Genomic DNA, 72,089 nt, shown 5'->3' on the forward strand with positions numbered 1-72,089 from the left:
GTTAGTGGAGACATTTACTGATACAGACAACTAAGCCAGCCTGATGAGTTAGTGGAGACATTTACTGATACAGACAACTAAGCCAGCCTGATGAGTTAGTGGAGCCATTTACTGATGTAGACAACTAAGCCAGACTGATGAATTAGTGGAGACATTTACTGATACAGACAACTAAGCCAGACTAAATGAGTTAGTGGAGGCATTTGCTGGCATAGACAAGTAAGCCAGACTAAATGAGTCAGTGGAGGCATTTGCTGGCATAGACAGCTAAGCCAGGCTGAATGAGTTAGTGGAAACCTTTACTGACGTAGACAACTAAGCCACACTGAATGAGTTGGTCTCTTCATTGCCTCCATTGCCCCCGCACCACCTGTCATTGTACACACACGGCCCAGTGGCCCGAAAGTGTCTTCATAATCATCAGGAAATATGACAATATGTTGTTGGGCAAATAACACCATGAAGTGACTGAAGGTGTCTGTTATCATTCTTCTTCTTCTTCTTCTTTCTATCGTAAAACATCATACTAGCAGATAGAAAAAAAAAGAAGTAAACACAATACGGTGGCGCTGCTTTGTTGCGAAGCGCTGGCCCGAATGTCACAGAGATATGTTGTGACTAACAGTACAATGATATAACATAACGATACGACATGATGACGAGAATATAATTTCACATTACACACATCAACAATACAATGATGGTGAAACTATCATTTCACAATTCACACATTAACAACACAATAATGATGAAAATATCAATTCACAATACACACACCAGCAACACAATAATGATGAAAATATCAATTCACAATACACACACCAACAACACAATGATGGTGACAATATCAATTCACAATTCACACACCAACAACACAATGATGATGACAATACCGTTTCACATTACACACATCAACAAGACAATGATGATTACAATATACTAAGCCAGACTGAATGAATTAGTGGAGACATATGCTGATGTAGACAAGTAAGCCAGACTGAACGACTTAGTAGAAACCTTTATTGACGTAACACGCAACACACACATCAACAAGATAATGATGGTGACAATATCTTTCACATTACACACATCGATAACACAATGATGATGACAATATTTCACAACACACACATCGATAACACAATGATGGTGACAATATTTCACAACACACACATCGATAACACAATCATGGTGACAATATTTCACAGCACACACATCGATAACACAATGATGGTGACAATATTTCACAACACACACACACATCGATAACACAATGATGGTGACAATATCATTTCACAACACACACATCGATAACACAATGATGGTGACAATATTTCACAACACACACACACACACACACACATCGATAACACAATGATGGTGACAATATCATTTCACAACACACACATCGATAACACAATGATGGTGACAATATCATTTCACAACACACACATCGATAACACAATGATGGTGACAATATTTCACAACACACACATCGATAACACAATGATGGTGACAATATTTCACTACACATACATCGATAACACAATGATGGTGACAATATTTCACAACACACACATCGATAACACAATGATGGTGACAATATCATTTCACAACACACACATCGATAACACAATGATGGTCACAATATCATTTCACAACACACACATCGATAACACAATGATGGTGACAATATTTCACAACACACACATCGATAACACAATGATGGTGACAATATTTCACAACACACACATCGATAACACAATGATGGTGACAATATTTCACAACACACACACATCGATAACACAATGATGGTGACAATATTTCACAGACCACGCACATCATCAAGCACAACGAAAAAAGATGGAAGAACCATTGACAGCTTCAGACATTTCTTTTCGGCGCTCTCAGTTTAACAACGATTCAAACACTTCAAGTTGCCCAAGCCGACTGATGTCCTGTTGTCACAGGCAGACGTCACACGGACGATGACGTCATGCAGACTATGGCGTCCGAGAGAGCACAGTGTTTTCAGGGCGGCAGCATGTGGCGTAAGCACGGGCACCTCTGCTATTTTTGGGCAGGGTGTGACCTTGGGTGACCCGGCATCGGGTCAGCTCGCCCTGGCCTGTGGACAGAGTGAAGGAAGGAAGACTGGATGAATGAAGGAACGGCCTGTGGAGACAGGGAAGGAAGGAAGGAAGAAAAGATGAATAAAGGAGCGGACTGTGGAGAGAATGAAGAAAGAAAGACTGGATGAATGAAAGAACGGCCTGTGGACAGAGTGAAGGAAGGAAGGAAGACTGGATGAATGAAGGAACGGCCTGTGGAGACAGGGAAGGAAGGAAGGAAGACTGGATGAATGAAGGAACGGCCTGTGAAGGCAGGGAAGGAAGGAAGGAAGACTGGATGAATAAAGGAACGGACTGTGGAGAGAATGAAGAAAGAAAGACAGGATGAATGAAGGAATGGCCTGTGGAGGGAGGGAAGGAAGGAAGAAAGGATGAATGAAGGAACGGACTGCGGAGACATGGAAGGAAGGAAGGAAGACTGGATGAATGAAGGAACGGCCTGTGGAGACAGTGAAGGAAGGAAGAAAGACAGGATGAATGAATGAACGGATTGTGGAGACAGTGAAGGAAGGAAGACCGGATGAATGAAGGAACGGCCTGTGGAGACAGGGAAGGAAGGAAGACCGGATGAATGAAGGAACGGCCTGTGGAGAGAATGAAGGAAGGAAGAAAGAAAGGATGAATGAAGGAACGGCCTATGGAGACAGTAAAGGACGGAAGGAAGACTGGATGAATGAAGGAACGGGTGGATGGACGAACGGGTGGATGGTTGATTGAAAAGACGGATGGGTGGGTGCGTTGGCAGAGGGATGGATGAATGGATGATTGGTTGGGTGGATGGATCGATTGGTTAGATGGATGGATCGATAAATGAGTGGGAAAACTGGTGTGTTGATGTATGAAATTGTAGATGAAGGGATGGGTGTTTGTACAGATGGATGGATGGATGGATGGATGGATAAGCAAATGACTAAACCAACGAATGGGTGGTTGCTTTAATTCTACCTGAATTCCAGTAATATGTTATAATTTTGCTACACTTTCAGTAAAAAAAACAAAAAAAAAAAAAAAACATAAGAAGAAAAGGATGTATGTGTTTGCATTGCGCACGTGCCCGTGTGCACATTTGTCTTTCTACACAACGTCTGTTCACCAAACGTGATATCGTGTGCATGTTTGTATTTCAGCACAATGCCTGTTCACTTTGCGTGATATCATGTGTGTGTTTGTCATTCCGTACAATGTCTGTTCATTGTACGTGATATTGTGTGCGTGTTTGTCTTTCTATACAATGTCTGTTCATTGTACGTGATATCATGTGTGTGTTTGTCATTCCGTACAATGTCTGTTCATTGTACGTGATATTGTGTGCGTGTTTGTCTTTCTATTCAATGTCTGTTCACGATATGTGGTATTGTGTGCGTGTTTGTCTTTCAAAACAATGTCTGTTCACTATACATTGTATCGTGTGCGTGTTTGTCTCTCTGTACAATGTCTGTTCACTATAATTGATATTGTGTTTATGTTTGTATTTCTATACAATGTCTGTTCCCAACATGTGATAATGTGCGCATGTTTATCTTTCTGTACATTTTCTGTAGCGGGTTCAAAGAGTCAAAGAATCATGGCATGTAGATTTACAGGCATACGTATAACTGTCAGCCACTGGCCAGCATTTGTCACTGCTTCAGCTTCCGTCGTTAGACTGAAGGATGTGACTTTGTACACAGCATTATCTTCCAAGATAAATTTCACTTTTTTTGCTCTTCAGTTCATCCCAAACCGGACTGATCTGTGGTGGCTGAACCGTTTATATATATGATAATGTCCTCTTTTGTGCTTTGTTTCCTATTGGAACCCCCATTATTTGCAACAGTTCTGTCCTGGGGCCATTCATAACATTGTCCGATAAGAATTGGAGATATGAGCGTGTCGTAGATAATGTTTGAAGTGATCTGGGTGTTCGTGTCATTATTGTGCTTGTTTCAGATCTCGTAGCTTGCACATACGCTGTATGGAGTCTTCTCCTTGCCCCATCCATATATTTCTACGTCTTTCATGATTGTCTTTTCTTTCTGTGGGAGAGCGAAACGCCATATCGACGCAATTCAAATTCATTCTCGCACCTGCTTTGAAGAAAAAAGATACAAGGACGTGCGCCCTATTTTAGCAGACCCTCCACGAACCAGTGCACTGACAGGGGAACGGCAGCACAGCTCTTACCGCTGATGACAACCCCGGCCGTTCGTCCCAGCTCCCCGAAGGCGTTACAGCCGGTCATGGTGTGGTCAGTCGGGCAGGTGACCCACTGGTGATCCCGCTCTTTCCGCCCTGTCCGCCGTGACCTCTTTGTCTGGCAGTTCAGGGCCACCGTCGCTCGGCAGCAAGAGGAGAACACGTGGGCTCCTGGAAGACCAACAGAAAAAAAAATGTGTGCATCTCTCCGGTGCGTTGTGTGGTGTGGTGTGGATGGTGTGGTGTGGTGTGGTGTGGGGTTGGTTGGGGTCTGGTGGAGCGGTGTGGGGTGGTGTGATGTGGTGTGGTGTGGTGTGGAGTGGTGTGGTGTGGTGTGGTCTGGAGTGGTGTGGTGTGCTGGTGTGGTGTGGTGTGGTGTGGGGTGAGGTGGTGTGGAGTGGGGTGGTGTGGTGTGGTTAGGTGTGGTGTGGTGTGGGTGGTGGGGTGGGGTGTGGTTAGGTGTAGGGTGGTGTGGTGTGGAGAAGTGTGGTGTGGGGTGGGATGGTGTAGTGTGGTGTGGTGTGGGGTGGGGTGGTGTCTGATGTGGTGTCTGGTGTGGTGTGGGGTGGTGTGGAGTGGTGTGGTGTGCTGGAGTGGTGTGGAGTGGTGTGGAGTGGTGTGGTGTGGAGTGGTGTGGTGTGATGTGGTGTAGTGTCTGGTGTGGTGTGGTGTGGTGTCTGGTGTGGTGTGGTGTGGTGTTGTGTGGTGTTGTGGAGTGGAGGGATATGGTGTGGTGTGCTGTGGTGTGGAGTGGTGTTGTGTGGTGTTGTGGATTGGAGGGGTATGGTGTGGTGTGGTGTGGTGTGGTGGTGTGGAGTGAAGGGTGTGGTGTGGTGGTGTGGAGTGGTGTTGTGGAGTGGAGGGGTATGGTGTGGTGTGGTGTGGAGTGGTGTGGAGGGGTATGGTGTGGTGCAGTGTTTGGTGGATGGGTTAAGAGGTTTGTGACAGTTCAGGGCCACCATCGCTCGGCAGCAAGAGGAGAACACGTGGGCTCCTGGAAGACCAACAGAAAAAAAAATGTGTGCATCTCTCCGGTGCGTTGTGTGGTGTGGTGTGGAGTGATGTGGGGTGGTGTGGAGTGGTTAGGTGTGGTGTGGAGTGGGGTGGGTTGGGGTCTGGTGGAACGGTGTGGGGTGGGGTGGTGTGGTGTGGTGTAGTGTCTGGTGTGGTGTGGAGTGGTGTGGTTTGGTGTGGTGTCTGGTGTGGTGTGGTGTGGTGTGGAGTGGTGTTGTGTGGTGTTTTGGAGTGGAGGGGTATGGTGTGGTGTGGTGTGGTGTCTGGTGTGGTGTGGTGTGGTGTAGTGGTGTGGAGTGGAGGGTGTGGTGTGGAGTGGTGTGGTGGTGTGGAGTAGAGGGTGTGGTGTGGTGTGGTGTGGTGTGGTGTGGTGCAGTGTTTGGTGGATGGGTTAAGAGTGTTTGTGACAGTCCAGGACCACCGTCGCTCGGCAGCAGGAGAACACGTGGGCTCCTGGAAGACCAGCAGAAAAAAAAATGTGTGCATCTCTCCGGTGCGTTGTGTGGTGTGGTGTGGAGTGATGTGGGGTGGTGTGGAGTGGTTAGGTGTGGTGTAGTGTGGGGTGGGTTGGGGTCTGGTGGAGTGGTGTGGGGTGGTGTGATGTGATGTGGTGTGGAGTGGTTAGGTGTGGTGTGGTGTGGTCTGGAGTGGTGTGGTGTGCTGGTGTGGTGTGGTGTGGTGTGGGGTGAGGTGGTGTGGAGTGGGGTGGTGTGGTGTGGTTAGGTGTGGTGTGGTGTGGGTGGTGGGGTGGGGTGTGGTGTGGTGTAGTGTGGTGTGGTGTGGAGAAGTGTGGTGTGGGGTGGGATGGTGTAGTGTGGTGTGGTGTGGGGTGGGGTGGTGTCTGATGTGGTGTCTGGTGTGGTGTGGGGTGGGGTGGAGTGGTGTGGTGTGCTGGTGTGGTGTGGAGTGGTGTGGAGTGGTGTGGTGTGGAGTGGTGTGGTGTGATGTGGTGTAGTGTCTGGTGTGGTGTGGAGTGGTGTGGTGTGGTGTCTGGTGTGGTGTGGTGTGGTGTTGTGTGGTGTTGTGGAGTGGAGGGATATGGTGTGGTGTGCTGTGGTGTGGAGTGGTGTTGTGTGGTGTTGTGGATTGGAGGGGTATGGTGTGGTGTGGTGTGGTGGTGTGGAGTGAAGGGTGTGGTGTGGTGGTGTGGAGTGGTGTTGTGGAGTGGAGGGGTATGGTGTGGTGCAGTGTTTGGTGGATGGGTTAAGAGTGTTTGTGACAGTTCAGGGCCACCGTCGCTCGGCAGCAGGAGAACACGTGGGCTCCTGGAAGACCAACAGAAAAAAAAATGTGTGCATCTCTCCGGTGCGTTGTGTGGTGTGGTGTGGAGTGATGTGGGGTGGTGTGGAGTGGTTAGGTGTGGTGTGGAGTGGGGTGGGTTGGGGTCTGGTGGAACGGTGTGGGGTGGGGTGGTGTGGTGTGGTGTAGTGTCTGGTGTGGTGTGGAGTGGTGTGGTTTGGTGTGGTGTCTGGCGTGGTGTGGTGTGGTGTGGAGTGGTGTTGTGTGGTGTTTTGGAGTGGAGGGGTATGGTGTGGTGTGGTGTGGTGTCTGGTGTGGTGTGGTGTGGTGTGGTGTCTGGTGTGGTGTGGTGTGGTGTAGTGGTGTGGAGTGGAGGGTGTGGTGTGGAGTGGTGTGGTGGTGTGGAGTAGAGGGTGTGGTGTGGTGTGGTGTGGTGTGGTGTGGTGCAGTGTTTGGTGGATGGGTTAAGAGTGTTTGTGACAGTCCAGGACCACCGTCGCTCGGCAGCAGGAGAACACGCAGGCTCCTGGAAGACCAGCAGAAAAAAAATGTGTGCATCTCTCCGGTGCGTTGTGTGGTGTGGTGTGGAGTGATGTGGGGTGGTGTGGAGTGGTTAGGTGTGGTGTGGTGTGGGGTGGGTTGGGGTCTGGTGGAGCGGTGTGGGGTGGTGTGATGTGGTGTGGAGTGGTGTGGTGTGGTGTGGTGTGGTGTGGTGTGGGGTGGGGTGGTGTGGTTAGGTGTGGGGTGGTGTGGTGTGGGTGGTGTGGTGTGGTGTGGTTAGGTGTGGGGTGGTGTGGTGTGGAGTGGTGTTGTGTGGTGTTTTGGAGTGGAGGGGTATGGTGTGGTGTGGAGTGGTGTTGTGTGGTGTTGTGGATTGGAGGGGTATGGTGTGGTGTGGTGTGGAGTGGTGTGGAGGGATATGGTGTGGTGCAGTGTTTGGTGGATGGGTTAAGAGGTTTGTGACAGTCCAGGGCCACCATCGCTCGGCAGCAGGAGGAGAACACGAAGGCTCCTGGAAGACCAGCAGGAAAAAAATGTGTGCATCTCTCCGGTGCATTGTGTGGTGTGGTGTGGAGTGGTTAGGTGTGGTGTAGTGTGGTGTGGTGTGCTGGTGTGGAGTGTTGTGGTGTGGAGTGGTGTGGTGTGGTGTGGAGTGGTTAGGTGTGGTGTAGTGTGGTGTGGTGTGGAGTGGTGTGGTGTGGTGTAGTGTGGTGTGGTGTGCTGGTATGGAATGGTGTGGTGTGATGTGGCGTTGTGTGATGCGGTGTGGTTGGGTTAGGTAAGTTTGGTCCTTGCATTGGTAATGGTGCTAGTGCTGGTGCTGGTGTTGATGTTGGTGTTGATGTTGATGTTGGTGTTGATGTTGATGTTGGTGTTGATGCTGGTGTTGGCGTTAATGTTGGAACTGATCTTGGTGCTGGTGTTGGTGCTGGTGTTGATATTGATGTTGGTGTTGGTGTTGATGTTGGAACTGATATTGGTGCTGGTGTTGGTGTTGATGTTGGTGTTGGTATTTATATTGATGTTGTTGTTGTTGTTCGTGTTGGTATTGATGTTGGTGTTGATGTTGATGTTGATGTTGGAACTGATATTGGTGCTGGTGTTGGTGTTGATGTTGGTATTTATATTGTTGTTGTTGTTCGTGTTGGTATTGATGTTGGTGTTGATGTTGATGTTGATGTTGGAGCTGGTATTGGTGTTGGTGTTGATATTGGTGTTGATGTTAGTGCTGGTGTTGGTGTTGGTGTTGATGCTAGTGTTGGTATTGAAGTTGGTGTTGATGTTAGTGCTGGTCTCGGGGTTCATGTTGGTGTTGGTGTTGGTGTTGGTGTTTGATGCTGGTGTTGGTGTTGGGTGTCATGCGGATGGGTGGCATCTCATCATGTCTCGCCTATTGTTTCATGGTGTCTCGTGGTGTTTCATGGTGTTTCGTGGTGTTTCATGGTGTCTCGTGGTGTTTCATGGTGTTTCGTGGTGTTTCTTGCTGTCTCGTGGTGTCTCGTGGTGTTTCGTAGTGTTTCATGCTGTCTCGTGGTGTTTCATGGTGTTTCGTGGTGTTTCATGGTGTTTCGTGGTGTTTCATGGTGTCTCGTGGTGTCTCGTGGTGTTTCGTGGTGTTTCATGCTGTCTCGTGGTGTCTCGTGGTGTGGTGTTTTGTCTCATGGTGTGTCATGGTGTCTCATGGTGTCTCATGGTGTCGTGTTGTGGTGTCTCATGGTGTGTCATGGTGTGCCATGGTGTCTCATGGTGTCTCATGGTGTCGTGTTGTGGTGTCTCATGGTGTCTCATGGTGTCTCATGGTGTCTCATGGTGTCGTGTTGTGGTGTCTATTGGTGTGTCATTGTGTCTCATGGTGTCTCATGGTGTGTCATGGTGTCTCATGGTGTCGTGTTGTGGTGTCTTATAGGTGTGTCATGGTGTCTCATGGTGTCGTGTTGTGGTGTCTCATGGTGTGTCATGGTGTCTCATGGTGTCTCATGGTGTGGTGTTTTGTCTCATGGTGTGTCATGGTGTCTCATGGTGTGGTGTTTTGTCTCATGGTGTGTCATGGTGTCTCATGGTGTGGTGTTTTGTCTCAAGGTGTGTCATGGTGTGTCATGTTGTCTCATGGTGTGTCATGGTGTCTCATGGTGTGGTGTTTTGTCTCAAGGTGTGTCATGGTGTCTCGTGGTGTCTCATGGTGTCGTGTGGTGTCTCATGGAGTGGTGGTTTGTCTCATGGTGTCTCGTAGTGTCTCATGGTGTCACATGGTGTGGTGTTCTGCCTGGTCATGTGACATCGTGTCTGGCGGTGTCAGGCGTTCCTGTGCAGCACTGACCAGAGCGCCGTTCAGGGCAATCGGAGGCAGGAGGTCCGCTCTGGGCCACACAGCTGCCCAGGTCAGGTCCTGGCTTCACCCCGTCGCTGTCCGGGAATGGCTGGTGCACCGAGCAACCTGCAAGTCACGGGCCCTGCTTAATGGTTGCACGCTGTATATCACACGTGCAAAACACGTGCCCTGATTCATGGTCACACACTGTACATCGCACGTGCAAAACACGTGCCCTGATTCATGGTCACACACTGTATATCACACGTGCAAAACACGTGCCCTGATTCATGGTCACACACTGTATATCACACCTGCATGTCATGTGCCCTACTTAATGGCCACACACTGTATATCACACCTGCATGTCATGTGCCCTACTTAATGGTCACACACTGTATATCACACCTGCATGTCATGTGCCCTACTTCATGGTCACACACCGTATATCACCTCACACACTGTATATCACCACACACACTGTATATCACACCTGCATGTCATGTGCCCTACTTAATGGTCACACACTGTATATTACACCTGCATGTCATGTGCCCTACTTAATGGTCACACACCGTATATCACCTCACACACTGTATATCACCACACACACTGTAAATCACACCTGCAAGACACATGCCCTGCTTAATGGTCGCACACTGTATATCACACCTGTATGTCACGTGCCCTACTTCATGGTCACACACCGTATATCACCTCACACACTGTATATCACCACACACACTGTAAATCACACCTGCAAGACACGTGCCCTGCTTAATGGTCGCACACTGTATATCACACCTGTATGTCACGTGCCCTACTTCATGGTCACACACCGTATATCACCTCACACACTGTATATCACCACACACACTGTAAATCACACCTGCAAGACACATGCCCTGCTTAATGGTCGCACACTGTATATCACACCTGTATGTCACGTGCCCTACTTCATGGTCACACACCGTATATCACCTCACACACTGTATATCACCACACACACTGTAAATCACACCTGCAAGACACGTGCCCTGCTTAATGGTCGCACACTGTATATCACACCTGTATGTCACGTGCCCTACTTCATGGTCACACACCGTATATCACCTCACACACTGTATATCACCACACACACTGTAAATCACACCTGCAAGACACGTGCCCTGCTTAATGGTCGCACACTGTATATCACACCTGTATGTCACGTGCCCTACTTCATGGTCACACACCGTATATCACCTCACACACTGTATATCACCACACACACTGTAAATCACACCTGCAAGACACATGCCCTGCTTAATGGTCGCACACTGTATATCACACCTGTATGTCACGTGCCCTACTTCATGGTCACACACCGTATATCACCTCACACACTGTATATCACCACACACACTGTATATCACATCTGCAAGACACGTGCCCTGCTTAATTGTCACACACTTTGTATCACACCTGTAAGTATTTGCATTTGTATTTCTTTTTATCACAACATATTTCTCTTTGTGAAATTCGGGCTGCTCTCCCCAGGGTGATTTCGTCGCAATACTACAGCGCCACCCCCCACCCCCCCTTTTTTTTTTTTTTTTTTCCTTCATGCAGTTTTATTTGTTTTTCCTATCCAAGTGAATTTTTCTACAGGATTTTTCCAGGAACAACCTTTTTTTTTTCTTTTTTTTTTTTTTTGCCGTGGGCTCTTTTACGTGCGCTAAGTGCATGCTGCACACGAGACCTCGGTTTATCGTTTCATCCGAAGTCACGTGCCATGCTTCACTATGGTCACACACTTTGTATCACACCTGTAAGTCAAGTGCTAATCTCCACGGTCACACCAGACAATCAACACAACACACCTACAGAAGCACCGTCAACAGAAGAAGTGTCATTACCCAAAGCCAGGTCCCCAGGAGCACACCTGGCCTCCGCCTTAGCGCCATCAAAGGGAAAGGAGGGACCTGCTGCCCTGTAGCTACACCTCAGACCTGTCATCTGGCAACACCTGGCCTGCGCCACCACACCTGGACACACACACACACACACACACACACACACACACAGATATATATATATATACACACACACACACACACACACACACACACACACACACACACACACACACGCGCGCGCGCGCGCGCGCGCGCGCGCGCCCGCGCGCACACGAACACACGCCAAATACAATACGGACTTCATTGCATGCGTATCAGATTGGCCGTTTCTTTCTTCGTTCTTGTGTTCTTTGTTGTGTCTGTTAATCCTTAGGGATCTTATGACAATAAATGAAGTGGAGAGGTGTGGAGTCGAATCACGCACACACACAGACACACACAGACACACACATAATACACACAGACACACATGATATACACAGACACAGACACACACATACACACATGACACACACACACAGACAGACACACACACAGACATACACACACACGCACACACACACACACACACACACACACACAGACATACAGACTCACACACACACACACACACACACACACACACACACACACACACACACACACACACAGACAAACAGAGAGAGAGAGAGAGAGAGAGAGAGAGAGAGAGAGAACCCTGAACTACTGTAATGACTCAGGCTAAAAGCTCCTATCATGACATTTGTGAGAATATACATTCAAAAAAAAAAAAAAAAAAAAAAGAAGAAAAAAAAGATTTCATTCAAAAATGCCACATGTCAATTATATTCAGCCTTCATACAGACAGAGGCACAAACACTCACCCTTCACACAACAAACAACAATCCAAACATACACTTTGTCATTCTCATCCATTCACACACTCACGTTCTAATACCTACCTACCCCACACGCACACCCTTACACACAATCATATTCACGCTCTCACACACACACCATAACGCACGCACGCACGCACACACACACACACACACACACACACACACACACACACTCGAATCACACATGCCCGCATATACACTCCCATACCCACCCACGCACTCCCACAGACACATACTCTACGTGTGCACACTTGCACGCATGCCTATCAACGCATGTAAAATAAACACATACGTTAACGCGAATGGAAACGATCAATTTGCATGCTGTTTGAAGTGGGTCACACACTGTTTGCGTCTGTTCATGACGCCGTGAAATCATTCTAGAGCTTTTCTGCTAATATTTTTTTTCCTAAAGGCCTGAAAAACGAATTTTGACAAACTAACTGATCTGAGGAGTCAACATTAAATAATTTATCTGTGCCAATATAAAGGGTGAAACAAGGGAAATGCTTCCTACGGATATCAGAGTAACCTTGGCAATCAAACAAAAAGTGAGTTACTGATTCTGGCTCCTTAGTACACACAGGGCAAAGAATGTTTTCATTTGTCATACCAAACCGATAGCGATGCATCTTTAATTGAGACACACCTATTCTGTGTTGTGCGAGAGCGTTCCGGTACCCTTCTTTCCACATTCCCCAAACTACTCAACATTTCGCTTTCATCAATGTGGTTTTTCCAGCGGTGACAAAAAGAACTAAATAATCTTTCACGCAATTCAAAAAAGAAACACCTTTCTCTCTCTCACAACCAAACAACCACACATTCTCACATAAGGTTTTCCTCACCTGCGACACCCATGTCACTGTGCCCTTTTCGTGCAATGATAGGAGCATGTTAAAATCTTTCTTTGATTTTTTAATACAAGTTATCGGGTTGTCTTAATATACGAAACTAAAATCTTATTACTTTTATGATGGTGTTAATGAACAATGGATAGCGACCAAGTTCCCCATAAACAATACCATTTGCTGTTTTAATTGGGACATGAAGACATTTCTTATAAGCAAAGAGATGAACTCTTTCTATCTGTGCATATTGCATATATCCCTATGTCTGTGCTGCGTATATTAAAGGTGGAACTACTTGAGAATCAAACAACTTAAAATCACATCTGGCGAGTTACAGTGGATTCTACGTAACGTTCTAAATATTATTAATGTCTTCTTCTTTGCTTTTATCGATGTTTCTTCAAGAGCCGCTACTAAACTATTTCGTGTAGAGAATGTCAGTCCTAAATATCTGTAACTATTCACAACTTCTAGCTTATTGTTTTTTCAATAGCCATTTTTCGTTTGAAGATGTCCACCTTTCCTGAACATGATCCCTTTGGATTTCTCAAGATTGACGGTTAAAACTAATCGTTCAGATGATACAGCTAAGAGGTTTAACAGTCAATCTTGAGAAATGGCAGCTAATCCGAAGCTCAGAAAGTGCCAATTCAACATTTTTTTTTGTTTTGTTTGTTTGTTGCTGTTGTTTGTTTGTTTGTTTGGGTTTTTTTTTTCGAATATGAGTGTTTCTGCTTACATCTCATAAAAACATGCCTCAAAAAGCAGTTGATGACAGAAAAGTTTGTATGTGTTACCAAAATATGTACTACAAGGATGCTCCGATGTGTTCCCAAAGGTTTTTGCACAGAAAAACGTGTTGAAGAGCCTTTGGTTTGGGACCTTTAAGGAAGTATACGTTTAAGACTTTGAAGAAAATCGTGTGGCTGGGACCTTGAAGTCATGTGTTTAGGACCTTTAAAACTTAATAGACACCTTTGAAAACATGTTTTTGTGACCTTTAAAAAAGTTATGTGTTCGGGACCTTTAAGAATACGTATGGTTGGGACCTTTAAGAACGTAGTGTGTTTGGTGTGTTTGGGACCTTTAAGAAAACGTATGCTTTGGACCTTTAAGAACATAGTGTGTTTGGGACCTCTATGACAGTCGTGTTTTTGTGACCTTAAAAAAGAAAGAAAAATATCTATCTATGTATCTATGTATCTATCTATCTATCTATCTATCTATCTATCTATAAACGCGTGTTTGGGTCTTTGTGGTCACTCGACTTACCCTGACGGGAATTCCGTCCATTGAAAGCAGTGCACTGGGGCCGACCGTCAGCGTTCATTTCAACCCTCTCTCCGTTCCGCCTCCATTTCTTGCCCTGTGGTGTGACGGTATGTTGGTCATTAGTACAGATGTCAAGTTACCCTGTGGTGTGACGGTATGTTGTTAATTAGGACAGATGTCAGGTTACTCTGTGGTGTGGTGGTATGTTGGTAATTATGACAGATGTCAAGTTACTCTGTGTTGTGACCGTATGCTGGTAATTAATACAGATGTCAAGTTACCCTTTAATGTGACGGTATGTTGGTAATTAGGACAGATGTCAAGTTACTCTGTGGTGTGACGGTATGTTGGTAATTAGTACAGATGTCAAGTTACCCTGTGGTGTGACGGTATGTTGGTAATTAGTACAGATGTCAAGTTACTCTGTGTTGTGACGGTATGCTGGTAATTGATACAGATGTCAAGTTACTCTGTGGTGTGACGGCATGTTGACGATTAGTACAGATGTCAAGTTACCCTGTGGTGTGACGGTATGTTGGTCATTAGTACAGATGTCAAGTTACCCTGTGGTGTGACGGTATGTTGACGATTAGTACAGATGTCAAGTTACCCTGTGGTGTGACGGTATGCTGGTAATTAATGCAGATGTCAAGTTACTCTGTGTTGTGACGGTATGCTGGTAATTGATACAGATGTCAAGTTACTCTGTGGTGTGACGGTATGTTGACGATTAGTACAGATGTCAAGTTACCCTGTGGTGTGACGGTATGCTGGTAATTAATGCAGATGTCAAGTTACCCTGTGGTGTAGCGGTGTGTTGGTAATTATTACAGATGTCAAGTTACTCTGTGGTGTGACATTATGTTGGTAATTAGTACAGATGTCAAGTTACTCTGTGGTGTGACGGTATGTTGGTAATTAGTACAGATGTCAAGTTACTCTGTGGTGTGACGGTATGTTGGTAATTAGTACAGATGTCAAGTTACCCTGTGGTGTGACGGTATGTTGGTAATTAGTACAGATGTCAAGTTACCCTGTGGTGTGACGGTATGTTGGTAATTAGTACAGGTGTCAAGTTACCCTGTGGTGTGACGGTATGTTGACGATTAGTACAGATGTCAAATTACTCTGGTGTAATGGTATACTGACGATTAGTACAGATGTCAAATTACTCTGTGGTGTAACGATATGTTGACGATTAGCATAGATGTCAAATTACCGTGTGGTATAACGATATTTTGACGATTAGTACAGATGTCAAGTTACCCTATGGTGTAATGTTATGTTAACGAGTAGTACAGATGTCAAATTACCCTGTGGTATATCGGTATATTGATGATTAGTACATACGTCAAATTACCCTGTGATGTAACGATATGTTGACGATTAGTACAAATGCCATGTTACCCTGTGGTAAAACGGTGTGTTGATGGTTAGTACAACCCTGTGGTGTAGGTAGCGGTGTGTTGGTAATTAGTACAGACGTCAAATTACTCTGTGGTATATCGGTATGGGTGGTGTCACCGTACGTTGATGATTAGCAAAGATGACATGTTACCCTGCGGCATAATGGTACGTTGATGATTAGTACAGATGTCAAATCACCCTGTGGTATATCGGTATATTGATGATTAGTACAGATGTCAAATTACCCTGTGGTGTAACGGTATGTTGATGATTAGTATGGATGACAAGTTACCCTGTGGTGTCACGGTATGTTAATGATTCATACCTTGTGGGAACCTCTGTCCTTACTTTGTGGTAACTGCTGTCCTTACCATGTGGTAACTTCTGCAATTACCTTATGGTAATTTCTGCCCTTACCTTGTGGTAACTTCTATTTTGTGGTAACTGCTGCCCTTACCTTGCTGTACCTTCAGCCTCTACCTTGTAGTAACTGCTGCCTTTACCTTGTGGTAACTGCTGCCCTTACCTTGTGGTAACTGCTGCCTTTACCTTGTCTAACTGTTGTCCTTACCTTGTGGTAACTGCTGCAGCTGGTCATCACTTCTTGTGAGTCACAGGTCACAGACACTGCGTCATTCACCCGTCTGCCTGATGGTGATGACGTTACTGTGCGACAGGAGAGTGCGGCGTTGCTGGATGACGTATTGCTCCATCCCAGGGTCCTTTCAGCGCGGTGACTGATGCATTGTGGGACGTAGTCCACTTCTTCCGGTATTTCGATTGGTTCTAGGAGTAAATTTGAATTTTCTTGATATTTTGAATTACATTTTTCTTAACAATATGACATGCGCTTAAACTGTCTACGTGACAGATAGATAGAAAGTCAGACGAAACACACTGGCACACAAACAGAAGAAAAACAACAACAACAACAACAACAACAACAAAAACAACAACAAACAAACAACAAAACAAAACAAAAAACAACAACAAACAAACAGACACACAGAAAGATAAACGAAACGACAGACATGCAGAGAAACAGACAGACAGACAGACACACAGACAGAGAAACAAACAATCGGACAGAAACAGCAATGTTCCTGCACCCTACCTCTGCTGTTGGTGATGCGGATTTTCACCTTGGTGTCCTCTTTCCCCAGGGTGAAAGTCTCCCTCTGCACCGCCACCCCTCTGTTTCTGACGATAACCTCATATTCCCCCTGGAAACCTCGGATGTCAAAGTTCAGGGCACTGTTCCTCATCTTCCTCGTCACCTTTGTGGTCCACTCCTTCTGGGTCAGACATGCCCATCTCTCTCCAGGCTCCAGGATCTGCAGGGTACCGAAGACAGGAAGAAGCGATGAAGAGAGGAACGACGGGAGAAGGGAAGAGAGGAAAGAAGGAAGGGAGGAAGGAACGACGGGACAAGGGAAGGGAGGATAGAAGGAAAGAAGGAAGGGAGGAAGGAAGGAAGGAAGGAAGGAAAAAAGGAAGGATGGAATGAATGAAGGGAGGAATGAAGAAAGGAACGAAGGGAGGAGAGAAGGAAGGGAGAAAGGAAGGAAGGGGGAAGGGAAGGGAGGAAAGAAGGAAGAGAGGAAGGAACGAAGGGAGGAAGGAACGAAGGGAGAAGGGAAGAGAGGAAAGAAGGAAGGGAGGAAAGAAGGGAGGAAGAAACGAAGAGAGAAGGGAAGGGAGGAAAGAACGAAGGGAGGAATGAAGGAAGGAAGGAAGGTAATAAGGAAGGGAGAAAGGAAGGAAGGGAGAATGGAAGAGAGGAATGAAGGGAGGAAGAAACGAAGAGAGAAGGGAAGGGAGGAAAGAACGAAGGAAGGAAGGAAGGAAGGAAGGAAGGGAGAATGGAAGAGAGGAATGAAGGAAGGAAGGAAGGAAGGAAGGAAGGAAGGAAGGAAGGAAGGGAGAATGGAAGAGAGGAATGAAGGGAGGAAGGAATGAAGTGAGAAGGGAAGGGAGGAAGGAAGGAAGAGAGGAAAGAAGGAAGGGAGGAAGGAAGGGAGGAAGGAAGGAAGTGAGAAGGGAAGGGAGGAAGGAAGGAAGGAAGGAAGGAAGGAAGGAAGGGAGGGAGGGAGGGAGGTAAGAAGGAAGGAAGGAAGGAAAGAAGGGAGGAAGGAAGGAAGGAAGGAAGGAAGGAAGGAAAGAAGGGAGGTAAGAAGGAAGGGAGGGAGGAAGGAAGGGAGGAAAGAAGGAAGGGAGGTAAGAAGGAAGGGAGGAAGGAAGGAAGGGAGGAAGGAAGAAGGGAGAAGGGAAGGGAGGAAGGAATGAAGGCAGAGGGAAAGAAGGGAGGAAAGGAAGAAAGACAGAAACAACACAAGTCAGTATAGTTATGTCTTTACTACTGAACCCATATGTATAAAATAGAAAAAGAAAATGATACTACAATGTTAACCCCACTATCGTTATGTCATAAGTTCCAAGAGCCTGGGCAATTACAACACAACAACAACAACAACAACAACTACTACTACTACATAATGCAGTCTCCCAGACATGGCATCTAGCGTGTTGTTCATTTTAGTGTATCTGGAAAAGCCCAGAGGAACAGTTCCATTGTTAGTTTGAAAATGATGCCAATATTCTTCCGATTTGCAAAAAAGATCGTGTTCTACCTTTTATGCTAGACCTACAGCCGCTCCCTCCCTTGTTCTTTATGTGGGGCAATTAAGAATTTGGTGGCCATTTACATTATTTTATATGTTTATTACTCTTGTTTAATCAAGTAATCCGCGTGTGTGGGGTGGGGGGTGCGGAGGGGGGGGGGGGGGGGGGGGGGGGGGGGCGGGTGTGTGTGCTGATTATCTGGTTGCGGTTTTCCGCAATTTATCTTTATTCTTTCTTATCTTATCTATTATAATCAATGTACAAGTTTTGTAGGCTATGTTTATAATTATATTCAAATAATGTTTCTTAATTCTTTCTGTTTTTACATTAAGAATACTAGTTATTACCTGCAGTGTGTGGATGTATGTATGAAACGGTGTATGTGATAATTTTTTTTACATTTGTATCTTCGTAATATTCGTAAAAGCTGTTGTTGACTTTTACAGTTATGGTCCCCATGTTGTTTACTTGTCTATGTTGTGATAATGCACCTGACCAAATTTCTCCAGTTGGAGATAATAAAGTTATTCTTATCTTATCTTGTTGTTGTTGTTGTTGGTTTTTATTTTTAGTTGTTTTTTTTTCTAACTCTTTTACTTTTCTTAGGATTCATATTTTCCACACTGTCAGACTAAACTCTGTAACAGACATGTAGACTGTCAGTCTATACTCTGCCACATATACTCTATCAGTCTCAGCTCTGTCACAGACATGTACACTGTCAGATTGAACAATGTCACAGGCATGTGCAGTCAGACTGAACTTTATCACAGATATGTACACTGACAGTCTGAACTTTGTCTCTGACACGTACACTGTCAACTCTGTTACTGACATGTACACCGTCAACCTGTACTATGTCACAAACATGTACACTGTCAGACTGAGCTATGTCACCGACATACACACTGTGAGACTGAACTGGGTACACTGGCAGTCAACTCCCACCCGGTTCTCAGACCCCACCCCACCCCTTACAAGCTCCCCCCACACCCCCCAAGCCCCCCAAGCCCCACACACCCCAGTCCTCCCACCAACCCCCACTCACGGTCAGATTATTGGCAGAGGGCCCAGTCACCAGCTCATGGTCAGGATATCTCATGGAACCGTTCCAGAAGCCCCAAAGAATTACCCCCTTCAGGGCTGGGTGGCCGAAAAAGGCCCGGATGGAGTCTTCCAACCAATCAGCGCGCTCCACCTCATCATGCCAGCCGATGTCAAACTCCGTCATCATCAGGTCCAGTCCTGTCTCCGCCAGACGATCCAGTCTTCGCTGGACACACAAGTGGTGTTCTGAACTGCGCTGCGCTGTGCTGTGCTGTACTGTGCTGTGTTGTGCTGTGCTGTGCTGTGCTGTGCTGTGCTGTGCTGTACTGTCCTGTATTGTGTTGTGCTGTGCTGTCCTGTGTTGTGCTGTGCTGTACTGTATTGTGCTGTGCTGTCCTGTGTTGTGTTGTGCTGTGTTGTGCTGTGCTGTACTGTATTGTGCTGTGCTGTCCTGTGTTGTGTTGTGCTGTGCTGTGCTGGGCTGTGCTGTGCTGTACTGTGCTGTGCTGTGCTGTGCTGTGCTGCACTGTGATGTGATGTGATGTGATGTAATATGCTGTACCGTGTGCTGTCCTGTGCTGTGCTATGGTGTGCTGTGTCGTGCTGAACTGTAATGTACTGTACTATACTGTACTGTACTGTACTGTACTGTGCTGTACCACCATTGCTGTCACCAACAACAATCGAAATCGAAATGGATTTTTTTTCAATGGAAAGGAATAAGGTCACAGTGGTTTTTTTTTCTTTTCTTTTTTTTTTTTTTTTTACCTGACCATCAAAACATTAAATATAGACATTAGTATAAATACTAGAAGAATAAAACTCATATGCACGTGTGTGTGTGTGCGCACACACACACACGCGCGCACACACACACACACACATACACACACACGCGCGCGCGCGCACACATGCACGGACGCACGCACGCACCCACATAGCCGTGGGGTCTGGTTTGACAAAGTCCTTGGTGTGGCCCTGAATGCCCAGTCCGTCAATGGGCACTCCCTCCCGCAGGTACTGCATGCCCAAGTCATACAGATCCTGCACACACACACACACACACACACACACACACACACACACACACACACACACACACACACACATATATATATATATATATATATATATATATATATATTATATATACAGAGAGAGAGAGAGAGAGAGAGAGAGAACAAGAACAAATGTTTTAATTGCGTATAGGCCTGTGACCCGTTGCAAACATAATATGCACAAAGAAACCTACGTAAGGCACACAAATAAGTAGATAAATAACAGACAGAAAAATAAATAAATGAATAAATAAATAACTAAATCTTTCGTCCTCAATGTATCAGTTAGAGATCATTCTTGTGAGAAGACACTTGAATAAGGCAATGGCAAAATATAATTAATCATTTTCGTTCCTTAACTAGTTGTTAGATTTGATTTCTACAACAAAATTAAGAGAAACGATTATCGAACTGAGAATTATTTACCTGATAAAATCGGTCCTGCTCACAAACAAGCTCTCTATAAAGTCAGATTTAGCTTATACGATTTGAAAATTGAACGAGGAAGATTTGAAAACATTCCAAGAGAAGAGAGATCATGTAATGTATGTAAAGTTCTTGAAGATGAATTCCATTTCTTTTATTTTATAATTTGCGAAACCTTCTAATTACGAACGTACAACAATATAATAATCTATCGGATGTGATCAATAGAAAGATACAAGACAATATCCTGAACCCAAGTGATGTATTCAATTGCGACGGCTGTCAGAAAACATTCGCCAACTATATTTATCATTACATGCGTCTCAGCTGACCGTTTCTTTTTTAGTTCATAATGTTCTTTTGTTGTGTCTATTAATCCTTAAGGATTTTATGACAATAAATTAAGTCGAGTCGAGTGGAGTCACACACGTGATATTCATCGCACACGACACAATGGCATTCATCGCACGCGACACAATGACACTCATTGTACATGACGCAACGATCATAATCGCACATGACACAATGCCATTCATGGCACATGACACAATGAAAGTCATCGCACATGACACAACGAAAGTCATCGCGCATGATACAATGACAGTCCTCGCACACGACACAATGACATTCATGGCACATGACACAAAATGCTATTGACGTTCCTGCAGACACAGGGCACATGACACAAAATGCTATTGACGTTCCTGTAGACACAGGGCACAAGACACAAAATGCTATTGACGTTCCTGTAGACACAGGGCACAAGACACAGAATGCTATTGACGTTCCTGCAGACACAGGGCACAAGACACAAAATGCTATTGACGTTCCTGCAGACACAGGGCACAAGACACAAAATGCTACTGACGTTCCTGTAGACACAGGGCACAAGACACAAAATGCTACTGACGTTCCTGCAGACACAGGGCACAAGACACAAAATGCTATGCTATTGACGTTCCTGTAGACACAGGGCACATGACACAAAATGCTATTGACGTTCCTGTAGACACAGGGCACATGACACAAAATGCTGTTGACGTTCCTGCAGACACAGGGCACAAGACACAAAATGCTATGCTGTTGACGTTCCTGCAGACACAGGGCACAAGACACAAAATGCTATGCTGTTGACGTTCCTGCAGACACAGGGCACAAGACACAAAATGCTATGCTGTTGACGTTCCTGCAGACACAGGGCACAAGACACAAAATGCTATTGACGTTCCTGTAGACACAGGGCACATGACACAAAATGCTATTGACGTTCCTGCAGACACAGGGCACAAGACACAAAATGCTATTGACGTTCCTGCAGACACAGGGCACAAGACACAAAATGCTACTGACGTTCCTGCAGACACAGGGCACATGACATAAAATGCTATGCTGTTGACGTTCCTGCAGACAGGGCACAAGACACAAAATGCTACTGACGTTCCTGTAGACACAGGGCACAAGACACAAAATGCTATTGACGTTCCTGCAGACACAGGGCACAAGACACAAAATGCTATTGACGTTCCTGTAGACACAGGGCACAAGACACAAACAGAAGGAGGGACTGAAGGAAGGAAAGAGGAATTGTAAACAGAAAGGGGGGAGGGAGGGGGAGGGAAATTAATAGAAGAATCATGGGTTTAAGGGATGGGAAACGGAACAAAATATTCCTAGGAGCAACAGGGAGAAAAAGGAAACAAAGAATCCAAATCAGAAAGGGGAGAAAGGGGAACAAAGAATCCTAGGTAGAACGGACAGAAAATGGAACAAAGAAGTCCCAGGCAGAAAGAAGTGTAAAGAGAACAAAGTGATCCCGGGCAGAAAGAAGTGTAAAGAGAACAAAGTGATCCCGGGCAGAAAGAAGTGTAAAGAGAACAAAGTGATCCCGGGCAGAAAGAAGTGTAAAGAGAACAAAGTTATCCCGGGCAGAAAGAAGTGTAAAGAGAACAAAGTGATCCCGGGCAGAAAGAAGTGTAAAGAGAACAAAGTGATCCCGCGCAGAAAGAAGTGTTAAGAGAACAAAGAATCCCGGGCCGAAAGAAGTGTAAAGAGAACAAAGAATCCCGGGCAGAAAGAAGTGTAAAGAGAACAAAGTGAACCTGGGCAGAAAGAAGTGTAAAGAGAACAAAGAATCCCGGGCAGAAAGAAGTGTAAAGAGAACAAAGTGAACCTGGGCAGAAAGAAGTGTAAAGAGAACAAAGAATCCCGGGCAGAAAGAAGTGTAAAGAGAACAAAGAATCCCGGGCAGAAAGAAGTGTAAAGAGAACAAAGTGATCCCGCGCAGAAAGAAGTGTAAAGAGAACAAAGTGATCCCGGGCAGAAAGAAGTGTAAAGAGAACAAAGTGATCCCGGGCAGAAAGAAGTGTAAAGAGAACAAAGTGATCCCGAGCAGAAAGAAGTGTAAAGAGAACAAAGTGATCCCGGGCAGAAAGAAGTGTAAAGAGAACAAAGTGATCCCGGGCAGAAAGAAGTGTAAAGAGAACAAAGAATCCTGGGCAGAAAGAAGTGTAAAAAGAAGAAAGAAGTCCCAGGCAGAAAGAAGTGTAAAGAGAACAAAGTGATCCCGCGCAGAAAGAAGTGTAAAGAGAACAAAGTGATCCCGGGCAGAAAGAAGTGTAAAGAGAACAAAGTGATCCCGGGCAGAAAGAAGTGTAAAGAGAACAAAGTGATCCCGCGCAGAAAGAAGTGTTAAGAGAACAAAGAATCCCGGGCCGAAAGAAGTGTAAAGAGAACAAAGAATCCCGGGCAGAAAGAAGTGTAAAGAGAACAAAGTGAACCTGGGCAGAAAGAAGTGTAAAGAGAACAAAGAATCCCGGGCAGAAAGAAGTGTAAAGAGAACAAAGTGAACCTGGGCAGAAAGAAGTGTAAAGAGAACAAAGAATCCCGGGCAGAAAGAAGTGTAAAAAGAACAAAGAATCCCGGGCAGAAAGAAGTGTAAAGAGAACAAAGAATCCCGGGCAGAAAGAAGTGTAAAGAGAACAAAGTGAACCTGGGCAGAAAGAAGTGTAAAGAGAACAACGAATCCCGGGCAGAAAGAAGTGTAAAGAGAACAAAGAATCCTAGGCAGAAAGAAGTTTAAAGAGAACAAAGAATCCCGGGCAGAAAGAAGTGTAAAAAGAACAAAGAATCCCGGGCAGAAAGAAGTGTAAAGAGAACAAAGTGATCCTGGGCAGAAAGAAGTGTAAAGAGAACAAAATGATCCTGGGCAGGAAAAACAACAACAAAAAACAGAGAAAGGGGAACAATGAATCCTGGGAAGAAAGAAATGGGGAAAAAACAAACAAAGAGAACAAAGAACCCCTGGGCAGAAAGAGGGGGCGTGGGGGTACTGAAAGACCCCACCTCAGTGCTGGCTCCCGAGGTGACACAGGTGAAGTCGTTGAGGTAGAGGTCTGGGCCGTGAGGGGCCAGCCGCCGGGTCTGTCGGAAGACGTCCTTGGTGACGTTTGGGTTCTGCAGGCGCTCCTCGTAGTAGTGGCCGTGGATGTGCTCGTTCTGCACGTCGAACTGCTCCAGGCTGACGCCACCACACAGCACGTTCAACACAGCGTTATGATCAGTTTGCACAGAATGGGAGTCATCTGTTGATTCGCTCACGTCACTCACCCACTCACTCATTCACTCAATCAGTCAATCAATCAACCAGTCAGTCAGCTAATCAATCAATCAATCAATCAATCAGCCTGCCAGGCCGACAAGGTCTTTTCCACATTCAGTTATTGATTTTAGTCACCTTGAGGCGTGCTCACTGACAACAGAATCAAACCGAAATTTAATTACTGATTTAAATCACCTCTAGATAAGGGATTTCTGGGTATTCTGGGCTTCGGAGAGAGTACGAAACTGCTGGGCTTTGCAGAGGGTGAAGGATTTCTGGGTTTTCTGGGATTTGGAGAGAGTGAGGGATTGCTGGGCTTTGGAGAGGGTAAGGGATTCCTTGGCTTCATGGACTCTGGAGAGGGTAAGGGATTCCTTGGCTTCATGGACTCTGGAGAGGGTAAGGGATTCCTTGGCTTCATGGACTCTGGAGAGGGTAAGGGACTGCTTGCCTCTGAAGAGGGTAAAAGACTGTTGGGCTTTAAACATGATTAAAACTAATGCACCGTTAATGCAGGAGTATATATATCCTTTAGAGAGGAGTACGGGAATACCTGGCAAAAACCTACTACTACCACTACCACTACTACTACTACTACTACTACTACTACTACTACTGTTAACAACAACAACAACAACAACAACAACAACAACAACAATAATAATAATAATAATAATAATAATAATAATAATAATGATGATGATGATGATGATGATCAACCACTGATGTAAGACTATGTGTTTTTAGAACAGATAATGAAAAGCTTGGCTACAAAAAAACAACAACAAAAACAACGTAAGACTTAATTTGGGTGGTATATGAAAAAAAAAGGCATCGCTGGGCTTAAACAATTATAGAAACAATACACATGGTAGGGATATGGAAAAAGACATTGTTGGGCTTTAAGTAATTATATAAATCATACACTTGGTTGGGGTATGGAAAAGGTATTGCTGGGCTTTAAACAGTTATAGAAATGATACACTTGGCTTGGACTGCTATGGATCAGGCATAGAGACTAGACTAGACTAGACTAGACTAGACTAGACTAGACTAGACTATAGAGGGATACTGACGGTCAGCTGGCCAGTCATCATGTAACGGACGAGTCAGAATGTATGTGTGTGAAGAAACAGACAAGACAGGAACACTGATGCTCAGTTAATCTGTCGCCATGTAACAGACGAGTCAGAATGTATGTATGTGAGAAATCAGAGGACAAGAGAGCGACACTGACGTTCCGTTGGTCAGTCACCATGTAACGGACGAGTCACAATGTATGTGTGTGAAGAAACAGAGGACAAGGCATTGACACTGACGTTCCGTTGGTCAGGGTCATCATGTAATGCACGTGACGAAACAGTTCGGCGTAAAGCTCTTCCACAGGCAGCTTCTGGACCCAGAGAGGCACGTTCTTCTTCATGTCCCACAGGATGCTGTGTCCCCGCACCTTCAACCTGGCACCGTCATCATCGTCGTCGTCACCATTTATCATCATCATTACCATCATCATCTTCGTCGTCGTCATCATCATCAACACAATCATCCTCGTCGCCATCGTCATCCTCGTCGTCGTCAACGTCATCATCATCATCTTCGTCGTCGTCGTCATCATCATCATCAGCAGCAGCAGCAGCAGCAGCAGCAGCGTCGTCGTCGTCGTCGTTGTCGTCGTCGTGGTCCTCATCGTCGTCATCAGTGGTCATGATCATCATCATAGTCGTCATGATGATCATCGTCGTCGTCATCGTCGTCGTCGTCATCGTCATCGACGTCATCATCATCATTGGTTTCTTCTTTTGTCCTATCTAGATTTGATTATGGAAACGCTCTTCTTGCTGGCTGCCCCAAACACTGTGTTGACAAAGTTAAAAAAAAAAAAAGGGTCAAAACTCTGCAGCACGACTCACACTCAAGGCTACAAAACGTCACCCCCCCCTCACCTCCCCACCAATCCCCTCTACTCGCTTCCCTTCACTGGCTCCCCATTCAGCCACAGATACAATACAACCTCTCAGTCCTTTGTTACAATTTATTCACTGATTCTTGTCCCGTCTATCTTTCAGATTTATTTTCTGTCTATTCACCACCCAGACAACTCTGTTCTTCAAATGACAAGCGCACACAGTCTATTCCAAGAATTCGCACAAGAACTTACAGTGAACGGTACTTTTCTTTTGTTGCACCAAAACAGTGGAGTTCACTGCCCTCGCATATTCGTCATAACCCAACACCCGCATTCAAGAGAGCACTCAAAACACATCTGTTGAAGTTGTATTTTTCTAAGTAGAGCGTTTCTGCTGTGATTTGATTGCTGGGCGTCCTCTTGGAGTCGATTTGTGTGCATTTGTGATGATTTTTGGTGTGGTTCTGTGAGGCGTATTTCCTGGTGCATGTTTTGACAAGGGTGAATGTGACATGTTTTTATCTTGCTGTGATTTGGACTAATGTGACGTGAGACTGTGATATTGCATGTGATGATTTACATATTCTTATGTCACTTAGTTTGAAGCCAGTGTGATGAGAGTCTGAAATGATACGTATATCTTAGAAAATGTTATGTGAGACTATGTCTATTCAACTATTCATTTACTTTGTTTTATTTTATCTCATTTTATTTTCTGTACATATTTTTGTTTTATTTTATCTCATTTTATTTTCTGTACATATCTTCACGTCACTTAGTCTTAAAATTGCATATTTTGTTGTAAAGCGCGGTGAGCCCATTTGGATTGGGGGTACTGCGCTATACAAGTCTGCTTATTGTTTGTAGTAGTAGTATCATCGGCATCATCATCATCATAATCACCGTCATCACCAGCACCATCATTACCATCATCATTGTCATCGTTATCATCGTCATCGTCATCGTCGTCATCATTATTGTCACGATCATCACCAGTATTCTCAAACACTATGAGAAGTTGGGAGAGTTTTTTTTGTTTTTTTTTTGCAATCTAAATTAATCAGCTTAATTTTATAGTTTTATTTTGTATAATTTTCAGGGGGGTTGTATGATTTTGTGACACCTTGGGTGTTGAGGCTCAAAGACACAAGATCCATCTCCACCTTATTCCCAACTCTAGACACCGATATCAAAACCCTAATCACAACCCCTCATCCCCAACTCTAGACACCGATATCAAAACCCTAATCACAAACACCTAGCCCTCATCCCCAACTCTAGAAACCAATATCAAAACCTAATCACAGACATTTACACCTCACCACCAATATCAAAACCCTAATCACAACTCCTCATCCCCAACTCTAGACACCAATATCAAAATCCTAATCACAACTCCTCATCCCCAACTCTAGACACCAATATCAAAACCCTAATCACAACCCCTCATCCCCAACTCTAGACACCAATATCAAAACCCTAATCACAACCCCTCATCCCCAACTCAAGACACCGATATCAAAACCCTAATCACAACCCCTCATCCCTAACTCTAGACACCAATATCAAAACCCTAATCACAACCCCTCATCCCCAACTCAAGACACCGATATCAAAACCCTAATCACAACCCCTCATCCCCAACTCAAGACACCGATATCAAAACCCTAATCACAACCCCTCATCCCCAACTCTAGACACCAATATCAAAACCCTAATCACAAACACCTACCCCTCATCCCCAGCTCTAGACACCGATATCAAAACCCTAATCACAAACACCTACCCCTCATCAGGAACTCTAGAAACCAATATCAAAACCTAATCACAGACATTTACACCTCACCACCAATATCAAAACCCTAATCACAACCCCTCATCCCCAACTCTAGACACCAATATCAAAACCCTAATCACAACCCCTCATCCCCAACTCTAGACACCGATATCAAAACCCTAATCACAACCCCTCATCCCCAACTCTAGACACCAATATCAAAACCCTAATCACAACCCCTCATCCCCAACTCTAGACACCAATATCAAAACCCTAATCACAAACACCTACCCCTCATCCCCAACTCTAGACACCAATATCAAAACCTAATCACAGACATTTACACCTCACCACCAATATCAAAACCTAATCACAGACAGCTACCCCTCATCCCCAACTCTAGACACCAATATCAAAACCTAATCACAGACATTTACACCTCACCACCAATATCAAAACCCTAATCACAAACACCTACCCCTCATCCCCAACTCTAGACACCGATATCAAAACCTAATCACAGACATTTACACCTCACCACCAATATCAAAACCTAATCACAGACAGCTACACCTTAGCCCTAACTCTAGACACTGTTATCAAGACACTAACAGTAGTGATCTTCACCCATTTAACACATTCTACTCCAGGTACGATTTGACTCGTACCACGATTACTTCCTCTGTGGATCTGGTACGGTACGAGTCTTCTGGAACCGATACACTATTCTGATTTCGTTTATTCTTGCTTGGTACAGCTGGCGTTCTTAACTGAGCCACTTATGGATTCTGGAAGCTTGAAAACGAAGCTATGTTTGACTGATTAAATCAACAATTCTCCACTTACTTTTGCTGTTTTAGTGAGCAGCCCTACTTTTAACTGCAGTGGTCTCATGTACACCTACACCTTACCCTAACCACACACACCTACACTTTCACCTTATCCCTTAGTCTAGACATATATATATATATATATATATATATATATATATATATATATATATATATATATATAAATCAGTGTGGTTACAGTCAGAACCTTACTTTATACGGTTAACAATAAACAAGTTCAAGGTAAACTTTGTAAAGTTAAGACTTGGAATAAATGATCTGAAAGATAATAAACGTTACTGCGATAACGTAAAGACATGTCCTTTCTGTGACCAAATAGAGGATGAATTTCATTTTCTGCCACGCTGTGATGTCTACAGACCGCTGAGAGAGAAATGTATCTTTAAACCTTGGCAGTTTAGTAGAGATCGTCATGTAAAAAACAAACAAACAAACAAACAAACAAAAAACCCTCCAAAAACCCAACGAAGTTGTGAACATAACCAGAGATGTTGCGATGTACATATTCTATGCGTTCAAGAGAAGGGAAGAACTTGTAGAAGGATGTTAAGTTTGGACAAATAACCCTTATTTTTATTTCAGCAAATGTGCTGTGTTTAAACTTCTGGTATTATTTGATTTATTTACTCATTGTCTTTTCTTTTTGTGGTCATGTGTGTGCACCTAATAAATCATGTGTACAGGCCGGAGGTCTAACATTAGATTCTTTCAGTCTTTGAATCTCTGTATCAGTGTAACAAACCCATTTTCCCGAAGAACTCTCGTGGCGTTAGTGGCCCGGCTGAAGTCTGGATCGAACTGCACACACACAATAGTCACAATGCACACCAGTCACCACACACACTACACACACACCCCACACCCCACACCACACACACCACACACTTCAAACACCACACACACACACACCTCAAAACACCACACACACCACAAACACCACACCACACCACACACAGCACACACTTCAAACACCACACCGCACACACACCACACACACCACACATACCAGACACCACACACAACACACACCACACACACCACACACAACACACGCCACACACCACACACAACACACACCACACATACCACACACCACACACAACACACCACACACCACACACAACACACAACACACACACCACACACCTCAAACACCACACCACACACACCTCAAAAACCATACCACACACACCTCAAAAACCACACCACACACACCTCAAACACCACACCACACACACCTCAAACACCTCAAACACCATACACACCTCAAACACCACACCACACACACCTCAAACACCACACACACCAGTCACCATACAAAAATAATTAGTGAGCTGAGTAGGCTGTAGCACTATAGACTATTGTGTAACATTAAGTTAGCCAATCAATCTGTAGCACTGTAAACTATTCTGTAGCATTTAAGTTAGCCGATCAGGCTGTAGTACTGTAGACTATTATGTAGTATCAAGTGAGCTCACGAGGTTGTGACACTGTAGACTATTGTGTAGCCTTAAGTTTGCCAATCAGGCTGTAGCATATAGATTATTTTGTAGCATCAGGTGAGCTGATCAGGCTGCAGCACTATAGACTGTTGTGTAGCATCGAGTATGTTCATCAGGCTGCAGCACTATAGACTATTACGTAACTTCAAGTGAGCCAATCATGGTGTAGCACTACGGATTAGTATGTAGCTTCAGGTGTGCCACTCAAGCTGTAGCATAATAGACTACTGTGTAGCATTGTGAGCTGATCAGGTGGTAACACTGTAGACTATTCAGGCTGTAGCATTATAGACTACTGTGTAGCAATGTGAGATGATCAGGATGTAGCACTATAGACTATATTGTAGCATAAAGTGATCTTCCTACTGGTGCCCGCCTGGTGGTGAAGAAAGGTTTCAATCCAAGTGCTTGCCAGACGACCTTAGGTAGTTTCAGAGTGCGGTGAGTGAAAGTGTCGGTCTGGCAAGCAGTTGTGTTGAAAAGCTACCGTGGAACGAAACAAAGGCGTCTTTGTTTTGTGAAGCCATAAACAATACACAGGTTGAATTAGCCGTGACAGAAGCCACTGTACTCTTGTATGACTGGGTACGCAGATGTCGTCTGTTTTTGTATTGGCCTTCTCCAAGTAGCAGCTTGCATGAACACAAGAACTGGGCCGAGGTTTGACGCAGAGTGTAGAATAGCTAACATGAAAATACAATAAAGTGGAAAACACTGTTTAGAAGATACAAAAGTGTTCACACCAGAGCTTTACAAAGATTAGTTTGTCTAGTGTAGAAAAGAGTACAGATTTATGAAGAAAATAAAGAGACAAATTGCCAGCTTGCAGTCAAAAGCTGCAGACTGTAAAATGGGCTTTGGTGAAGTGAAATCACTTCGCTGCTCTTTCCACAGATGGCCTGACATTAGCAGTGAACACCAGTTCAACCATTTTAAACCTGCTTTCAATGTCAGAGACCAGGAACAATTTCACTAATTTGTTGATGAAATTCTGCAACACCTCTGTCTTGACAAACCAGTCAGTGCATAGAAAGTCCTATCCGCAACCGACAGACAAACCAGTCAGTGCACAGGAAACCCTGTCCGCAACGAATGCTTTAAATGTGAATAACTCCCCAGGGCCTGATGGTGTATTCGCGGGCATGTTGAAAAACTGTTAACTCACTCAGTACGGCCAGTCCTCTCTTCTCCTCTACACAGACCCCTCGGATGTCCAGTGGGTGTCTGAATGACCCAACCTTTAGCTTCCGTCGTCAGAATTGTGGTATTCTTTGTCAACATTCACCTCTTCAGTATAAGAGCCTTCCGCTTGCAATATTTTGATGATGGTAATTGGGGTGAAACGCTGTTAGCGTCGTCTCTTTCGTCGTTCGTATGGAGAGAGTTAAACATAGGTACTTATAGTCATTGTTCAGTTGTTTAACTGTATTTCTGATTCTGGTACTTACCAAAGTGCTTGGTCATGAGTCATTGTTGTGCCACTTCATAGAGTGTGTGATCCAGAAAATCCTGACATCTACCGTACAGGTTGGCTCTAGAGCACTACCGGAAATTTGTTCTCTCGTAATCTAAATAACCATGTTCTAGCTGGGCTGATGTCAGCCTAAGGCTGATGAGGTACTAGGTGTTTTCGTTTTCTTTTCCCGCGGGTTATTCTACTAATCTAACATTTAGGTTTTGCAAACAGCTGTTCAGAAATATTTCTTGAAAAATTCATTGAAGGTGTATGATTGTTTTGTAGAATTAAGAAAAGCTTTTGAGAGCACTTTTGTGTACAGTTTTACGTAAGGCAGGCACTAGTGGAAAATTTTGCTCCATATTTTGACCAGTATCTACAAATATGTGTGTTCTTGAGTGTGACAGTATTGCATAGTTTTTCGAGTGTCCCAGTGGGGTAAGACATGGATGCGTGCTTTCACCCATTTTATCTATATTCGTAATTATTGAATGGACCCTTTGCACACACAAAAAGTATACATGGCGTCCAGCTATCACCAGATATTGTTAACATTTCTGTTGATTTTGTTGCATATTATGTAGACCTGACCTCTGACCCAACTGCTGGATTCCAAAACCGATAAACGTTTTGAATTTCTTTCGCTGGTGATTGTGACATGGACGAAAACTTATCCAAACTTAACTGTGCTGTTTTTCGCAAAGGAGGATTCCTGGTCGAGTGTGAGCTGTGGAAACATGGTGATGACTTCATCGAGGTGGTGAACACATAAATATTAAGGGCTAAATGTCACTAGCAAGTTTTCACTTGCTCGGGCGACTAGTGAGCAAGCAGCTTAAGCACAGTAGGTACATTAAGATGCATTTCCAGGCTCGGGGATGTAGAATTAGTCTCTTTTTTTAAAGATGCTTTTGAATGGAAGATCTTGACAATACTGATGTACGGTGCGGATGTCTGTGGATTTTGCCTGACTCTGCTCGCCGGACATACAAAAAAGGGGATGCTAGCGAACTCATTCATGTACACACATTCACACATTCATGAACACAGACACGCACAGTCCACAAATTCATGTTCATAAGCACGCACACTCATATATTTATGCACTTATACATGCACATCCATACATTCATGAATGAGAACACGCATACTCACACATTCATTTACACAAACACACACACACACTCGCACATTCATGCACATAAACACGCACACTCATACATTCATGTACATAAACGCGGACACTCCCACATTCATGTACGTAAACAAGCACACTCACACATTCATGTATATAGACAAGCACGCTCACACATTCATGTACATAGACACGCACACTCGCACATTCACGTACATAACACGCACACTCACACATTCATGAACGTAGACACGCACACTCGCACATTCATGCAAACAGACACGCACACTCGCACATTCATGTAGATAACACGCACACTCACATATTCATGTACGTACGTAGACACGCACACTCACCTATTCATGCACGTAAACAAGCACACTCACCTGTTCATGTACATAGACACGCACGCTCACACATTCATGTACATAGACACGCAAACTCACACATTCATGTAAATAAACACGTACACTCACACATTCATGTACGTAAGCAACCACACTCACACATTCATGTACATTGACACGCACATTCACACATTCATGTACATAACACGCACACTCACACATGCATGTACATAAACACGTACACTCGCACTTTCATGTTCATAAACACGTACATTCACACATTCATGTACATAAACACGCACACTCACACATTCATGTAAATAGACACGCACACTTACACATGCATGTACATAAACACGCAAACTCACACTTTAATGTTCATAAACACGTACACTCGCACATTCATGTGCATAAACACGCACACTCACATTATTCATGAACATAAACACGCACACTCACATATTCATGTACGTAAACAAGCACACTCACACATTCATGTACATAGACACGCACACTCACACATTCATGTACATAGACACGCACACTCGCACATTCATGTACATAACACGCACACTCACACATTCAGGTACATAACACGCACACTCACAGGTGGATCCTTACCCTTCCTCCAAGGTTAAACTTCCACTTGTAAGCTTGAACGGTTGCCCAATTGAACAAGTTGTACACAAGGTCTGTGTACAAATTCCTTGGTTCTTCGACTAGCTCATATTCCTCTATCTTGGCACCAAAGGCGAACAAATGTTTCTTCAAAGAAATCTGAGGAACGAGAACGTATGTGTGTGAGTAAGTCCAACTGAGTTTGAGAGTATACTTGTCTCATATGATTTCAGTAGGTACTCTGTGTGTGTGTGTGTGTGTGTGTGTGTGTGTGTGTGTGTGTGTGTGTGTGTGTGTGTGTGTGTGTGTGTGTGTGTGTGTGTGTGTGTGTGTGAGTGCGTGTGTGTCTCTGTCTGTGTCTGTGTGTGTCTGTGAGTGTCTGTATGTGTATGCGCGTACATGTGCATATGTGCGAGGGGGTTGCGATAGTGTGTTTTGTCAGTGTTTCTGTGTGTCTGTGCGTTTGCTAGTGCGCGGGTGTGCGTGTGTATGCACAGTGGAAGAGGTAATATGACACAAAATTCTAATCAAATGTAATGTAGCGAATTTGGATCAGTCTGCACGAATTGATACCTCCTTGATCTGTCCAATCCTCATTGTAGTCATCACCATCACTCTTCCTTGATCTGTCCATGTTTCATTGTCATTATCATCACCATCACACCTCCTTGATCTGTCCATACCTCACTGTAGTCATCATCATAACTCCTTGGTCTATCCATACCTCATTGTAGCAATTATCATCACACCTTGATCAGTCCATACCTCACTGTAGTCATTATCATCACTCCTTGATCTGTCCATACCTCATTGTAGTCATCATCATCATCATCATCATCATCATCATCATCATATTCACACCTTGATCTGTCCATACCTCACTGTAGTCATTATCATCACTCCTTGATCTGTCCATACCTCACTGTAGTCATCATCATCATCATCATCATCATCACACCTTGATCTGTCCATGCCTCATTGTAGTCATCATCATCATCATCATCATCACACCTTGATCTGTCCATACCTCATTGTAGTCATCATCATCATCATCATCATCATCATCATCATCATCATCATCATCATCACACCTTGATCTGTCCATACCTCACTGTAGTCACCATCATCATCATCATCATCATCATCATCATCACACCTTGATCTGTCCATACCTCACTGTAGTCACCATCATCATCATCATCACACCTTGATCTGTCCATACCTCACTGTAGTCACCATCATCATCATCATCACACCTTGATCTGTCCATACCTCACTGTAGTCACCATCATCATCATCATCATCATCATCACACCTTGATCTGTCCATACCTCACTGTAGTCACCATCATCATCATCATCATCACACCTTGATCTGTCCATGCCTCATTGTAGTCACCATCATCATCATCATCATCACACCTTGATCTGTCCATACCTCATTGTAGTCATCATCATCATCATCATCATCATCACACCTTGATCTGTCCATGCCTCATTGTAGTCACCATCATCATCATCATCATCATCATCATCACACCTTGATCTGTCCATACCTCACTGTAGTCATCATCATCATCATCATCATCACTCCTTGATCTGTCCATACTTCACTGTAGTCATCATCATCACCATCATCATCATCATCATCATCATCATCACTCCTTGATCTGTCCATACTTCACTGTAGTCATCATCATCACCATCATCACACCTTGATCTGTCCATACCTCATTGTAGTGACCACCATCATCATCATCATCATCATCATCATCACACCTTGATCTGTCCATACCTCATTGTAGTCATCATCATCATCATCATCATCATCATCATCATCACACCTTGATCTGTCCATACCTCATTGTAGTTTCCATCATCATCATCATCATCATCATCATCATCACACCTTGATCTGTCCATACCTCATTGTAGTCACCATCATCATCATCATCATCATCATCATCATCACACCTTGATCTGTCCATACCTCACTGTAGTCATCATCATCATCATCATCATCATCATCATCATCATCACACCTTGATCTGTCCATACCTCACTGTAGTCATCATCATCATCATCATCATCATCATCATCATCATCATCATCATCATCACTCCTTGATCTGTCCATGCCTCATTGTAGTCACCATCATCATCATCATCATCATCATCATCATCATCATCATCACACCTTGATCTGTCCATGCCTCATTGTAATCATCATCATCATCATCATCATCATCATCATCATCACACCTTGATCTATCCATACCTCATTGTAGTCATCATCATCATCATCATCATCATCATCATCATCATCATCACTCCTTGATCTGTCCATGCCTCACTGTAGTCATTAACATCAGTGAATGTTCATTCCCTTTGGTCATCATGCATGATTTTAGTCATTAACATCTGTGTCTAGTCATTTCATGTGGTCCTCATGCATCATTTTAGCCATCAACGTCAGTGTTTAGTTATTTCCTTTGGTTATCGTGCGTCATTTTAGTCATTAACGAGGGTGTTTAGTCATTTCCTTTGGTCATCATGCGTCATTTTAGTCATCAACGTCAGTGTTTAGTCATTTCCTTTGGTCATCATGCGTCATTTTAGTCATTAACATGGATGTTATTCATTTCATTTGGTCATCATGCGTCATTTTAGTCATTAACATGAATGTTTAGTCATATCCTTTGGTCATCATGTATCTTTTTAGTCATTAACATCAGTGTTTTGTCATTTCCTTTGGACATAATGCGTCACTTTAGTCATCAACGTCAGTGTTTAGTCATTTCCTTTGGTCATCATGCGTCATTTTAGTCATTAACATGAATGTTATTCATTTCATTTGGTCACCATGCGTCATTTTAGCCATCAACGTCAGTGTTTAGTCGTTTCCTTTGGTCATCATGCGTCATTTTAGTCATTAACATGAGTGTTTAGTCATTCCCTTTGGTCATCATGCGTCATTTTAGTCATTAACGTGAGTGTTTAGTCATTTCCTTTGGTCATCGTGCGTCATTTTAGTCATTAACGTGAGTGTTTAGTCGTTTCCTTTGGTCATCATGCGTCATTTTAGTCATTAACATGAGTGTTTAGTCATTCCCTTTGGTCATCATGTATCTTTTTAGTCATTAACGTCAGTGTTTTGTCATTTCCTTTGGACATAATGCGTCACTTTAGTCATCAACGTCAGTGTTTAGTCATTTTCTTTGGTCATCATGCGTCATTTTAGTCATTAACATGAATGTTATTCATTTCATTTGGTCACCATGCGTCATTTTAGTCATTAACATGAGTGTTTAGTCATTCCCTTTGGTCATCATGTATCTTTATAGTCATTAACGTCAGTGTTTTGTCATTTCCTTTGGACATAATGCGTCATTTTAGTCATTAACATGGGTGTTTAGTCATCCCCTTTGGTCATCATGCGTCATTTTAGTCATTAACGTCAGTGTCTAGTAATTGATTTTGGTCACCGTGCACCGTTTTGTTTCATTAGCATTAGTGTCAAGTCGTTTCTTTTGTTCAATCATGCTTCATCTTAACCATTAGCATTTGTGTCATATCATGCCATTGTTCGTCCATGTTTCCGTTAAGTCATTGGCATTTGTGTCATATCATGCCATTGTTCGTCCATGTTTCCGTTAAGTCATTGGCATTTGTGTCATATCATGCCATTGTCCATCCACTTTTCCGTTAAGTCATTAGCATTTGTGTCATACCATGCCATTGTTCGTCCATGTTTCCGTTAAGTCATTGGCATTAGTGTCATATCATGCCATTGTTCGTCCATGTTTCCGTTAAGTCATTGGCATTAGTGTCATATCATGCCATTGTCCATCCATGTTTCCGTTGAGTCAATGGCATTAGTGTTAAATTATGTCATTGTTCATCCATGATTTATTTTACTGTATTCATTTTCATCATCATCAGAATTCAGTTATTACCTCCAGGGTAAGAGCCTTTTTACTCAATCCGGGTGGTAGAATCAAGCTGAAAAGAAAGCATTACACACAATAGTTATCCATATTTCTATGTTTGATGAAAAATAAACTTAAAAATAAACATAACTTCATGCTGTGTCAAAATAATCTATGATGAGAAACAAAGTCCTTTTTTGTCTTTTTTTTCCTTTTCTTTTTTCGTTTGTTTGCTTGTTTGTTGTTTTTTGTCATTTATAACTTTATGCTGTTTGATGGAATAAAAACATGTTCCGTCATGGATAACTTCATGCTGTGCAAAAATATATATCTATATTTGTTGAAAAAGAAATAATTTCGTCATACATAACTTTAAGGTGTGTCAAAATAAATATATGTAATATGCATTTGACGAGAAAAGTTTTTCGTCATATATGAATTTAAGGTGTGTCAAAATAATTATGTGTTTGATGAAACATTTCTAGTCATATGTAACTTCAAACTGTGTTGAAATAAATCGAATGCGACGCAAGATATTAATCAGGGAGAGATAAATAGATTTGTTCAATGAATTTGTTTAAACACACACACACACACACACACACACACACACACACACACACACACACACACACACACACACACACACACACACACACACATACAGAGAGAGAGAGAGAGAGAGAGAGAGAGAGAGAGAGAGAGAGAGAGAGAGAGAGAGAGAGAGAGAGAGAGAGAACTTTTGTTAAACATCCAGCCAAAATTAGTTAGAGAACTTGCAAGTGACGGTGTGTGTGATTCACACAAGGTAATTGACAGTGACAGTGTGTGTGGTTGACACAGAGCATAGACAATGACAGTGTGTGATTCACACAGAAATTAGACAGTGACTGTGTGTGTGATTGACATTTGGGCCTACAGCAAAGTGAGAGCTGTATTATCAATGGTTTCTCCAGTCAATGGGAAATCATTTACAGCTTAGTCTTTTGTGAAGGACTATGACTTAAAATAGGAGGCAAAATTGCACTGGCTCTTAGTGCTGCAGCCTTGTGGGCTGGTTGGCCTTTGGGAACAATACCACCGCCGACTGTCCTAAAACCCTCTTGGCCGAGAGAGCGGGGATGTAACTTGGGAGAGACACTCTCCACTATAATCAAATTCTAGCCCAGATAGTCGGAACAGCAGTTGCCTCCTCTGCTGTTCTGATGGTCATAGTCAGACACGACTGACTATCATATATATATAGACAGTGATAGTTTGGCGCCGTTCACAAGCACATAAGTACAGAATGACGAACAACATCAAAAGACACAATAAAAGAAAAAAAAGAGAAAGAGAAAGAAAATATAGAAATGGGGAGGTAGAAAGAGAAACAGAGAGACAGAAAGAGAAACAGAGACACGAACAGAGAAACAGAAAGACAGAGAGGAAACAGAAAGATCGAAAGACAGAGGCACAGAAAAAGAAACAGACAGATCGAAAAAGGAAACAGAAACGTGAAAAGGGAAACAGATACAGAGAGAGAAACAGAGACACTGAAATGGAAACAAAGACACAGACAGAAAAAAAGGAGATACAAGAAGGAAAACAGAGAGACAGAAAGAGAAACAGAGAGACAGAAAGAGAAACAGAGACACAGAAAGAGAAACAGAGGCACAGAGTGAGAAACAGAGACATACGCAAGAAAATGAAAATAGAAAGAGACACAGAAATGAAAACAGAGACCCAGAAAGATAAACAGACACAGGCAGAGAAACAGAGACACGAACAGAGAAACAGAAAGACAGAGAGGAAACAGAAAGATCGAAAGACAGAGGCACAGAAAGAGAAACAGACAGATCGAAAAAGGAAACAGAAACGTGAAAAGGGAAACAGATACAGAGAGAGAGAAACAGAGACACTGAAATGGAAACAAAGACACAGACAGAAAAAAAAGGAGATACAAGAAGGAAAACAGAGATACAGACAGAGAAACGAAGAGACAGAAAGAGAAACAGAGAGACAGAAAGAGGAACAGAGATACAGGCAAAGAAACAGAGACACAGGCAAAGAAAGAGGCACATAGAAACAGGTACACGGAAGTAGAAACAGAGGTACAGAGAGAGAAACAGAGATACAGAGAGAGAAACAGAGACACAGAGTGAGAAACAGAGGTACAGAGAGAGAAACAGAGACACAGAGAGAGAAACAGAGACACAGAGAGAGAAACAGAGGTACAGAGAGAGAAACAGAGGTACAGAGTGAGAAACAGAGACACAGAGAGAGAAACAGAGGGACAGAAAGAGAAACAGAGGTACAGAGAGAGAAACAGAGATACAGAAAGAGAAACAGAGGCACAGAGTGAGAAACAGAGACATACGCAAGAAAATGAAAATAGAAAGAGACACAGAAATGAAAACAGAGACCCAGAAAGAGAAACAGACACAGGCAGAGAAACGTAGACACAGTCAGAAAAAATAGAGTCACAGACAGGGGAAAAAAAAAGCGGCAAAAAGTGAGCAGAGAAGTGTGCTGACCGGAAGTTGACGTTGGACTTCCTGTGGGCCTCAATGTTGGTGTGGGCCTCAGCCATCCAGTTGGGGTTCTCCGGAACCTCGTGCAGCGTCACGTTGTCCAGCAGGAAGCTGACCCCCAGGCCGGGCCCCCGGATGGACAGTTCAGCACTGGAGGGTTCTGCAGGGCCAACACCGTACCCCTCAGTCAGTCAGTCAGTCACTCACTCAGTCGGTCGGTCCGTCCGTCGGTAGGTCGGTCGGTCTGTAAGCCAGCGAGCCGGTCAGCCGGTCAGCCAGTTAGTCCGTCCGTCCGTCCGTTCGTCAGTCAGTCAGTCCGTCCGTTCGTTCGTCAGTCAGTCCGTCCGTCCGTTCGTTCGCCAGTCAGTCCGTCAGTCCGTCCGTCAGTCAGTCAGTCAGTCAGTCCGTTCGTTCGTTCGTTCGTCAGTCCGTCCGTCCGTTCTTCAGTCAGTCAGTCAGTCAGTTGATAAATTGGTCTGTCTGTCTGTCTGTCTGTCTGTCAGTAAGTCAATCAGTCTGTCGGTCAGTCTGTAGTCATTCGGTCCGTCGGTCCGTTCGTCCGTCAGTTCAGTCAGTCAGTCGGCCAGTCAGTCGTTCGGTCGGTCGGTCGGACTGTCTGTCTGTCTGTCTGTCAGTAAGTCAGTCAATTGGTCAGTCGCTCGCTCGCTCAGTCAGCCAGTCGGGCGGTGGGTCAGATAAAGTAATACGACACCCACCGTTCAAACGTTCGTCCTTCCGACCTCCTCACTCATCCATCTTTCCACCAGCCCGTCACTTACTCACTAACTCACCCTCCTGCCAACCAACTAACCCTCCCACTCAACAAGTCATTCAGACATACATCCATGCTCCCTTCAACCAACCAACTCACCAACCTACTATCCAACCAGCCTACCAACTAATCAACCAACCAACCAACCAGCCAGCCAGCCAGCTTGCAAGTGGGCGTAACCTGCCACGTAATTGTCCCTTCCTCCATCCATGTAGGTAGTTACCCTCCACCCATCCACCCAGTGCACACTCAACTTATCTAACTATCCACCCAGTGCACCCAACAACTTATCTATCCATCCACCCAATGCACCCAACAACTAATCTACCCATCCACCCAGTGCACCCAACAACTTATCTACCCATCCACCCAGTGTACCCAACAACTTATCTAACCATCAACCCGGTGCACCCAACAACTTATCTACCCATCAACCCAGTGTACCCAACAACTTATCTACCCATCCACCCGGTGCACCCAACAACTTATCTACCCATCCACCCAGTGCACCCAACAACTTATCTACCCATCCACCCAGTGCACCCAACAACTTATCTACCCATCAACCCAGTGCACCCAACAACTTATCTACCCATCCACCCAGTGCACCCAACAACTTATCTAGATACCCATCCACCCAATGCACCCAACAACTTAACTACCCACCCACCCAATGCACCCAACAACTTATCTACCCATCAACCCGGTGCACCCAACAATTTATCTAGATACCCAGGAGGAAGGTGGCAGAATGGTTAAGACGCTCAGCTGCCAATACAGAGAGTCCGTGAGGGTGTGGGTTCGAATCCCGCTCTCGCCCTTTCTCCTAAGTTTGACTGGAAAATCAAACTGAGCGTCTAGTCTTTCGGATGAGACGATAAACCGAGGTCCCGTGTGCAGCACGCACTTGGCGCACTGAAAAAGAACCCATGGCAACGAGAGTGTTGTCCTCTGGCGAAATTACGTAAAATGAAATCCACTTTCATAGGTACACAAATATGTAAGCATGCACTCAAGGCCTGACTAAGCGCGTTGGGTCATGCTGCTGGTCAGGCATCTGCTCAACAGATGTGGTGTAGCGTGTATGGATTTGTCCGAACGCAGTGACGCCTCCTTGAGAAAGTGAAACTGAAACTGAAACTAGATACCCATCCACCCAGTGCACACTCAACTTATCTACCCATCAACCCAATGCACCCAACAACTTATCTACCCATCCACCTGGTGCACCCAACAACTTATCTAACCATCCACCCAGTGCACCCAACAACTTATCTAACCATCCACCCAGTGCACCCAACAACTTATCTACTTATCCACCCTGTGCACCGAACCATTGATCTACCCATCCACCCAGTGTACCCAACAACTTATCCACCCATCAACCCAATGCACCCAACAACTTATCTACCCATCCACCCGGTGCACCAAACAACTTATCTACCCATCAACCCTGTGCACCCAACAACTTATCTACCCATCCACCCGGTGCACCCAACAACTTATCTACCCATAAACCCGGTGCACCCAACAACTTATCTACCCATCCACCCTGTGCACCCAACAACCTATCTACCCATACACCCAGTACACCCAACAACTTATCTACCCATAAACCCGGTGCACCCAACAACTTATCTACCCATCAACCCAGTGCACCCAACAACTTATCTACCCATCCACCCGGTGCACCCAACAACTTATCTACCCATCCACCCAGTGCACCCAACAACTTATCTACCCATCCACCCAATGCACCCAACAACTTATCTACCCATCCACCCAGTGCACCCAACAACTTATCTACCCATCCACCCAATGCACCCAACAACTTATCTACCCACCCACCCAATGCACCCAACAACTTATCTACCCATCCACCCGGTGCACCCAACAACTTATCTACCCATCCACCCAGTGCACCCAACAACTTATCTACCCATCCACCCAGTGCACCCAACAACTTATCTACTTATCCACCCTGTGCACCGAACCATTGATCAACCCATCCACCCAGTGCACACTCAACTTATCTACCCATCAACCCGGTGCACCCATAAACTTATCTACCCATCCACCCAGTGCACCCAACAACTTATCTACCCATCCACCCGGTGCACCCAACAACTTATCTACCCATCCACCCAGTGCACCCATCAACTTATCTACCCATCAACCCGGTGCACCCAACAACTTATCTAGATACCCATCCACCCAGTGCACGCTCAACTTATCTACCCATCAACCCGGTGCACCCAACAATTTATCTACCCATCCACCCAACCATCCAGTGCACCACCACCCTGATGTATCGACCACCCACCATTACCCAACCAATGCAGCATGTAGTGTACATCAGGAGAGATTACCTAACATTGGGGCGTCAATGCTGCCCTTGAGCCGAATCCAGCCGTTCTCAACACGGCAAAATGCACGGTAGGCGATGATGTAGCTCTGTTTCTTCTCTGCAACAGCAGTGAGTGCACACACAAACACATGCACGGACAGAAATGAATCAAAAACATGCACAGACAGACTTTGCAAGTGGACATCACCACAGCATAAAAAGATTTGTTTTTTCATTATCATTATTATTATTATTATTATCATTATTATTATTATTATTATTATTATTATTATTATCATCATCATCATCGTTGCTGTTGTTATCATTACAATTACAACCAGTTTCAGTTTCAAGGAGGTGTCAGAGCGTGCGGACAAATCCATATATGCTACACCACATTCGCTGAGGATGATATAACAGCCACAACACCATGATGATGATGATGATGATGATGATGATGATGATGATGATGATGATGATGATAACACATAAGCCAACAACCACACGAAACGTTAACACAACCATAAAGAAGAGATGAAGAAGAGCAAGGCAACACAAAGAGTTGATAAAAACGACCTGTTCAAAGTTTACTACACACTACACACAACACTGTCTTTCAGCCTGCCACGGGCTGATGACCACCTACCGATTCCGACCAGATTGATTTGCACCACCACCTTGAAAGTCTGCCAAATTTTGCCAGGCACGTCGTTGAGGAGTTTGGCATAGCCCTCAAAGACATAATGGTGACCTCTGGTCAGGTTGATGCTTTGGACTGGTCCCTCCAGTGTGCGGTCTCTGCACCAACACAGCACGAGTGTTCCGACACACACATGGCACAAAACCAACACAACACGTGTGTTTCAGCACACACACACGCATGACACAGAACCAACACAACACGTGTGTTCCGACACACACATGACACAGAGTCAACACAACACGTGTGTTTCAGCACACACACATGACACAGAACCAACAGAACACGTGTGTTCCGACACACACATGACAGAACCAACACAACACGAGTGTTCCGACACACACATGACACAGAACCATCACAACACGAGTGTTCCGACACACACATCACACAGAACCATCACAACACGAGTGTTCCGACACACACATCACACAAAACCAACACAACACGTGTGTTCCGACACACACATGACAAAACCAACACAACACGTGTGTTTCAGCACACACACATGACACAGAACCGACACAACACGAGTGTTCCGACATACACATGACGCAGAACCAACACAATATGACACAGAACCAACGCAACACGAGTGTTCCGACACACACATGACACAGAACCAACACAACACGAGTGTTCCGACACACGCATGACACAGAACCGACACAAAACGAGTGTTCCGACACACACATGACACAGAACCAACACAACACGAGTGTTCCGACACACACATGACACAGAACCAACACAACACGTGTGTTCCGACACACACATGACACGGAACCAACACAACACGTGTGTTCCAGCACACACACATGACACAGAACCAACACAACACGTGTGTTCCAGCACACACACATGACAGAACCAACACAACACGTGTGTTCCAGCACACACACATGACACAGAACCAACACAACACTAGTGTTATTGCACACACACATGACAGAACCAACACAAGACGTGTGTTCCAGCACACACACATGACAGAATCTAGTTCTTGAAATTTCTTTGACACAGATCGAACCAGTCCTGACGTTTACAGCTGAATCTGGGGCATGGAAGAAGAATGCAAACAAACTGAAACAGTTCATAGATTCGCTATTAAATGATTTCTGAGCGTTCACCTACATGCATCAAATAAATTAGTATGTGGAGAAATCGGTAGATATCCTCTGTACATTAGAACATCAGTTAAATGCATCAGATACTGGTTGAGGCTTCTCAAGCAGCTTGTGTCAAGACTGAGCAGACATGCGTATGAAATGCTCCTAATGCAACGTGAATCTGGTCGTATCAAGTGGGTGTCAAATGTGCACACCATTCTGTGTCGAAATGGTCTTGGCATTGTGTGGCTTAGCTATGGCGTTGGTTAGGAATAATGCTTTTCTTGCTGAATATAATAATAACTAGACTTACTCCCTGTTATAAGCAAAACTGGCATTCAGAAGTTCTTTAAAAAAAGAAACAGATATCCAAACAGAAAACTACTTTACTTTCATTACAAACAAATGGCATGGAGATAACTTAATTAGATTTCGGTTAAGGGTTAGTGGTAAAGGAACTAAAGGCATTGTTCCTACGTGAAACAGAATTAGACGCTGTTTGTCCACCTTGTTAAATGGAATTCGTTTTTTTCCCACTGCTCAGCATATAAGGATATCTGTCGAAACTGTGGTATTTTAGAATTAACTTGTTAGATTTCTGACCAAACACGTGCAGTAAATATTATATCCTGTAGCAATAAACATGTTATACAAGATCTGGCAAAATACACTGCAAGCAATACAGATTAGAAAAGAAAGAAAGTGCATTTAGTAACTGAGATTCAATATCAATGATTGAATCTTCAAAATGTTCCGTTGTCCTTTTGCGCGCGCGCGCGCGTGTGTGTGTGTGTGTGTGTGTGTGTGTGTGTTGGGGGGCGGGGGAGAGGGGGAGGAGGAGAAAGAGGGAGGGGAAGTATGAGCTTGCGGAGACGTGCATGTTTTGCATGCGAGTACGTGCGTGGTTTGCTCTTGGGTATGTGTATTGTGTGCTTATGAGTTCATGCATGTTTTGCTTGCAGGTAAATGCAGGTTTATGTATGGTGAGACGGAGAGGTGAGATGGTGGTGCAGAGTTGTGTGTGCCAGTTTCTGGAATTGTGCTCACGATTGTTTGTAATGCCCCAGTGTCCGAAGGGCTTCATTGCTGATTGGACATTGAAATGATTGTCATTGTCCCTATCTCTCTCTCTCTCTCTCTCTCTCATACACACACACACACACACACACACACACACACACGCGTGCACACACACACACACACACACACACACACACACACACACACACACAGATAGAGAGACAGAGACAGAGGGACAGGGGCAGAGTTCACAACTGCGTGATTGTTTAGACTGACTTGTTTGGTTGATTTTTTTTTTCAATTAAACACACACACACACACACACACACACACACACACACGCACGCACGCACGCACACACACACACACACACACACACGCACACACATTCGCCCGGCCCACTTACCACCCTCACATACACACTAACCACATTGCTGCATGCTTTTTTTTTAATGACTGATTCGTTTGTCTTTTCGTTCTGTTAAATTACAAGAATTTTTTTTTGCTGATTGTTGTATTTGGATTCTGCGTCTCCTGCACTCTCTCTCTCTCTCTCTCTCTCTCTCACACACACACACACGCACTGGCACGCACGCACGCACACACATACACACACGTGGAGAGAGAGAGAGAGAGAGAGAGAGAGAGAGAGAGAGAGAGAGAGAGAGAGAGAGAGAGAGAATGAGAATGCACTACTTTTGCGACTAATTTGTATCAGTTCTGTTCAATGACAACATTTGTTTTACATTATAAGTGCTGTATATGGAGATTAAAACACATAACTGCACTATTGGATTTTGTTTTGTTTATATTTACGTGAAAATCAATCGTTTACATTTTTTTAACCTAAATATGATATATACAACTGTAATGTGACTATATGAAGTAGAGCTAGATGGTCTACCCTCCTGTGGAGATGGAACTCAGTGGCAGCAAATGATGTGGCCCTAATGACCAGTATTTCCTCACTGCTGCAGAACCGTTTCTCATTATACCATATTTATGCACGTGTTGTGAGAACGTTTGCCAACGAGGCCATCCAACGTCAAGGACAGAAGGTTGTTCAGTCCGTGACTGCTGGGGAATCTTTGCTATTGCCTGGGCCTTAATTTGAGATACGGCTTTTTCGCTACAGCGATTGGTGGCTGCTTCTGCCTCAAGCCACCTGCAACATGGTTTTTTACGGCTATCAGGAAGATTGTGTGTGTACCCTGACCTTTCTTGCTGCCTGGGAATAAGCGTGGAATGCTGGCGACGGCCTTTATGCAGGACAACATGTGCGCCTCTGTATCTCAACGGGAATGCATAAGAAATTATCATGAAGGTTATAGTTGGACATGATTCATAATTATAAATATTAAGATAGACATGGAAAATACCTCCCTGTAATTTTTAAAAAAGGAATGTATTTTTTTTTCATGTGTAGTCAAACAGGAGAAACGTTAATTTAAAATACGTAAGTGAGACACTGTTTCAGCTCTTCAGTAAAAATGTCTGTATTGTTGATTAGTGACTTGACAGGACCTGATAACAACAGAGCAAACATGAATACACTAACGACACACACACGGGCCACGTTAATTTTGAGAAATTATATCTTTTATTTATATTATATAATAAACACTTTAACATTTTCATTTGGAATATACACAGCAATCAAAATTACAATACACACAAAAATTTCTATACAACATTCACAGTCTTATACATGCACAGATATTTTGGTTAAACGTTACCTGAAACATACCAACCTGATTTTTTTACTGATATTTTGTTTTGTTCGATAAATCCACAAGAATTTTTTTACATGATGTTTATTGGTATTCTGTTTCATACAACAAAAAGCAATCCACACACAACAACCTATAAAAACACAAATTTCGAATTTGCACACAAAACTATTTGACACTAAAAATTATGTAATAGTATTTCACACACTAAAAATCACACTTTTTATCCTAGTTGGATGTTAAACATGCCATAGAAACTAGTGGAAGTACTTGATTATCAGGAGTTTACTCATGTAAGCGTTTACCTATCATACCCTGTGATTTGAATGTGACTTCCAAACATTACCCTGGATTTATTGACAGATGTACATTAGTCATTACACAGAGTCCCCAGTAGAGTGTCACATTGATTTCTCAAAAGACAGGAATGTGTAAATAATATGGGAAACAGTTAAACTTGTGATACTAAATGGAACATGAATAGTGAAAAGGGCGTTGTAATGGTGACAGCAAGGAAGTGTAAATCTGCAGTGATCAAGGACAGTGTGAATGATATTACAAAGGACAGTTGTTGGTATCTGTGTCACTTAATGAAAGGATAGATTGACTTCAGAATAGCATTGAATTAGTGATACAATTACTAGAAACAAACAGCTAGAAAAGTCAGTAAAGAGAAACAAACTGTTATTAAGTAAGTTGACTGTGGAAGAAAGGGCAGGTGAACATTGGTACAAGGGATCAGTTGAATATGTACAAGGGAACCATTAAATAGTGATCAGGGAACTGTGAAGCTGTTATTAAAGACATACATTATGAACTTTGATAAAATCTTTGAACTAATGTATCAAGGAAATGCGACTGTTGATATAGAACTATAAATGTGTATAGGAATTCTGATATAAAATACAGTTGAATGGTATACAAAGGAATGTATGAGTAACAAAGAACGAATTAGAACGTTGTACAAAGGTGATACAGTGTGAATGTGTGACAAATGCATTTTGTAATGATGACAGAAATAGAACAGTGTTAAATTGGATAAAGAGAAATTGAAATCATGCTATATTAGAAGAATAGTATGAACCTCATATATCAAAGGAACACTTACTGGGAAAAGAACATGTGATCTGTTACATGAAGGAAAAATATGTTGAACAAAGGATAGTTTAGAATGAGTTGGTTTACATTAGGAATTTATGATGTACAGGGAACAGAACCTGTGTACAAAGAGAAGTATGTGAAATGATGATAAAATGACAGTTTTTAATGTCCGTGACAGAAAGGAAAGTGTGAATTGTTGATAGAAAAAAAAGAATAGAGAAAAGGGAACTGCCCAATTGTGATAAAATTGGAAAGTTATAAAAATGACAGGAGGACTTTATGTGTGATATCTTGTTGTGTTTTCAATGTTGTTGAAAGTATTTGGAAGTGGTGCGAAGGAATGTAATCCTTGTACAAAAAGGGAATGTTAATGAATCGAACAAATAACAGGGATACGTTGTGATATCAGGGACAGTTAAATGTTACAAGTGAACAGTGTATATGTGTTACAAGGAGTGTTGAAATGTTATACAAAGGGAACATTAAGCTGGTTACAAAGGAACATTACTTTTACAATGGGAACATGTTACTTGTGTTTATTCAAAAACAGTTTATCTTGTGACAGAAAAATATATGTTGCATTTATAGGACATTATTATGAGGGAATAGAATTCTGATTCTTAAAAGGACATTCTCTGGTAATCGTTTTAAAAAAGAAATTGTAATGTTACAGTAAGAACAGTATGAATTGTATAATAAGGGTATGTTATAGTATAAGAGGACCAGTTTAACTGATTACAAAGGTGAACGTTGATGTGGTAAAAAAAGTGTGATGTATGCAAATCTATCTTATTTATACTTTACTAAATGAACTAGTTTGAACTGTTATTAAAAGGGAACATGTGAACTATTTACAAGACGTTACTTTGAAAGGGCTTTTATTGAGTTACTAGTGAGAGATGTACAGTTATCTGAATACAGGGAACGTGTGAACTTTGTACAAAGGAACAGTAAATATGTTGTACAGGGGACATGTGAACTTTTCACTTTGATGATTAAAGGAAATTTATAACAAAAGGTACATATATGTTGTATATTTAGAAAGTGTGGTTTTTATCTGCATAGAGAAAATTTTGAGCTTACAAAATGATATATAATCATTTTATATTATATATATAAATATTTAGTATTTTTTTCATAATATTATTTTAAACTATATTGTATACATGAAACAGGAAAGCAAAGAATTGCCGAAATTCTTTATGTGCGAATGCGAAGGAAGCTAAACGTACCCCTTTGTAGTAAAAGAGGTTAAGTCTAACTATGTTCGAAATTATTTGATTCGAAAGCCTAACCCTATTCAGAACAGTATGGCAGCCTGAAACTACATGTAGAAACTTGAAGGAATGCTACACCCTACACATGTAGAAAGAAAAGTTAACACCTAATGTTTCATGAAGAAAATCGTAAACCCTTGATTTAAAAAAACAACCAAATAACCTATGTCAGGAAACGAAGATACCCAATTAATAACCTACCTTATTTAGAATACGTAGGATTAATTAACACAAACTAATGAATCAGTAGGCACGCTAAACTTACATATGTAAGACCAGGATGCAAAAGTAAAATAAATCCTTTCAAAACAGTAAGGAATCAGTAATAGGTACGTGTGTAGAAAATAAGAAGTGTAGCAAATTCAGAATAATTTTTGCCCTCCTGACCTAAAGATAACTATTGGTGAATGGCCAAGTGGGAATTACATAAAAATAGTGTTAACGTTTTCTATAGGTTCATTTTTTACTGTCCATACTTATTTACCTGCTATTCTGTTAAAAGACACAAAAATTATATTATGGTACAAAAAGATTTGTTTTGGTATTTTACGTTGAAATTAGTTCATTCATTATTATTTATTCAATTCATTTTGTGTTGTTATGTGTGTGTGTGTAAGTGTGTGTGATTGGTTGATTTGTGTTGTTTGTTGTCTGTTATAACTGCAGTTGTGGTAGTGTTTTCCCTATTTTGAGAGGATATCCCATGGTCATTTCGTTAAGATTATTCACATTGAATAAAGAATGTTCATAAAATCTGTATATACTATTACAGATTGCATTACATATCTTATCATATTATATTATTATTCAGTTATATTTTATTATTATTATTACCACATTCATAGCATTATGTGTTTTATGAATAAAAATTTCGTATCCGTATCACGTATCTCTCGGATAACTAATCCATAAACCGACACATTTCTTAACCGTGACAAACACAGCACAGCTCACACACTTAATCAACACAACACACAGATAGAGGCAGAAAGAGGACATTTCACAGATGATTCACAAACTCTGAAGTTTAGGATACTTGTTTGATTGACTTTTTTTTTTCATTGTACAAATACACTCACAAAAGCCAATGACTTTAATCACTCTAACGCAGCCCTTTCACTACACAGACCCCTCGAGTCCATGGGGACTACACCCAACCTTTACTATCCGCTCAATTTGTATTCTTTGCAACTCCACCTACTTACAGATAACACATTGCTGCAATAGTTTTATTGTAATGGCTGAACTTAACGTTTGTCTTTTCGTTCTGTATAAGAATTAACATAGAAATTTTTTGCATCATTATTTTCAAACAATCTTGATTCACCCTTTTTGCACTCTATCTCACTTACTCTCTCATTTTTTTTCACACTTCTTATTTTTCAATCACTTTCATTTCTCACACACACACCCACTCACAGGGCTTGGACGCCATATCTGTTTTCATCTTGACAGCACATAACACCTGTGCACCTTGACAGGTTTGGATGTCAATGTACTTCAGCAAAAAGAATCACCCTCATAAGAGAGCGGTATGAATATGACCGAATGTCACTACTATTTGCGTATCAATTTTATCAAAGTTAGCTTTGGCAATGGACACTTACTTTTATTTGTTTTACATTTAATTGCGTTGTATGATGACTATCTCCAAGATCTTTTACACGATGTATACTGCACTTTATTGATTGTTTTTTCATATTTACGTTGTAAAATCAATTTTATCTCATTTTTTTTTTAACCTTATATGAATTACTTAATGTAATTGTTATTCTTTTGAACGTAGAGTAAATGTCTATCTGGAATGGTTAACTTTCAGTTGGTAAGAAATGTATTTTGTCTCTAATGTCATTTTTCTCACTGTATGAAAGTATTTATTTACCTTTATTCTTTGACACGTTGGTATTGAAGTACTTTTATCTCTGTGTTCATTCTTTTGAACGTCAGGTAAGAATGTATTTTTTCAGTTCCTTTTGACTGTGGTGAATTCTTTTATTGCATGTGCTTCTTTATTTTGAAGTATTTATCGGTTATTTCTTACACGATTGGTACTAATGTACTTTCCTCAGCCACTGCAACATGTTTTTTTTTTACGGCTATCAGGAAGATTGTGTGTGTACCCTGACCTTTCTTGCTGCCTGGGAATAAGCGTGGAATGCTGGCGACGGCCTTTATGCAGGACAACATGTGCGCCTCTGTATCTCAACGGGAATGCATAAAGAACTTTATCTCAATATAGTTTACATGATTTCTAATTATACAACTATTAAGATGCAGACTGAATAAAACCTCATTAATTACTTAACAGAAATGGAATGATTTTTTCGACTGGTAGCAAACATGAAAACGTTAATGGTTTTAAAATATTGTAAGTGCATTGACAACTTTCAGTTTGCTCTTCTGTAAAATTGGTTGGTTTGTTGATTAGGCACTTAGACAGGTACCCCTCGATAAACACACACACACACACACACACACACACACACATATATATATATATATATATATATATACATACACACACACACACTCACACACACATACACTTATGCACACACACACACACACACACACACACACACACACACACACACACACACACACACACAAATACACATGCACGCACGCACACACATTCGCCCCCATCACCTCCACTTACCACCCTCACACACACACTAGCCACATTGCTGCATGCTTTTTTTGTGACTGATTCGTTTGTCTTTTCGTTCTGTTAAATCACAATAATTTTTTTGCTGATTGTTGTATTTGGATTCTGCGTCTCCTGCACTCACACACACACACACACACACACACACACACACACACACACACACACACACACACACACACACACACACACACACACTTATGCACACACACACACACACACACACACACACACACACACACACACACACACACACACACACACACACACACACACACACACACACACACACACACACACACAAACGGGCCACAGAAACACTGACCTCCCAGAACACCTGAGCGAGAAGGCTCCCTCCCTGACGTCACCAGGGTATCTCTCCATGGTGAAGCCGTTGCCCACCCATGACCCTGTGAGGTCCTCCTCAAACCCAGGGTTGACCAGCAGGTTTATCTGACCAGTGGTACACTGCCACGCAGCAACGGTCACCAGGGCGCCCAGTAAGAAGGCTGTCCACGCCATTGGATTCTGCATTCAGAAAGGAAGGGAACAGTGTGAACTGTGTGATACAATGGGAACAGTGTGAACTGTGTGATACAAAGGGAACAGTGTGAACTGAGTGATACAAAAGGAACAGTGTGAACTGTGTGACAGAAAGGGAACAGTGTGAACTGAGTGATACAAAGGGAACAGTGTGAACTGAGTGATACAAAGGGAACAGTGTGAACTGTGTGATACAAAGGGAACAGTGTGAACTGTGTGACAGAAAGGGAACAGTGTGAACTGAGTGACACAAAGGGAACAGTGTGAACTGAGTGATACAAAGGGAACAGTGTGAACTGTGTGACAGAAAGGGAACAGTATGAACTGTGTGATACAAAGGGAACAGTGTGAACTGTGTGATACAAAGGGAACAGTGTGAACTGAGTGATACAAAGGGAACAGTGTGAACTGAGTGATACAATGGGAACAGTGTGAACTGTATGACAGAAAGGGAACAGTGTGAACTGAGTGATACAAAGGGAAAAGTATGAACTGTGTGACAGAAAGGGAACAGTGTGAACTGAGTGATACAAAGGGAACAGTGTGAACTGAGTGATACAAAGGGAACAGTGTGAACTGTGTGACAGAAAGGGAACAGTGTGAACTGAGTGATACAAAGGGAACAGTGTGAACTGTGTGACAGAAAGGGAACAGTGTGAACTGAGTGATACAAAGGGAACAGTGTGAACTGAGTGATACAAAGGGAACAGTGTGAACTGTGTGACAGAAAGGGAACAGTGTGAACTGTGTGACAGAGAGGGAACAGTGTGAACTGAGTGATACAAAGGGAACAGTGTGAACTGAGTGATACAAAGGGAACAGTGTGAACTGTGTGACAGAAAGGGAACAGTGTGAACTGAACGACAGAAAGGGAACAGCATGGACTGAATGTACTATTTAAGTGTGCATTGTACAAAGACATCAGAGAAACATTTCTGAAGGACTCGGTACGAAATTATTTTGGAAAACTATTTAAAAAAAAAAAAAAAAAAAAAAAAAAAAAAAAAATATATATATATATATATATATATATATATATATATATATATATATATATATATATATAAACAGGAAACATTAGCATATTTTGCCGAAATTTCTTTTTCTTGTGACGAACAGAAGGAAACGCCTAACACCCCTACACCCCCTATGTCAGAAACAGAAGGCAACGCCTAACACCCCCTATGTCAGAAACAGAAGGCAACGCCTAACACCCCTACACCCCCTATGTCAGAAACAGAAGGCAACGCCTAACACCCCCTATGTCAGAAACAGAAGGAAACGCCTAACACCCCCTATGTCAGAAACAGAAGGCAACGCCTAACACCCATACACCCCCTGTGTCAGAAACAGAAGGAAACGCCTAACACCCCTACACCCCCTATGTCAGAAACAGAAGGCAACGCCTAACACCCATACACCCCCTGTGTCAGAAACAGAAGGAAACGCCTAACACCCCTACACCCCCTATGTCAAGACCAGAAGGAAACGCCTAACACTCCTACACTCCCTATGTCAGAAACAAAAGGAAACGCCTAACACCCCTACACCCCCTATGTCAGAAACAGAAGGCAACGCCTAACACCCATACACCCCCTGTGTCAGAAACAGACGGAAACGCCTAACACCCCTACACCCCCTATGTCAGAAACCGAAAGAAGCTGCTACGTCCACCCCATTCCCTGAACCCCTAATCCAACTCCCACCCTTTACCCCCTCCCCGCCGCGCCCCCTCCCCTGCCCACCCCCTCCTCATTGTTTGTGTAATGGCCAATGGCCGATGTACAATAAACAATTCAGTGCTTTAATTGTTCAGTCTCTCTGTTTCTCTCTCTCTACCTCTCTCTCCCTGTCTACTAAGAGACACACAAACATATATGCGTATTTGTTTGTGTCTCTTACAACAAAGGCAGATGTGTAAGTCGGCAAAAGTGCTAATATCTTCACCGTTGTAAAATATAGATTCATTCATTCATTCATTTATTCATTCATTTTGTGTGTGTGTGTGTGTGTGTGTGTGTGTGTGTGTGTGTGTGTGTGTGTGTGTGTGTGTGTGTGTGTGTGTGTGTTGATAACTGTTTAAGAGTGTGTGTAGTGTTTTTGCATGAATTGTGTGAGAGGAATGCATCCCACGCACTGGGTTGCATTTCGCTAAGATTATGCACTGTGTAAGTTAATAGTATTTTCATTATATCATATTACTGTTGTTACTATTATCATTATTGTTATTACTATTATCATTATCATTATCATTATTATTATTATTATTATTATTATTATTATTATTATCATCATCATCATTATCATTATTGTTGTTGTCGTTGTTATTTTTGTTGTTGTTCACTTCTCTCCTGGTGATGATGACTGGAAGTCCATAATTAGCTCGGAACGACATTGTCCTTGAATCCAGTGTAGGCGAAACCAGGTGCACAGTGTCTGCGAGGACAATTAAGTGTCAGCGATACCGTTCGTGAGTGGCGTTAAAGTGGATCCATTTTCTACATGATTGATTGCCTCAGGAACCACTGAACCGCTGGTAATACTGTATGCAACTGACCCTTTGTCAACCCCTGGTATTCATGTGTGCAAATGACACTCAATAAGCCTCTGGAATAGACGTTTTAACTCACTCAGTACGGCCAGTCCTCTCTTCTCCTCTACACAGACCCCTCGGATGTCCAGTGGGTGTCTGAATGACCCAACCTTTAGCTTCCGTCGTCAGAATTGTGGTATTCTTTGTCAACATCCACCTCTTCAGTATAAGAGCCTTCCGCTTGCAATAGTTTGATGATGGTAATTGGGCTGAAACGCTGTCAACGTCGTCTCTTTCGCCGTTCGTATAGAGAGAGTTAACACACGTGAGCCATGAACCTGACTAACAAGCATCCATTCATCTTTCAAACAATTCTCTGTTTCACCCTTTTTTGACAGGTTGATATCACTGTACTTTCATTTGTTTGTTTCACACTTTTGACAGTTTGGTGTCAATGTACTTTCATTTCTATATTGCACCCCTCTAATGGGCTTGTGTTACTGTACCTATATCTCTGTATTTCATCTTGACAGGCTGATGTCAATATACTTTCATCTCTTTGTTTCACTCTTTTGACAGTTTGGTGTCAATGTACTTTCATTGCAAAATTCCACCCCTCTAATGGGCTTGTGTTACTGTACTATATCTTTGTATTTCATCTTGACAGGTTGGTATCACTGTACTTTTATCTCAAAAGTTCAGCCTTTTGGCAAGTTGGCTACACTGTACTTTTATTTCTGTGTTTCATTCTTTTGACACGTTGGTATGAATGTACTTTTATCTCCATGTTTCATTCTTTTGACACGTTGGTATGAATGTACTTTTATCTCTATGTTTCATTCTTTTGACACGTTGGTATGAATGTACTTTTATCTGCATGTTTCATTCTTTTGACACGTTGGTATGAATGTACTTTTATCTCTATGTTTCATTCTTTTGACACGTTGGTATGAATGTACTTTTATCTCCATGTTTCATTCTTTTGACACGTTGGTATGAATGCACTTTTATCTCCATGTTTCATTCTTTTGACACGTTGGTATGAATGTACTTTTATCTGCATGTTTCATTCTTTTGACACGTTGGTATGAATGTACTTTTATCTGCATGTTTCATTCTTTTGACACGTTGGTATGAATGTACTTTTATCTGCATGTTTCATTCTTTTGACACGTTGGTATGAATGTACTTTTATCTGCATGTTTCATTCTTTTGACACGTTGGTATGAATGTACTTTTATCTGCATGTTTCATTCTTTTGACACGTTGGTATGAATGTACTTTTATCTCCATGTTTCATTCTTTTGACACGTTGGTACTAATGTACTTTTATCTCCATGTTTCATTCTTTTGTCACGTTGGTGTCAGTGTTCTTTCATTTCTGTATTTCATCCCTCTGAAGCGCTGGTGTTACTGTTACTGTATCTGTATCTATATTTTACCCTTTTGCTATCAGGTTGCTATCAGTGTACTTTTATCTCTATGTTTCATCCCTGGATGGCTGGTGTCACAGAACTTTTATCTCTATATTTCATCCTTTTGACACGTTGATATCACTGTACTTTTATTCTTATAATTCATCTATTTGACAGGCTGGTGTCACTCTACTTTTATCTCTATGTATCATTCTTTTGACACATAGACATCATGTCACTGTACTTTCATTTCTGTTTCATTCCTTTGACTTGTAAACATTATGTCACTGTACTTTCATCTCTGTGTTGCATTCTTTTGAACAAGTTGATGTCACTATACTTTAATATCTATGGTTCAATCTTTTGACAAGTTGATGTCACTATACTTTTATATCTATGTTCCATTTTTCCATTCTTTTGACAGGTTGATGTCGCTGTGCTTTTATCTCTATGTTCCATTCTTTTGACAAGTTGATGTCACTGTGCTTTTATATCTATGCTCCATTCTTTTGACAGGTTGATGTCGCAGTGCTTTTATATCTATGTTTCATTCTTTTGACAAGTTGATGTCGCTGTGCTTTTATCTCTATGTTCCATTCTTTTGACAAGTTGATGTCACTGTGCTTTTATCTCTATGTTCCATTCTTTTGACAAGTTGATGTCACTGTACTTTTATATCTATGTTCCATTCTTCCATTCTTTTGACAGGTTGATGTCGCTGTGCTTTTATCTCTATGTTCCATTCTTTTGACAAGTTGATGTCACTGTGCTTTTATCTCTATGTTCCATTCTTTTGACAAGTTGATGTCACTGTACTTTTATATCTATGTTCCATTCTTCCATTCTTTTGACAGGTTGATGTCGCTGTGCTTTTATATCTGTGTTCTATCCTTTTGACAGGTTGATGTCGCTGTGCTTTTATATCTATGTTCCATTCTTTTGACAAGTTGATGTCACTGTGCTTTTATATCTATGTTTCATTCTTTTGACAAGTTAATGTCACTGTACTTTTGTATTTATGTTCCATTCTTTTGACAAGTTGATGTCACTGTGCTTTTATCTCGATGTTTCATTCTTTTGACGGGCTGGTGTTACTGTACGTATATATCTCTGTATTTCATCTTGACGGATTGGTATAACCATATTTTTTTTAAATCTATATATTTCTTTCTTTTGGCGGGTTTGTGACATGTACTTTTATCTCTTTTGTTTCATCCTGTAGCGGGTTTCCTGTCAGTCACTGAACTTTTAACTTTTTATGTCATTTTGTTTTGGAAATAAGAGTACCAACAAAAACAACCAGCAAGCATTAATAAACCAACAACTACGACAACAACATCGGCAACAGCAACATTAAAATAAACAACAGCAACAAACAACAACAACACATACGGAAAGGTTTCGCAGCTCACCAGTTCAGTTTCACTCGCCACAGGTCAACCAGCTGTACAGTGCTGTGAACTATGAAGTCTGTCGCCACTGTATTCAACTGCCTGTCACACACTGTTTTATAGCTGGGCATAGAAAAAAATGTTGGGGGGTCGGGGGTGGGGGGTGGGGGGGGAGGATGAGGGAGGGGGAGGGGGGGGGGGGGGGTTGGTATGACGTTATTCGCTTCTGACCTTTCTCTTCTCTAGATGATTAACACCAAAAAATAACGAGACATGGAGATGGGGCAGAGGAGAGAGAAAGAGAGAGAGAGAGAGAGAGAGAGAGAGAGAGAGGACAAGGGATTGAATTGGCTTCAGCGGAAGAGTGCAGACAATTTATAGCAGGAAATGGGGAAGAGCAAAATGTATGAAGGAGGGGGGTGAGGGGTGGTGAGGGAGGGAGGGAGGGAGGGAGGGACAGAGATAGTATGAAGGAGGGGGGGGTGAGGGGTGGTGGTGAGGGAGGAAGGGACAGAGAGAGTATGAAGGAGGGGGGTGAGGGGTGGTGGTGAGGGAGGGAGGGACAGAGAGAGTATGAAGGAGGGGGTGAGGGGTGGTGGGGGGGAGTGAGGGACAGAGAGAGGTTGAAGGAGGGGGGTGAGGGGTGGGGGGGGGAGTGAGGGACAGAGAGTGTATGAAGGAGGGGGGTGAGGGGTGGTGGGGAGGGAGTGAGGGACAGAGAGAGGTTGAAGGAGGGGGGTGAGGGGTGGTGGTGAGGGAGTGAGGGACAGAGAGAGGTTGAAGGAGGGGGGTGAGGGGTGGTGGTGAGGGAGGGAGGGACAGAGAGAGTATGAAGGAGGGGGGTGAGGGGTGGTGGTGAGGGAGTGAGGGACAGAGAGAGTATGAAGGAGGGGGGTGAGGGGTGGTGGTGAGGGAGTGAGGGACAGAGAGAGTATGAAAGAGGGGGGTGAGGGGTGGTGAGGGGGGAGTGATTGACAGAGAGAGTATGAAGGAGGGGGTGAGGGGTGGTGGTGAGGCAGTGAGGGACAGAGAGAGTATGAAGGAGGGGGTGAGGAGTGGTGGTGAGGGAGTGAGGGACAGAGAGAGTATGAAGGAGGGGGGTGAGGGGTGGTGGTGAGGGAGGGAGGGACAGAGAGAGTATGAAGGAGAGGGGTGAGGGGGGGTGGTGAGGGAGGGACAGAGAGAGTATGAAGGAGGGGGGTTAGGGGTGGTGGGGAGGGAGTGAGGGACAGAGAGAGGTTGAAGGAGGGGGGTGAGGGGTGGTGGGGAGGGGGTGAGGGACAGAGAGAGTATGAAGGAGGGGGGTGAGGGGTGGTGGTGAGGGAGTGAGGGACAGAGAGAGTATGAAGGAGGGGGGTGAGGGGTGGTGGTGAGGAGGTGAGGGACAGAGAGAGTATGAAGGAGGGTGGTGAGGGGTGGTGAGGGAGGGAGTGAGGGACAGAGAGAGTATGAAGGAGGGGGTGAGGGGTGGTGGGGAGGGAGTGAGGGGAGGAAAGAATGAATGAATTCTATTTAGCTAGGGAAGTGGAACAAGCAAGTACATGTTCTTTTCCATCCAGCCCTCAGTGACAGAGTTATGTGTTGAGAGAATACTAATGGACCAAGGACATACACGCAAACACACACACACACACACACACACACACACACACACACACACACACATACACACACACACACACACACACACACACACACACACACACACACAGCTGGTTTCAGATACTGCTTCACACACAAGCTGTAGCAGACACCTTTTTCGCAACTAACCTGCCGGTCTTCAATGTCTCGCAAATAATGCGTGACGCCATTCCGAATTGTAGATGCAAAGCCCATTTCAAACAACTGCTCATAAACATCTATTAAATCAAGTCTCTGTATCGTTCGCTGCAATACTATATTTGTTGTGCTTACACACACACACACTTTAATCAGTTAGAAGCATATTTTATTTTAGTTTAATCGTTCATTAGTGTAAAGATTTCAACTGACGCTAAGCTTACGTCATTTTGTCCTTCTCAGTCGTCACACATAATGCTTCAGTTACAATTCTGTATGTGACTGCCGTTGGAAACTAAAACCACACCATTATAGTGTTTGAATGAGAATAGCTCAGGCATTCAGAAGATACAAAGCCGATTTTCATTGTCGACACTTAACGACAACCACTCCACAACTAGTGTCGCTGTGTGTCATTGGGTGAGCTGAAAACTGTGTTTCTGACACACCGTATTTAATTAAATATCTCTTTTGTCGGATCGGTAAACTACAAGTATTATTTACTGTCAGAATCATCGCAGTTCCATCTTTATATATATTCCATTTGTGTTTGCCTACGTTAAACTGATTTAACGCAGTTCGTAATTTTCAGCGACAAGCTCACAAAACTGACCCTTTTCAGATACAGATTCAGATACAGAAGTTGGGACTATAATAAGACTCACGGCTTTTCCACGTCCCTTCTTGAAATATGTGTTTTGGGGTTTGCATTTGCATGCTGATTTGTCTAACAATTGATTGTCAAAATCATATTTTTGAGCTAATGATCTAGGGTCGTTATCCAGAAGATTTTTGTCATCAATTTTGTTTATGTATCATATCTCCCCATATCTCCCCTATAGCGTCTGTATTTCAACGAGTGAAAGTTCAGTTGTATCAACCGATTAGGTAATCTAATTCCCTCAGTTCTGGCACTGTTCTTGTTGCTCTCCTTTCAACCCATTCAATTGCCACAGATTGCCTTTATAATCTGGAATACCAAAGTATATTTCCATATTCTAGTATCGGTCGTACAATAGTCTTATAGAGGTTAGTAAATATATCTATATCCATAAAAGTAAAAGTTCTCCTTATAATACCCAACATCTTATTCGCTTTATTTATAGCTGACTGAATGTGGGCATCAAAAGACAAATTTTGATCAAACATTACACCCAGGTCTTTTTCCTCAACACACTCCGAAATAACACTAGTGGTTTTGTCTATTTTCATAACATAGTCATGTTTTGGATTATGTTTTTCCTGAGTGTAGAACTTTACATTTGGACACGTTAAAATACAAATTCCACTTATTTGACCATTTTAGTAATTTGTTTATATCATCTTGCAATTTCATGGAATTTTCAGTTTTTATCATAAATTTTAGTGTCATCAGCAAAAAAACAACAAAAAACAAACAAACAAAAAACAAACAAACAAACAAACAAAAAAAACAAAACACACAAACAAAAAAAACCAACAACCAAAAACAAAACTTTACAACAGCTACTTACACATTCTGATAAATCATTTATAAATTTAGTGAATAAGTCTGGCCCCAGAATACTACCCTGGGGAATCCCACTAAGAACCTGTGAAACTGATGAATAACTTTTACCAACACGCACTTTCTGTAGTCTCCCAGACAGGAATGCTGTGATCCAGTTGACTTAAATTAAGATTATAAATTTATCTTAAATAATCACTTCATTTTATACTCATTAGAAAGTAGGTGTTGAGCTCTTTCGTTTGCGACCATTCCGACGTAAATCGGTTCGGGAATCATTTAAAAATCAATTCAGTTTCAGTTTCACTTTCTCAAGGAGGCGTCACTGCGTTCGGACAAATCCATACACGCTACACCACATCTGTTGAGCAGATGACTGACCAGCAGCATAACCCAACGCGCTTAGTCAGGCCTTGAGTGCATGCTTACATATTTGTGTACCTATGAAAGTGGATTTCATTTTACGTAATTTCGCCAGAGGACAACACTCTCGTTGCCATGGGTTCTTTTTCAGTGCGCCAAGTGCGTGCTGCACACGGGACCTCGGTTTATCGTCTCATCCGAAAGACTAGACGCTCAGTTTGATTTTCCAGTCAAACTTAGGAGAAAGGGCGAGAGCGGGATTCGAACCCACACCCTCACGGACTCTCTGTATTGGCAGCTGAGCGTCTTAACCATTCTGCCTCCTTCCTCCTTAGAAATCAATTACTGAACACCTTGTAACAAACACAGTTCGATTAGCTTCGCAGCACACGCGAGTGTCTTTGCAGTTCGCATGACTTGCATAAATAGATGGAGTGAGTGATCACTGGTCACTTTTCCACCTGGCCAGTCACTGGCTAGAGCCTCCTCTCTCTCTCTCTCTCTCTCTCTCTCTCTCTCTGTCGCAAGCAGTGTGTGTTGCCGCAAAGGCCACGGCCATCGCCATACTGCTGCATTGTCTTATCTCTTCTTCTTTACTTAACTATTGTAAATAAAACATTAGAAAACCCTTTTTGTGACTGGCCTGCTATATGCCCCTGGCCTGCGCGTGGATATTTTCTATCCTTTAGATGCAGTAAATCAGTAATTCTTTTGTACCGTCCCCTTTATATAATAAACCACTCGGGACCACGGCTACAATATACAGGTACGCACCTACACACACATAATAATGGACCAAGGGTAGACGCGCAAACACACACACACACACACACACACACACACACACACACCTTTTAACACAATGCAATTTCCCCATTATCCGCACCTGCATCGTGTTGCACACACATTTACCTCCCTTGCCTCCGGTTGGCTCTCCGAACATACGTGTGTTTTCAATTAGTTGAGTTACTGGTGCCTACTTTTCTTTTCTGCTTTAACTCACTCAGTACGGCCAGTCCTATCTTCTCCTCTACACAGACCCATCGGATGTCCAGTGAGTGTCTCAATGACCCAACCGTTAGCTTCCGTGGTCAGAATTGTGGTATTCTTTGTCAACATTCATGTCTTCAGTATAAGAGCCTTCTGCTTGCAATATTTTGATGATGGTAATTGGGGTGAAACGCTGTTAACGTCGTCTCTTTCGCCGTTCGTATGGAGAGAGTTAACGCAGCGTGTTTCTTTTTTTCATGTTTCATGCTTTTTGTTCCCTATCTTTTTATTCTGAAAAATGCATACCATCATCATCATCATCATCTTGATCATCATCATCAGCAGCATCATAATTTTCTTGAAATTTTATCATTATTATTATCATCATCTTCACAGCAGCCGCAGTGTTGTTGATTGTGATTTTTGTTATTCGCAGAGTCGATAAACATCTTGACATTGTATCGCTTCCACCTCGTGGAAATATGTTGATCAACTAAGTAAAACGTATTTCATTATACGCAGAGTGTAAAAACAGATTTTCAGGCCCAAAGGATTGCAGAATGCTTTATTCAGTTTATTTGCTTTCTGGTGTGTATGGACTCTTGCAGTAAACTAATCCAGGAGAAACTCTTGTTAAGACTTTTAATATTTAAGAATTCTCTGGAAAGAGAGATAGACAGACAAACAAAGAAAGAGAGAGACAGACAAACAGAGGGAGACACACGCACAGAGACAAAGAAAGAGAGCGAATGAGAGAGAGAGACTGACTGACAGACTGATTGATTGATATAGATACTTATATAGCGCCTATCCTCTGTCGGAGACCAAGCTCTAAGCGCTTTACAAACACGGTGGCAGTTTGCACAACAGACTGCCTTCCTGGGTAGAGCCGGCTGCCACTGGGCGCTCAGTATGTAGAGAAAGAGTTTCTTTGTTAGTTGTTTCTCTTCTTGAATTGAGGTCTTCTATTTTACGAAGTCCATTATGTAGTTTTCCTTCATTGTTCCTAAACATGTATTTTAAATATTCATCTCTCATTCCACCCTCTTTCTACCCGATGTTCCCCATACTCACCATCACCCTTCCCACCCTCCTTCTACCCGATGTACTCCATACTCCCCATCACCCTTCCCACCCTCCTTCTACCCGACGTTCTCCAACTCACCATCACCCTTCCCACCTTCCTTCTACCCGATGTTCCCCATACTCACCATCACCCTTCCCACCCTCCTTCTACCCGATGTTCCCTTAACTCCCCATCACCCTTCCCACCCTCCTTCTACCCGATGTTCTCCATACTCACAATCACCCTTCCCACCCTCCTTCTACCCGATGTTCCCCAACTCCCCATCACCCTTCCCACCCCCCTTCTACCCGTTTCAGTTTCAGTTTCAGTTGCTCAAGGAGGCGTCACTGCGCTCGGACAAACCATATACGCTACACCACATCTGCCAAGCAGATGCCTGACCAGCAGCGTAACCCAACGCGCTTAGTCAGGCCTTGAGAAAAAAAAAAAAAAAAAAAAAAAAAAAAAAAAAAAAAAAAAAAGGGGGGGGGGGGAATAAATAATAGATAAGCTTACATAAATAAATAAATAAATAAATAAATAATAATTATAATATAGAAAAAGGTAGTAGTAATAATAATAGTAATACTAATAAAATGATAATAATAAAAAATAAATAAATAAATAAATAAGACAACAATGGTGATAATTAAGCGAATGAATGTAAAATATCACGACACACATTCACACATACACCCACACATGCATAACAGAAATGCACCAAACATGCAGTTTCACAGATATGAAAGTACAGTCAAATACATATAAACGTACATGAGCTCCAACACACACACACACACACACACACACATTACCTTGCACCTCCTCCAACCCCCTCCTCCACACACTCATTTCTAGCCTACGTATCGCAGCTTCCACGGCACACACACACACACACACACACACACGCACGCAAACACACACTCACAGAGATGAACACTTACTTGTACAAGCACACACATATACGCCCATATCTCCCACCCCCAACCCCCACACATATATACAAAGATATATATATATATATATATATATATATATATATATATATATATATATATATACACACACACACCCGTACACAGATCTCTCCTGACACTTGTGTACACTTACACTCTCGCGCATTCACAAACGCACTCAAAAACACAGACCCACACATCCACACAAACACACACTCCCCATCACCCTTCCCACCCTCCTTCTACACGATGTTCCCCAACTCCCCATCACCCTTCCCACCCCCCTTCTACCCGATGTTCCCCAACTCCCCATCACCCTTCCCACCCTCCTTCTACCCGGTGTTCCCCATACTCACCATCAGCCTTCCCACCCTCCTTCTACCCGATGTTCCCCATACTCACAATCACCCTTCCCACCCCCCTTCTACCCGATGTTCCCCATACTCCCCATCACCCTTCCCACCCTCCTTCTACCCGATGTTCCCCATACTCCCCATCACCCTTCCCACCATCCTTCTACCCGATGTTCCCTTAACTCCCCATCACCCTTCCCACCCTCCTTCTACCCGATGTTCCCTTAACTCCCCATCACCCTTCCCACCTTCCTTCTACCCGGTGTTCCCCATACTCACCATCAGCCTTCCCACCCTCCTTCTACCCGATGTTCCCTTAACTCCCCATCACCCTTCCCACCATCCTTCTACCCGATGTTCTCCATACTCACCATCAGCCTTCCCACCCTCCTTCTACCCGATGTTCTCCATACTCACAATCACCCTTCCCACCTTCCTTCTACCCGGTGTTCCCCATACTCCCCATCACCCTTCCCACCCTCCTTCTACCCGATCTTCCCCATACTCACCATCACCCTTCCCACCCTCCTTCTACCCGATGTGCCCCATACTCACCATCACCCTTCCCACCCTCCTTCTACCCGATGTTCCCCTAACTCCCCATCACCCTTCCCACTCTCCTTCTACCCAATATCCCCCATACTCACCATCACCCTTCCCGCCCTCCTTCTACCCGGTGATCTCTATACTCACCATCACCCTCCCCACCCTCCTTCTACCCGATGTTCTCCATACTCAGCATCACCCTTCCCGCCCTCCTTCTACCCGATGTCCTCCAACTCATCATCACCCTTCCCACCCTCCTTCTACCCGATTGTCCCCAACTCCCCATCACCCTTCCCACCTTCCTTCTACCCGATTTTCCCCATACTCACCATCACCCTTCCCACCCTCCTTCTACCCGACGTTCCCCTAACTCCCCATCACCCTTCACACCCTCCTTCTACCCGATCTTCCCCTAACTCCCCATCACCCTTCCCACCCTCCTTCTACCCGATGTTCTCCATACTCACCATCACCCTTCCCACCCTCCTTCTACCCGACGTTCCCCTAACTCCCCATCACCCTTCCCACCCTCCTTCTACCCGATGTTCCCCTAACTCCCCATCACCCTTCCCACCCTCCTTCTACCCGATGTTCCCCTAAGTCCCCATCACCCTTCCCACCCTCCTTCTACCCGATGTTCCCCTAACTCCCCATCACCCTTCCCACCCTCCTTCTACCCGATCTTCCCCATACTCACCATCACCCTTCACACCCTCCTTCTACCCGATGTTCTCCATACTCACCATCACCCTTCACACCCTCCTTCTACCCGATGTCCTCCATACTCACCATCACCCTTCACACCCTCCTTCTACCCGATGTTCTCCATACTCACCATCACCCTTCCCACCCTCCTTCTACCCGATGTTCCCCTTACTCCCCATCACCCTTCCCACCCTCCTTCTACCCGATGTTCCCCATACTCACCATCACCCTTCCCACCCTCCTTCTACCCGACGTTCCCCTAACTCCCCATCACCCTTTACACCCTCCTTCTACCCGATGTACTCCATACTTACCACCACCCTTCCCACCCTCCTTCTACCCGACGTTCCCCTAACTCCCCATCACCCTTTACACCCTCCTTCTACCCGATGTTCTCCATACTCCCCATCACCCTTCCCACCCTCCTTCTACCCAATATCCCCCATACTCACCATCACCCTTCCCACCCTCCTTCTACCCGATGTTCTCCATACTCCCCATCACCCTTCACACCCTCCTTCTACCCGATGTTCCCCATACTCATCATCACCCTTCCCACCCTCCTTCTACCCGATGTACTCCATACTTACCATCACCTTTCCCACCCTCCTTCTACCCAGTGTTCCCCATACTCACCATCACCCTTCCGCTCCTCTCCTAACGTGTACACGATAGCATTCAAATGTGAACATTTATATTCATACCAAATGTCTACAATCAGCGGTGTGTATGACGAGACCTTAAACGAAATTCCATTACAGACAGAGAGAGGTAGAGAGGGAGGGAAGGGGGTGTCTTCAATCTATCCTTAACGTATCACATTAAAGTCATAGGGATGACATACTGTAACGTGCTGTAACGATTTGCACCACAGCGCATTATATCAATGTCGTTTGGCTGACATACTGAACATGTCTGTATCCACAACATATTACATTAATGTCGTACAGTATGACCGATACAGTTACATACAGTACAGTCAATATACTGAAAAGGGTTGATACCATTACCACTCCAGTATGTAGTATACCCTCCTCTTCCTCTTCTTCTTCGTTCGTGGACTGCAACTCCCATGTTCATTCGTATGTTTACGTGTGGGCTTTTACGTGTATGACCGTTTTTACCCGCCGTGTAGACAGCCATGTTCCGTTTTCGGGTGTATACCAAAGCACCAGGTGAGAGTATAACACCACTAGTCAGTTATTCTGAACAAAGTATCCAATGACGGTACAACACTATCACCAGTCAGGTGCAGCGCCCAGTGAGACTATGATACCAACACCAAACAGGTCTAACATCCAGTCACAACATAATGCCAACACCAAACAGGTCTAACACCCAGTCACAACATAATGCCAACACCAAACAGGTCTAACACCCAGTCACAACATAATGCCAACACCAAACAGGTCTAACACCCAGTCACAACATAATGCCATCACCAAACAGGTCTAACACCCAGTCACAACATAATGCCAACACCAAACAGGTCTAACACCCAGTCACAACATAATGGCATCACCAAACAGGTCTAGCACCCAGTCACAACATAATGCCAACACCAAACAGGTCTAACACCCAGTCACAACATAATGCCATCACCAAACAGGTCTAACACCCAGTCACAACATAATGCCATCACCAAACAGGTCTAACACCCAGTCACAACATAATGGCATCACCAAACAAGTCTAGCACCCAGTCACAATATTATGCCAACACCAAATAGGTCTAACACCCAGTCACAACATAATGCCATCACCAAACAAGTCTAGCACCCAGTGATAATTACAATGTCATCATCAAACAGGATCCGTTCCCTGTGGTAAATGGAGTGAAGCAGGGCTGCGTCCTGGCACCCACACTGTTCCCCATTCTCTTCTCTGCCATGCTGATTGACGCCCTCCAAGACTGTGACCGGGACATCTACATTCAGTTTCGCATAGATGGCAAACTTTTCAACTTGCGGTGACTCCACGCCAGGTCCAGGGTGTTTGAGGCACTGTTGAGAGAGTTCATCTTCGCTGATGACTGCGCGCTTGCTGCACACACCCACGAGCACATGCAGTTCATTATGGACGGGTTCTCAACCTCCTGCAGGCACTTTGGACTCACCATCAGCCTCAGCAAGACCGAGTCCATGTACCAACCAGCTAGCTCACAGAACGCAGTTTCACCAGAGATGCCTACGAAAGATCCTCGGCATAAAGTGGCAAGACAGGGTTTCCAACATCCAGGTCCTAGAGAGGAGCGGCCTGCCCAGCATCGAAAGCCTGCTGAACCAGTGTCAGCTACGCTGGGCAGGACACGTTGTCCGCATGACAGACAGCAGGATCTCGAAGATGCTCTTGTATGGCCAGCTAAAGGAAGGCAACCGCGAACGTGGAAGACCCTGCAAGCGCTTCAAGGACACCTTGAAGACAAACCTCAAAGCCTGTGACATAGACATCGCTTCCTGGGAAACTGATGCCCTTGACCGCTCTCGCTGGAGGATGCTGTGCTCTAGTGGCATAAAGACGTTTGAAAACAAGAGAACGCTGGCCATTAAGGAGAAGTGTGAGCAAAGGAAGCAGGGTTCAACTTCTGGAGACGTTTTCCCTTGCAGAACCTGTGGTAAGTGCTGCGCATCCAGAATCGGCCTCTTCTCCCATATGAGGACACACACAGACAGATAAACCTGCCTGCCTACTCATCCATCGGTCCGACGGGAGACTCCATCATCAAACAGGTCTGACACCCAATGACAATAATTATCATGCTGTCACCAAACAAGTCTAGCACCCAGTGACAAAATAATGCCATAACCAAGCAGGTATAACACCCAGTGACAATTATAATGGCATCACCAAACATGTCTAACACCCAATGACAATATAATGCCATCACCAAACATGTCTAAAACCCAGTGACAAAAAATGTCATCACTTAGCAAGTCTAGCACCCAGTGATAATTACAATGTCATCATCAAAGAGGTCCAACACCCAATGACAATATCATGTCGTCACCAAACATGTCTAACACCCAGTGACAATATCATGTCGTCACCAAACATGTCTAACACCCAGTGACAATATAATGACATCACCAAACATGTCTAGCACACAATGACAATATAATGCCATCACCAAATATGTCTAACACCCAGTGACAATATAATGCCATAATCAAGCAGGTATAACACCCAGTGACAATATAATGCCATCACCAAACGGGTTCTAGAATACTAATCACCATATGACAGAAAATAGAATTACAAATCAGGTTTCCAGAGAGACAGAGAGACAGAGAGACAGCATGGGATACGTGTTCTGTTCGCACGGGGCACTGCATGTCTGCTGTCAGATAGTAATACTTTAACAATGATGATAATAATGATAATTATAATGGCAATGGTAATGATTTTACTACTACTACTACTACTACTACTACTACTACTACTACTACTGATAATAATAATGATGATGATGATGATGATGGTGATGACAATGGTGATAATGTGAATGGTAATGTGCATTTATATAGCTCGTTCTCTGCGGCTGCAAGAACATTTAGCAATACAAATGAATACGACACAGTAATGTAATGAAAATAAATAATAAGATACAAACTCACTGATATACTATTGTTAGAACAGAGTAATATCACTCCCAACTCACACACATCGACATATACAATCATATGAAGGCAGTAGATTCAGTAGGAGAGAGAAGGTTCTTTTGAACAAACTTCATGGGCGTATTTTCTATGCATAAGTGCATATTGGGAATATAATTTATTTGGGGAAGCTGCTATTTAGTTATTATATCATCATCGAAGCAGGCAGCGTGACCATATTGCTTTACTGAGTTTGAAATTAGCTGTTTTCTATAAACAAATTGCTGTGAACTGCCCAGAGACGTCCCTCGCGTTCGATAATGTCGTACCCACCCCTCTCTCTCTCTTTCACACACACACACACACACACACACACACACACACATCTCTCTCATATATATATATATATATATATATATATATATATATATATATATATATATATATATATATGAGAGAGAGAGAGAGAGAGAGAGAGAGAGAGAGAGAGAGAGATACATACATACACACATACATACATACAGATCTATACATATATATATATATATATGTGTGTGTGTGTGTGTGTGTGTGTGTGTGTGTGTGTGTGTGTGTGTGTGTGTGTGAATAGAATAGAATAGATTTTATTGTCATGAAACTGTAAGGTTTATAATGGTAAATGAATGAATGAATGAAAAACACATAATTAATCAATCAGTTAATGCATTAAATTGCAGCAGTATTCATAAACAAATTTTCCTAATCTTTTTTTGTATATATTCATCATCTGTTAGCATCACCTGACTGGGAATATTTCCTGTGTTATTCGAGTTTTGAATATCTTTTAAAAAAAAATGTTGCCTTAAGGTTTTATATTTAACACAGTGATCAAGAAGATGGATTTCGCCCTCCAGGATGTTACACTTGTTGCACAATCTGTCTTCTTGTGGAATATTTAAATATCTACTTTTCTCAATCTTTCGGTCATGCGCGCTTATTCTGAGTTTCGTTAAAGCTTGTCTGTGTTTTGTATCTGATATATTTAAAAGATAGGTTTCAGTTTTGTACTCAGCTACAATCGTATTGTAAAATTTTAGCTTTAATGTTTTTTTCTCTTTTATCTTTCCAGTATTTGATATATTCTTCTTTTAAAAAAAAAAAATTAATTAATTAATTTATTTATTTATTTATTTATTTTTTTATT

General features: G+C 43.2%; 1 protein-coding gene across 1 annotated transcript; it reads right to left on the reverse strand.

Moving 5' to 3' along the window:
• Positions 1–1,839: 1,839 nt before the first annotated feature.
• On the reverse strand, positions 1,840–53,707 carry LOC143282565 (uncharacterized). Its single transcript, XM_076588254.1, has 18 exons — positions 53,511–53,707; positions 44,227–44,378; positions 43,603–43,698; positions 40,465–40,621; positions 37,976–38,021; positions 34,025–34,180; positions 29,706–29,761; positions 25,749–25,886; positions 24,174–24,348; positions 20,281–20,391; positions 19,349–19,573; positions 16,793–17,012; positions 16,250–16,464; positions 14,272–14,365; positions 11,268–11,396; positions 9,379–9,495; positions 4,296–4,478; positions 1,840–2,128 (listed from the first exon to the last, which is right to left on the reverse strand). The coding sequence occupies exons 1-18, from the start codon at positions 53,705–53,707 to the stop codon at positions 2,004–2,006; spliced, it is 2,592 nt and encodes an 863-aa protein (XP_076444369.1). The 3' UTR covers positions 1,840–2,003.
• Positions 53,708–72,089: the final 18,382 nt, after the last annotated feature.

Source organism: Babylonia areolata, chromosome 5, assembly GCF_041734735.1.
Source record: "Babylonia areolata isolate BAREFJ2019XMU chromosome 5, ASM4173473v1, whole genome shotgun sequence".
NCBI classification, from domain to species: domain Eukaryota; kingdom Metazoa; phylum Mollusca; class Gastropoda; order Neogastropoda; family Buccinidae; genus Babylonia; species Babylonia areolata.

What these genes read in the sequence shown, in the direction of transcription:
- LOC143282565 (XM_076588254.1), bottom strand. Translation starts at nt 53,707, where the DNA reads ATGGCGTGGACAGCCTTCTTACTGGGCGCCCTGGTGACCGTTGCTGCG. An exon ending in AAGTCCAACGTCAACTTCCG is followed by an intron (nt 38,022 to 40,464) that starts GTCAGCACACTT and finishes CTTTCTTTTCAG; the next exon opens with CTTGATTCTACCACCCGGAT. An exon ending in CCGCATCACCAACAGCAGAG is followed by an intron (nt 16,465 to 16,792) that starts GTAGGGTGCAGG and finishes ATTTACTCCTAG; the next exon opens with AACCAATCGAAATACCGGAA.